General features: G+C 55.8%; 2 protein-coding genes across 5 annotated transcripts; both read left to right on the top strand.

Annotated features, from left to right (window-relative positions):
- Nucleotides 1-5,878: 5,878 nt before the first annotated feature.
- LOC137453924 (UAP56-interacting factor-like) lies at nucleotides 5,879-33,694 on the top strand. Of its 4 annotated transcripts, none has more exons than XM_068163646.1 (9): nucleotides 5,881-6,005; nucleotides 12,975-13,118; nucleotides 25,168-25,310; nucleotides 28,941-29,065; nucleotides 29,836-29,899; nucleotides 30,888-30,931; nucleotides 31,018-31,092; nucleotides 32,687-32,798; nucleotides 33,523-33,694. In XM_068163646.1, exons 1-9 carry the CDS (start codon nucleotides 5,924-5,926, stop codon nucleotides 33,616-33,618), a joined length of 885 nt encoding a protein of 294 aa, XP_068019747.1. In that variant the 5' UTR covers nucleotides 5,881-5,923; the 3' UTR covers nucleotides 33,619-33,694. The 4 variants fall into 4 exon arrangements, with proteins under 4 accessions (XP_068019750.1, XP_068019747.1, XP_068019749.1 ...); XM_068163648.1 differs by having other exon boundaries at nucleotides 5,882-6,005; nucleotides 25,168-25,295; XM_068163647.1 differs by having other exon boundaries at nucleotides 5,883-6,005; nucleotides 30,891-30,931.
- Nucleotides 33,695-41,499: 7,805 nt separating this feature from the next.
- LOC137453923 (ice nucleation protein-like) lies at nucleotides 41,500-43,809 on the top strand. The gene has a single exon (XM_068163645.1). It carries the CDS (start codon nucleotides 41,500-41,502, stop codon nucleotides 43,807-43,809), a length of 2,310 nt encoding a protein of 769 aa, XP_068019746.1.
- Nucleotides 43,810-60,948: the final 17,139 nt, after the last annotated feature.

Genomic DNA, 60,948 nt, shown 5'->3' with positions numbered 1-60,948 from the left:
GAGTTCTATTTTTATTTGCTTCTAGCTGAAAGCCCTTCCAGAGTTTCTTGAGGTTGGATTGTGTGACAAGAGCACCTGGAAAGGCTCAGTGCGCCAAAATACCACCTGCTCTTTGGGAAGAAGTTCATGCTAGGTGTGCCCCTCAAACAGCTGCAGTCCTCTCCAGTGCAGGGGAACTGTGCTTTAGAAGAGGTTCTGCTTCTTAAGGCCTTTTCATAGAGTCATAGAACTGCAGAATGGCAGGGGTTGGAAGGGACTTACAGAAATCATTGAGTCCAAGCCCCCTGCCAGAGCAGGATCACCCAGGTCACACAGGAACACATCCAGATGGGTTTTGAAAGGCTCCAGAGAAGGAGAGTCCACAACCTCTCTGGGCAGCCTGCTCCAGGCCTCAGAGAAGAAATTTTTTTCCTCATGTTGAGGTGGAACTTCCTGGGTTCCAGTTTGTGTCCATTGCCCATGGTTCTGTCACAGGACACCACTGAAAAGAGCCTGGCCTCTTCTTCTTGACACCCACCACCCTTCTGATATTTATAGACATCTATAAGATCCCCTCTCAGGCTGCTCTTCTCCAGGCTATACAGCCCCAAGTCTCTCAGCCTTTCCTCCTAAGAGAGATGTTCCAGTCCCCAGACCCCTCAGCATCTTCATGACCCTGCACTGGACTCTCTCCAGTTCCCTGTTCCTCTTGAACTGGGCAGTCCAGCACTGGGCACAATACTGCAGATGAGGCCTTGCCAGGGCAGCTCTAAGGTCTTGCTGGAGCCTTCTCTTCTCCAGGCTGGACAGCCCCAACTCTCTCAGCCTGTCTGCGTAGAAGAGGTTCTGCAGCCCTCTGATCATCTTGGTGGCCTGCTCTGGACCTGCTCCATCAGGTCCATGTACTTCCTGTGTTGGGGGCTGCAGAGCTGGACACATCACTGCAGGTGAGGTCTCCACAGAGCAGAGCATAGGGGCCACACTGCTTTGGATGCAGCCCAGGCTGCCCTTAGCCTTCTGTGCTGCCAGTGCCCATTGCTGGCTCCTGTCCAGCTTCTCCCCCACCAGCTCCCCCAAGGCCTTCTCTGCAGGGCTGCTCTCAATCTCATCACCCCCAGCCTAGACGGGTACTGAGGATTACCCCAGCCTAGGTGCAGGACTTTGCGCTCTGACTTAATTAACCTCATGAGAACCACTGGAAGTCTCTCAGCCATTCTTTCAGGCTTTCTGAAGACACAAGTGTCTAGGATATTGCAGAAAGCCGTGCAACCTTTCATGGAACTACCCTCACAGCAGGACCAACTCCAGCTTCTTCCCATGGCAGGAACCCTGGGTCATTCAACACACGGCTGGCCTGTACCTAAAGACTCCAGGTCCCTGCTGCAGACCTTCCCTGGTGGCTCCCAGCAGCTAATGCTTCACAGTTGGCTTCAGGACACCTCCTCCAGCCCATCTCCAACACCCCCATGAGGAGCTAGCAAATGACACTGCTGTGGACCTCCTCTCCCTGCCCATTGCTAAAGGCTTGGTTTACAGGGAGGCTGCCAGTCCTTTCCCAGCACTCACAGCTTCCTGAGCTGCTCTGACTGCATTGCTGGGAATTCCCTTTGCTGGAAAGCTCTTGGATGAGGGGGGCATTAGAGCCAAGACTCCCCAAAGAGCAGCAGCACCCCCCAGAACACCTTTGCATCTCACAGAGAATTGTAAATGCAGCATCATGACCTTACCTTCTAACATTGCACATTAAAAAGCTCTCACGATCACCCTGCAGAGTCACTGTCAAGGATGGCTACAGTTGGTTGTTGCCCTCTCAATGTTTCTGCTCTGTTCCTTCATGAGAGAACAGTTTGCTAAGCCAACACTTCCAGAAGCACTTGACCTTGCTAAGAGCTGTAGGCATGCCAGGAGGCAATCTTTGCCCTGATTTATTTGCGTGGAGAAATTTCTCTCCCGTTTGAAGTGCAAGAAGAAGAAGAAGAAGAAACTGCCTTGAAAGCACAAGAAACTGGCTCAGAAACACCGAGCATGCAGCCTGAGTTCTGAGATTTGTGTGGAAGGTTGTTTCAGAACAATTATTATCTAAAAGCTTGACAAAACCCCCCATGCTACTCACCTCATGCATGGGAGCCCATTGGAAGAGGAAGCATTGTCCTCCCAGTTCTCTTTCATGTTATTTGGAATACAGAATAAACCACTTTGGAAAATACCTCCTCAGAGATCAAGTCCAACCTATCACCCAACACCTTCTAATCAACTAAACCATGGCACCAAGTGCCTCATCCAGGCTCTCTCTAAACAGTCCCAGTGATGGTGACTCCACCACCTCCCTGGGCAGCACATTCCAATGGCCAATCTCTCTTGCTTGGAAGAACTGTCTCCTCACCTCCAGCCTAAACCTCCCCTGGCACAGCCTGAGACTGTGTCCTCTTGTTCTGCTGCTGGCTGCCTGGGAGAAGAGACCAACCCCCACCTGGCTACAGCCTCCCTTCAGGGAGTTGGAGAGAGCAAGAAGGTCTCCCCTGAGCCTCCTCCCCGAGCAACCCCAGCTCCCTCAGCCTCTCCTCACAGGGCTGTTCTCCAGACCCCTCCCCAGCTTTGTTGCCCTTCTCTGGACACCTTCCAGCATTTCAACATCTTTCCTAAACTGAGGAGCCCAGAACTGGACACAGGACTCAAGGTGTGTCCTAAGCAGTGCTGAGCACAGGGGCACAATGACCTCCCTGCTCCTGCTGGCCACACTGTTCCTGATACAGGCCAGGATGCCATTGGCCTTCTTGGCCCCCTGGACACACTGCTGGCTCCTTTTCTGCCTGGCTGCTCTCAGCCACTCTGACCCCAGCCTGTAGCACTGCCTGGGGTTGTTGTGGCCAATGTGCAGAACCTGGCACTTGGATGTGTTCAATCTCCTGCCCTTGGCCTCTGCCCATCTGTCCAGCCTGTCCAGGTCCCTCTGCAGAGCTCTCCAACTCTCTAACAGCTCAGCTCCTGCCCCCAGCTTGGTGTCATCTGCAAATTGACTGCTGATAGACTCAATCCCCTCCTCCAGATCATCAGTAAAGATATGACACTTCAGTTGATGCAGCCCAGCACGTGGCTGCCAGCTCACATTTTCCCTGAGTCTAACAAGAGCTAAAGCCACAGCTCACCTAGCTCTAAAGCTTACATGAGTTCATACAAGCCTTGTATTTACTCCCTCCTCATTGAATTCCCCTTTACCCCTCATGGGGACGGCTGTGACTTGCAAGAGTTCACTTAAAAGCATGTAAACAAACCCCCCACGAATGCAAGCAGATGTTGCCAAGGAATGAACCCACCTGTTTTCTGTGGGCTTGGTTTGTTTGTTGTGGTTTTGGGTTGGGTTTGAATTTCTTCTTAAACCTGGCTGTAAAATAGTACCTGTGACACAGAGACTGAAAGACCTCTTGAAGACCCCTGACCACAGAAATGGTGCTGAAAAACCCAATCCCAAATGGATGTTTCATCTCCAAGGTCACAAATACAAACAGACTTTGTGTCCAAGCACAAGCCTCTGTTTGTACACTTCCCTTGGGTTTTTATTTCAGTCTTCAAAACAAGGCAAGGTGACTCCTCCTTTGACATCACTCAGGCATGACTGATGGCTTTTAAGATGTATCTGCTCCTGAGATAAGCCCCAGAGAAGGATCCAGAGGAGGGCAAGAGTTAACACTCTTCAGAAGCTGGGCAGTGAGGCTTAGGAAAGAGCTACTTTGGAAGTGATGATGGAAAGGATGCCCCCAACAAGTGGGGCAGCTGTGAGGGTGGTTCCTGGGGTGTGGAGCAAGGCATAAAGAGAGCCATGGAGTGCAGAGGGCAGAGCTGGCTGGAGAGGTTGGAAGGGGGCTTGTGAAGCAAGCTTGTGGAATCATAGAATCATAAAGGTTGGAAAAGACCTCTAAGATCATCAACCCAACACAACCACGTGTGCTTGAACATGCCCCCAAAGTGCCATGCCCACATTTCATGAACACCTCCACGGGATGGGGACTCCACCACCTCCCTGGGCAGCTTATTCCAATCCCTGACCACTCTTGCAGCAAAGATATTATTCCTCATCTCCGACCTAACCCTCCCCTGGTGCAACGTGAGGCCATTTCCTTTTGTCCTTTCACTTGTTACCTGGGAGAAGAGACCAACCCTCACCTCACTGCAACCACCTTTCAGGGAACTGTAGAGAGACTCCTCTTCTCCAGACTAAACACCCCCAGCTCCCTCAGCTGCTCCTCCCCAGCCCTCTTCTCCAGACCCTTCCCCAGCTTTGTTGCCCTTCTCTGGACCTACTCCAGCACCTCAGTGTCCTTCTTGGAGTGAGGGCCCCGAAACTGAAGGAGCTGTGGCTTCACCCGGACCCAGTACAGGGGCACAAACATTTCTCTGCTCCTGCTGGTCAGAGGGACCTCGACTGACTGGACAGATGGTGCAGAGGGACCTCGACCGACTGGACAGATGGGCAGAGTCCAATGGGATGGCATTCAACAAGTCCAAGTGCCAGGGGCTGCACTTTGGCTATGGCAATCCCATGCAGAGCTATAGGCTGGGGTTGGAGTGGCTGGAGAGCTCCCAAACAGAGAGGGACCTGGGGGTGCTGATCGACAGCCACCTGAATATGAGCCAGCAGTGTGCCCAGGTGGCCAGGAGGGCCAATAGCATCCTGGCTTGCATTAGGAATAGTGTGGCCAGCAGGAGCAGGGAGGTCATAGTGCCCCTGTACTCTGCTTTGGTTAGGCCACACCTTGAGTACTGTGTCCAGTTCTGGGCCCCTCAGTTTAAGAAGGACATTGAAACACTTGAGCATGTCCAGAGAAGGGCAACAAGGCTGGGGAGAGGCCTTGAGCACAGCCCTGTGAGGAGAGGCTGAGGGAGCTGGGATTGTTTAGCCTGGAGAAGAGGAGGCTCAGGGGTGACCTCATTGCCCTCTACAACTACCTGAAGGGTGGTTGTGGCCAGGAAGGGGTTGGCCTCTTCTCCCAGGCAGCCAGCACCAGAACAAGAGGACACAGTCTCAAGCTGCGCCAGGGGAGGTTTAGACTCGAGGTGAGGAGGAAGTTCTTCACCGAGCGAGTCATTCGGCATTGGATCCGGTTGCCCAGGGAGGTGGTTGAGTCATCGACCCTGGAGGCGTTCAAGGGGAGATTGGACGTGGCACTTGGTGCCATGGTCTAGGCATGGGGTCTGTGTTGATAGGTTGGACTCGATGATCCTCGAGGTCCTTTCCAACCTAAGTGATACTCTGATACTGTGATCATTGCTGACCCAGGCCAGGATGCTGGTGGCCTTCTTGGCCACCCGGGCACAATCTAGCCCATGCTCAGCCGGCTGTCAACCTGCACCCCCCGGCTCTTTCTCTACCGGGCAACTTTTCAGCCACTCTGCCCCCAGCCTGGATGCCGGGCCGCTCAGCTCAGGCAGACAAAGTGTGTCTAGGTGCTGGCGATGAGTGCCGGTGCGGAGCTGGGCGGGCGGGGTGCCGGGGCTGGGTGCCGGTGCGGAGCTGGGCGGGCGGGGTGCCGGGACTGGGTGCCGGTGCGGAGCTGGGCGGGCGGGGTGCCGGTGCGCAGCTGGGCGGCCGGGGTGCCGGGGCTGGGTGCCGGTGCGGAGCTGGCCAGGCGGGGTGCCGGTGCGCAGCTGTCCGGGCGGGGTGCCGGGACTGGGTGCCGGTGCGCAGCTGGCCGGGCGGGGTGGCGGGGCTGGGTGCCGGTGCGGAGCTGGCCAGGCGGGGTGCCGGTGCGCAGCTGTCCGGGCGGGGTGCCGGGACTGGGTGCCGGTGCGCAGCTGTCCGGGCGGGGTGCCGGGGCTGGGTGCCGGTGCGGAGCTGGCCAGGCGGGGTGCCGGTGCGCAGCTGTCCGGGCGGGATGCCGGGGCTGGGTGCCGGCACATTCCGGGCAGGCGCAGTGGGGCAGGGGCGGCGGCAGTGCGCTCGGAGCCCATGGAGGCGGCGGGGCCGCAGGCGACAGCGGTCCCCGCGGGGGAGCCGCAGGCGGGAGCCGAGGAGATTGACATGTCTCTGGGTAGGTCCGGCGGGGCGAGGGCCCCTGCCCGGGCGGGGGGCGGCGGGGCCGGGCCGGGCGGGGTCGCGGGAGGGGCTGCGGAGCGGTGCGGGGCGCGGGGCGCCCGGCGGGGCCAGCCCTGGCCGCGGCGTTCGCAGGACGCTGGGGCGGGGCGGGCAGGAGCTGGCCGAGGGGCGGATGTGGTCCCCGCAGCGCTGTTTGACCCCGGCTTGCCTGCTCCCGGCTCTGGAGGAAGGGGACAGGGCAGGGGAGCGGTGGGAAGTGGAGGCGACGAAGGAGCCGAGGGGGAGCAGTGTGGGCTGCAAGCCCCTCTGTGCCCGGCGGGCGTCAGGGCCGCGGGTGGGGGAGGCGGACGCCAGGAGCCCGCCGCCGAGAGAGCTGCGGCCATGTCCTGCCTGCCCTATTTATAGCCTCTGCCCCTGCGCTGGCATTCCCTGGCACGGGGCACGGCAGCGCCGCGCACGCTGCTGCCCTTCCAGGCGCTCCGGCGGCCTGGGCTCCGGCGCTCGGCGGTGGATGGCTGTTGACAGCTCTGCAGCGCTGGGTCAGCTTCTCCACTGAAACCTCATGGCGTTCCTTCCCAGCAGTGAGCCACTTGTCAGGAATAGCAGAACACAGTCACAGAATGGTTGTGGTTGGAAAAGACCTTTAAGATCGAGGAGCCCAGCCGTTCTTTAACTCTATCAAAGCTCGTGCTGAGCCATGGCCCTCGGCACCACATCTCTGCAACTCTGAAGCACCTCCAGGGATGGGGATTCAACCACCCCCCTGGGCAGCCTGTTCTGGTCTTTGAGAAGCCTTTTAGTGAAGAAATTTCTTCTCATGCTCAACCTAAACCTGTCCAGGGGCAACTTGAGCCCATTTTCTCTCATCACTTGTTACTAGAGAGAAGATACTGACCCCTGCTTCAGGCTTATCTCCTTTCAGGGAGCTGTAGAGAGCAATGAGGTCTCCCCTCAGCCTCCTCCAGACTAAACACCTCCAGTTCCTTCAGCTGCTCCTCACCATCCCTGTTTTTCAGACCCTTCATCAGCTTTGTTGCCCTTCTTTGGACAGCCTCTAGCACCTCAGTGTTTCACTTTGCAAACATTTTCCACTGCAAACTCAGTGTTCCCTGGTTGATATACCATTCTGTGAGCACCATTTACAGCAGTCTTGGGTCCCTCATTTTCCACTGACTTTTCCTCATGGTGTTGCATGCCCCTGTTCTGTTTGCTGACCTGCCATATTTCCTTTGCTTCTGCTCTCCCTTATTGCTTCCCTTGGTCACACCTCCTGTGGTCCATATCCATAGTCAATCCATAATACACCTTACTCAGGGCAGGAGAGAGAACTGGGAAAGAAGAGTCCAGGTGAAAAACTGACACTTTTACTGTCAGGTTCTTTTTCCCCCCTGTGCTTTCAGATATCTTGGGCCTTAACTGAGTTTGCAGTCGTAGGAAAGTGCAGGAGTTACTCTAAAGCTGCTCTGATGGATGTAATTCTGTCTTGAGGGCATAGGGCTTCCTTAAGTGACCTCTGAGGATCCCTTGAATCACAGAACTGTCAGGGTTTGAAGGGACTCCAATGATCATCCAGTTCTAACCCCCTTGCCATGGGCAGAGACACTTTCTACTTGATCAAGTTGCCCAGAGCCACATCCAGCCTGGCCTTAAACACCTCCAGGCATGAGGCTTCCACCACCTTCCTGGGCAACCTGTGCCAGCCTCTCACCACCCTCATGGGGAACAACTTCTTCCTGATGTCTAATCTATATCTCCCCTCCTCTAGCTTGGATCCATTCCCCCCAGTCCTATCACTCCCTGACACCCTTAAAAGGCCTTCAGCAGCTTTCTTGTAGCCCCCTTCAGATATTGGAAGGCCACACTAAAGTCTCCTTGGAGCCTTCTCTTCTCCCAACTGAACAACCCCAACTCCCTCAGCCTGTCCTCATAGGAGAGGAGCTCTGATCATCTTTGTGGCCCTTCTCTGGACACATCCATAGGCAGCACTGGTGTTGTATTGATGGGTGCAAAAAGGCTCAGCCCATACCCAACCCAAAAAAGACACTGAAAGGTGGCAGGCTGGGCGGCTGGGCAGCTGAGCATTCTCCTCCATTCCCAGTGAGCTCTTCCTTGCACTATGGATCTCCTACCCTCGCATGCCGCTGTCCACTCTCCCGCAGAGTGAGCAGGGATGCTGCAGATCTGCTTCAGAGCAGCCTGTGCCCCAAATAGCACATATCCCAGAGGCACACTTAGCTAAGAGCAGCGGTGTGTTCATGGCAAGAACGTTGCACAGCCTCTCTCCATGTGCTCTCCTCCTGGCAGGCTTGATAGAGAGCTCACAAAAGCGCTCACGCACCTCCTTCTTGCATCAGCTCCGGTGCCTTGGCCCTGGGCTTTGTATTCATTTGGACCCAGGAGTTTCTTGATAGGAAATGACAAGTGGCAAGCACTGGAGGTAATAAGGGCTGGCCATGACAATCACCCATTGAGAGCTAATGGACCTTCTCTGCTTCCTTCCCCTCCAGTGATTCATTCAAGAGCTGGAGTAGCCACTGGCTGGGAAAAGGCCTGATCTGGGCAGGTCTTCTTGTGCTGATTTGTTAAAGCTATTACTTGCTAAATGTCTGCTGTAGTGTTTGAGGTTAAAAGAAGGCATTAATATGGATTAGTGAGGATATATCCCTTTGCCTTTCCTCTTTATCACAACAGCTTGAATTAAGATCCCCTTGATTTCAGACCAGCTCCTTGAGAGCTGAGAGGCTTTGAGCTGTTTATTAGCAGATCTCTGCATCTAAAAGTAGTTTGGACATAGTCCAGATACCTCAGCTTCCAGTGCTGGCTTTTCAGGAGGTAAAAACTTGTTCAGGGTGGGCATGAGCTATCAGAATCCTCTCAGGTGTGTTCTGGATGCTGCAGGTAGATCACCACCTTCCCTTCTGCTCTCCCCGTTGTGAAACACAGCACTTCAGTGCAGCTTAGGGCACATGCAGCTGGTTCACAGGATCACAGATCACAGGATGTCAGGGGTTGGAAGGTACCTCTGGAGATCGTTGAGTCCAACCTCCCTGCCAGAGCAGGAGCATAGAATCCAGCACAGGTCACACAGGAACACATCCAGATGGGGCTGGAAAGGCTCCAGAGAAGACTCCACAACCTCTCTGGGCAGCCTGCTCCAGGGCTCTGGGACCCTCACAGTGCAGAAGTTCCTCCTCCTGTTGAGGTGGAACCTTCTGTGCTGGAGTTTCCATCCCTTGCCCTATCCCAAGGTGCAACTGAGCAGAGCCTGTCCCCTCCCTCCTGACCCCCAGCCCTCAGATATTGATAGACATTGATCAGGTCCCCTCTCAGCCTTCTCCTTTCCAGACTAATCAGCCCCAGGGCTCTCAGCCTCTCCTCCCCAGGCAGTGCTGCAGTCCCTTCAGCATCCTTGTAGCCCTCCCTTGGACTCTCTCTGCTGGTGACAGCAGCATTGCCTAGGGCAGCACATGGGTTGGCTAGGGTTGAACTGGTGAAGCACAGCAGCAGAGTGTCCTTGGGAGAAATTTGATGTCATCTTCTCAGTGCTGTTAATGTAGTTCCAAACCAAATGTGTCTAAAATCATAGGGAGAGCAATTGATTGTTTCATGCAGGCTCTGTGCCTGGGGAACTGCATCTGGATGGTCTCTTGCAAAGAAAGTGCCAAACATCTTGCAGTTCTTTGAACAGCTCAGATGAGTTCATTTTTCAGAGCTGCCTAAGAAGATGATTGGGTGAAGGGAGTAGAGGGGCATTGGCAGGACATCCCAGGTCCATTTTGCTGCTGTTTCATAGCCCTTCTGTGGTGGGGCAGCAAAGGGTATGCAGAGGTGCGAGGTGCCTGGTGCCAGCACTGGTATTGCAGCAGCACAGGAGCTGGCTGGTTGCAGAGAGCTGTGCAGGCTTCCCAGCACACCTTACTGCTGCTGTCAGCAGGGCCAGCATGGCAATCAAATCAATGTGTCCATCCTTGAGCTCTAGGGCTGGCTCCTTAGCTGCAGTGCAGACAGGTCTGTGTGGGAGAACCCAAGTGCTGCAGAGGAGAGCAGGCATCCCCTGCATGGTCCTCCTGTAACTGGGATGTTCTCCCTCTGCCTCACCAGTGGCAGAGACTAAGAGGTTCCTGATCAGGAGCACCTACCCCAGAGGGTCAGAAAATCAGGGCTCAGGCCCTGAAGACTGTGGAACTTAAAATACAAAGTGCTGTGGCATTCACTGCATGTCTTGCATCCTTTTGCTTTACTGCTTTTTGAGCCAGAGAGGTTGATGGCCTCAGACTTCACCTGATACCACGAAGGGCTTAGAAGCTTGTTCTGTGTTTTTAAAGCCCTGAGCAAAGACAAGAGGGTAGCTGGCTCCAGGAGATGGGAATTGAAAGGAAACCATCCTGCAGCCTCCTGGTGAGCCATGAGTGTTTGCAGGACCATGATGCCCCCTTTTTGACAGTTGTTCTAGACAAGTGAGGTTCCTTCCCTGCAGCCATCACATTGCAGCCCTTGTTGCTCCAAGCTTTAGTTTTCCCCTTTACAGAGGTAGGGACTAGGGGCACACTGCTCCCACTTGTGCCTGCAGGACATCGAAGAAGTGTTTGTGTCATTTACACACCAGGGACATGTCCTCTGCATGGGGCAGTGCCTGTGTCCCACGCAGGGCAGGGAGAGCCCTTGGAGCAGGCATCACAGTGCAGGTGCACTCATGGGGTGCTTCTGATCATAGGATCATAGAATTGTTCTCACAGTATCACAGTATCACCAAGGTTGGAAGAGACCCCAAAGATCATCAAGTCCAAGCTGTCACCACAGACCTCATGACTAGACCATGGCACCAAGTGCCACATCCAATCCCCTCTTGAACACCTCCAGGGATGGGGACTCCACCACCTCCCTGGGCAGCACATTTCAATGATGAACGACTCTCAGTGAAGAACTTTCTCCTCACCTCCAGCCTAAACCTCCCCTGGCACAGCTTGAGACTGTGTCCTCTTGTTCTGGTGCTGGGTGCCTGGGAGAAGAGACCAACCCCCACCTGGCTACAACCTCCCTTCAGGTAGTTGTAGAGAGCAATGAGGTCTCCCCTGAGCCTCCTCTTCTCCAGGCTAAGCAACCCCAGCTCCCTCAGCCTCTCCTCACAGGGCTGTGTCCCAGACCCCTCCCCAGCCTTGTTGCCCTTCTCTGGACACCTTCAAGTCTCTCAATGTCCTTCTTAAACTGAGGAGCCCAGAACTGGACACAGGACTCAAGGTGTGGCCTCAGCAGTGCTGAGCACAGGGCAAAATGACTTCCCTGCTCCTGCTGGCCACACTCTTCCTGATGCAGGCCAGGATGCCCTTGGCCTTCCTGGCCCCCTGGGCACACTGGTGGCTCATGTTCAGGCAGCTGTCAATCAGCACCCCCAGGTCCCTCTCTGCTTGGCAGCTCTCAGCCACTCTGACCCCAGCCTTTAGCTCTGCATGGGGTTGCTGTGGCCAAGGTGCAGCTCTGACCACCTTTTCCACAGTCTCCCAAGTCAGATGTTCTCAAGCAGTGTTCTCTGCCCCAGCACTGAGCTTCTGCTGTCCCTGCAAGGCATATTCATGGGGAATCTGCCAGATGGGATCTCTCAGTGGGACACAGGGCTGAAAACTGTCCTGCACATGGTAGAGAGGTGCTGGGTGACAGCACATTTTGAACTGATTTGCTGCACTCTAATCTCCAGGCTGCAGGAGCTGAGTCAGTTGATCCTATACTTTCTGAGCTAAGCTTCAGCATTTATTGTCCATCCAGTGCTGATTACAGAACCACAAGCTCTGCTTTCACTGGGGACAATCACCACAGAATCACAGAATGATGGAGGTTGGAAAGGACCTGTGAAGGTCATCAAGTCCAAACCCCCTGCCAGAGCAGGAGCAATTAAAGCAGGTCACATAGGATCACAGCAGGCCAGAGGAGAGAGACTTGGGAGTGCTGGGGGAGGAGAAGCTCACCAGGAGCTCTCAGTGTGCACTTGCAGCCCACAAAGCCAATCAGATCCTGGGCTGCAGCAGGAGAAGTGTGGCCAGCAGGGCAAGGGAGGTGATCCTCCCCCTCTACTCAGCTCTGCTGAGACCCCACCTGGAGTACTGCCTCCAGTTCTGGAGCCCCTATTGCAAGAGGGATCTGGAGGTGCTGGAAGGTGTCCAGAGAAGGGCCAGGAGGATGAGCAGAGGGCTGGAGCACCTCTCCTGTGAGGACAGACTGAAGGAGTTGGGGCTGTTCAGTCTGGAGAAGAGAAGGCTCCCAGGTGACCTCATTGTGGCCTTCCAGGATCTGAAGGGGGCTACAGGAAGGCTGGGGAGGGACTGCTCAGGATCTCAGGGAGTGATAGGACTAGGGGGAATGGAATGAAGCTGGAGGTGGGGAGATTGAGGCTGGAGGTGAGGAGGAAGTTCTTCCCCATGAGAGTGGTGAAGCCCTGGAATGGGTTGTCCAGGGAGGTGGTTGGGGCCCTGTCCCTGGAGGTGTTTAAGGCCAGGCTGGATGAGGCTGTGGCCAGGCTGATCTAGTGTGGGGTGTCCCTGCCCATGGCAGGGGGGTTGGAACTAGATGATCCTTGTGGTCCCTTCCAACCCTGACTGATGCTATGATACATCCAAGTAGACCTTGAAAGTCTCCAGGGATGGAGACCCCACAGCCTCTCTGGGGAGCCTGCTGCAGGGCTCTGCTGCCCTCAAAGTCCAGAAGATCCTTCTCCTGTTTAGATGGAACTTCCTGTGTTCAAGTTTGTGCCCATTACTCCTTGTCCTATCACTGGGGACCACTGAGCAGAGCCTGGCCCCATCTTCCTGCCCCCCACCCCTCAGATATTGTTAAGCATTGCTCAGATCCCCCCCAGGCTCCTCTCCTCCAGGCGACCCAGCCCCAGCTCTCGAGCTGCAAGCACCCGAGCTGGGAATCCCTGTCGGTGGAAAGCAGAGGGCTGATGTGTTTTCCCTTTGCCATTTTGGTCTAGATGACATCATCAAACGCCACAGGAATGAGCAGGCAGATGCCAGCCCCGCGGGGGATGGGCAAAGGCAGCCGGTGAAGAACGGGCACTTGGCATACGGGTCCGGGCGGCCCCGCTTCCGCGCCTGGACGCAGAGGAGTCTGCAAGGTGGGTGAGCTCCTCGGGCTGCTGGAAGCCTGCCCAGCTGCAGGACACATTCCTGGCCCAGGGTACAGCCCTCCAGTCCTTCTCCTCTCTAGTTGCTCGGTGTGTGTAAGATGTCCTCGGGCTCTGAAGAGCTTTTCTCTCCGCCACAATGGAAGATCAGGGCCCTTTCAGAGCAGAGATCCATCCCTCTCTCGCTCCCTTCCACCCTCTTCTGAATTACCAATGCAAAGTGACTTAATATCCCTTCTCTATTCCCTCTTGGCTTTGCATACTTTAATTATGCCTTTTCCTAATCCTCTTTTTCTCCCCCCCCTCCTCCCTGAACACACTTCAATTACCTCTTCAGTGCATGCCTTTGCTGGCTCAGTTAGTGGAGCTGGTTTGGCCTTTTTGCCAAGCAGGCTGTTTTTCCTGGTGAGCTTTTTCACCATGCCCAGGGATCACACACTAATCTCCTTGCTTCCACCACCTTTTGTCTACAACCCCAACGGGAGCTGCTGCATTAAACTGCCACCTCTCTCAAAATTCTGCCCTCCTTTTTTGGTCTTTTAATGACTGCTGAATCACCTCTCTGAAGATTTCAGTGATGGGTTGCAGCAATCTCTTTGCAGCCTTCCTCTGGAGCACCAGTGAGCACATCAGGACAGTGGGATCCATAGATAAGGGATGGCCTCTCATAGAATTAACCAGGTGGGAAAAGACCTTGGAGATCATAAAGTACAACCCAATACCTAACACCTCCTGACAACTAAACCATGGCTCCAAGTGCCACATCCAATCCCCTCTTGAACACCTCCAGGGATGGGGACTCCACCACCTCCCTGGGCAGCACATCCCAATGGCCAATCTCTCTTGCTGGGAAGAACTTTCTCCTCACCTTCAGCCTAAACTTCCCCTGGCACAGCTTGAGACTGTGTCCTCTTGTTCTGGTGCTGGTTGCTAGAGAGAAGAGACCAACCCCCACCTGTCTACAACCTCCCTTCAGGGAGTTGGAGAGAGCAAGAAGGTCTCCCTTGAGCCTCCTCTTCTGCAGGCTAAGCAACCCCAGCTCCCTCAGCCTCTCCTCACAGGGCTGTGCTCCAGACCCCTCCCCAGCTTTGTTGCCCTTCTCTGGACACCTTCAAGTCTCTCAATGTCCTTCTTAAACTGAGGAGCCCAGAACTGGACACAGGACTCAAGGTGTGGCCTAACCAGTGCTGAGCACAGGGCACAAGGACTTCCCTGCTCCTGCTGGCCACACTGTTCCTGATGCAGGCCAGGATGCCATTGGCCTTTTTGGCCCCCTGGGCACACTGCTGGCTCCTGTTCAGCTGCTGTCAACCACTACCCCCAGGTCCCTCTCTGCCTGGCTGCTCTCAGCCACTCTGACCCTAGCCTGTAGCACTGCCTGGGGTTGTTGTGGCCAAAGTGCAGCACCTGGCACTTGGACTTTTTCAATGCCATCCTGTTGGACTCTGCCCATCTGTCCAGCCTGGCAAGGTCCCTCTGCAGAGCTCTCCTACCCTCTTAGAGATCAACTCCTGACCTCAGCTTGGTGTCATCTGCAAACGTGCTGATGCTGAACTCCATCCCCTCCTCCAGATCATCAATAAAGATATTGAATAGGATCAGCCCAACACTGATCCCTGGGGATCCCTATGGATCACATCCCTATGGATGTGATATATCTGGACTGCTGTAAGGCCTTTGACACAGTCCTGCTGGCTAAGTTGGAGAGATGTGGATTTGCTGGGTGGACTGTTCAGTGGATGAGGAACTGGCTGGATGGTCACATCCAGAGGGTGGTGCTCAATGGCTTTAAGTCCAGCTGGAGAGCAGTGACAATGGTGTCCCTCAGGGGTCCACACTGGGATCTGTGCTCTTTCATATTGTTACCCATGACACAGACAGTCAGATTGAGTGCACCATCAGCAAGGGTGCAGATGACACCAAGCTGAGTGGTGGTGTCAATACACCAGAGGGATGGGACATCATCCAGAAGGACCTGGGCAAGCTGGAGAGGTGGTGCCCAGGGGAACCTCATGAGGTTCTACAAGAGCAAGTGCAGGGCTCTGCACCTGGGTGGGAATAATCCTTGTTATCAATACAGGCTGGGGGAGGAGGGGATAGAAAGCAGCACTGTGGAAAAGCACTTGGGGGTGTTGGACAGGAGCAGGCAGTGAGCGCTGGCAGCACAGAAGGCAAATCCCAGCCTGGGCTGCATCCAAAGCAGCATTGCCAGAGACCCAGAGAGGTGATTCTGGCACTTTGCTCTGCTCTGCTGAGACCTCACCTGCAGTGCTGTGTGCAGCTCTGGAGCCCTCAGGACATGGACCTGATGGAGCAGGTCCAGAGGAGGGACATGAAAATGATCAGAGTAGTGGAGCAGCTCTGCTATGAGGACAGGCTGAGGGAGCTGGGGGTGTTCAGCCTGGGGAAGAGAAGGCTCTGGGGACCTCTAATAGCAGCCTGCCAGGACCTGAAGGGGGCTACAAGAAGGATAGAGAGAGACTGTTTGCAAAGGCCTGCAGGGACAGGACCAGGAGCAGTGGCTTCAAACTAGAGCAGAGCAGATTGAGATTGGATGTGAGGAACAAGTTCTTTAGCATGAGGGTGGTGGAACACTGGAAGAGGTTGCCCAGGGAGGTGGTTGAGGCTCCATCCCTGGAGATATTGAAGGTGAGGCTGGTCAGGGCTCTGGGCAACCTGATCCAGTTGGGGATGTCCCTGCTGACTGTGGGGAGGTCAGACTGGATGAGCTTTGGAGGTCCCTTCTGGCCTGGACCATTCTATGATGGCTGGGAGCAATCCTGCCTGCCTCTGATCTGCCTCTCACTCTCATGTTTGGTCTCCACTACATACTGCTTTAGCAAGAATTAAACAGAGTGCTGGTAATTGCCCTTTGGGCATTGATTTCCCTGTCAACAGCAGAGGCTTTGACATTCTTCCATGCTCAAGTAACTGCTGCATGCAGAGTCAAATCAAAGAGACAGGGTGAGACTTTTTACCTGTTCCTTAGAAGCACTTTATTGTCCATTTACAGAATTATTTCTGCTAATCTCACTATTTAACTGAGTCTGAATTCAGCCCTGCCTCATAGAATCATAGAATTCTTTGGGTTGGAAGGGACCTCCAAAGCTCATCCAGTCCAACCCCCTCTGCAGTCAGCAGGGACATCCCCAACTAGATCAGGTTGCCCAGAGCCCTGTCCAGTCTCACCTTGAATATCTCCAGGGATGGAGCCTCAACCACCTCCCTGGGCAACCTCTTCCAGTGTTCCACCACCCTCATGGTGCAGAACTTGTTCCTAACGACCAATCTCAATCTGCTCTGCTCTCATTTCAAACCATTGCCCCTCATCCTATCACTGCATGCCTTTGGGAACAGTCCCTCTGCAGCTTTCTTGTAGCCACTTCAGGTACTGGCAGGCTGCTCTAAGCTCTCCCTGGAGCCTGCAGAACCTCACTGTGCTGTGTGGTGCTGATGTCAGTAGCAGCTTTGGGAAGCTCAGCACAACTGGGAATTTAGCCCCTGAGCTTTCAGAGGTTCATTTCATTTTGGTCCCTGCTGACATGTAGTCCTTTCCAAGCTGAGGTGTGAGAACCACTGCTGTCAAAATGACCCCCACCAACCAGCCCAGCACTGTGGTGACAGAGGGTGGAGAAGGATATTTTGTTGGGATGGGATGGAATGGGATGGAATGGAATAGAATAGAATAGAATTGAATGGGATGGAATAGAATAGAATAGAATGGGATGGAATAGAATGCAATGGGATGGAATAGAATGGAATGGGATGGAATGGGATGGAATGGGATGGAATGGGATGGAATGGGATGGAATGGAATGGAATGGAATGGAATAGAATAGAATAGAATTAACCAGGTTGGAAGAGAGCTTTGAGATCATCAAGTCCAACCTATCACCCAGCACCATCTGATCAACTAAACCATGGCACCAAGCACCATATCCAGTCTCCTCCTAAACACCTCCACTGATGGTGACTCCACCACCTCCCTGGGCAGCACATTCCAATGGGCAATCACTCTATGAAGAATTTCTTCCTCACATCCAGCCTAAACCTCTCCTGGCACAGCTTGAGACTGTGTCCTCTTGTTCTGGTGCTGGGTGCTTGGGAGAAGAGATCAGCCCCCGCCTGGCTACAACCTCCCTTCAGGTAGTTGTAGAGAGCAAAACTGTTGCTTGAACCAGCGAGAGAATGCATGGCAGTGAAGTGCTGGTATCCCTCCTGGACTGTGGCGTAAACCATCTTCCCCTGGGGGGGAAAGATCATTGTATAATGAGAAGAAATTTGACTTTCAGATCTCCTCAGAACAAAAACTGGAAGCCTGTCAGGCATTGATGCTTCTCCTCAGGCAGGACAGAGTCCCTTCTGGCCCACCCAAGTGTGCTCCACCCCAGGCTCTGAGCCTGCACCTGCAGGGGTGGGGAGGTCTTCCCCAGGTGCTGATGCTGTGAGGGTTTATTCAGGTGTTCCTTAATAAATATATGCAGAGATGGAACCTCCCATGAGTCACACAACACAGAGCCAGGCCTTGGTCCCCAGCTGGTGCACACAAGGGACCCCTTGGAGGCTGATGGCTCTGTCATCAGTTATTTGCCCTGCTGAGGTCTGCCTGAGTGCACTGCTGAGCAGAGGCTCCTTAATGGGAACTGACTGGGAGGGGGATGGTTTGCTAGCCAGGGCTGCCTTCTGCATCAGTCCCTCCTGAGGGACCAGTGAGGGAAAGGCAGCTAAGCTCCGTCTGTCTCGCTGCAGAGATGTCCTCTCCAGAGGGCAGGAGAGCTGTGTTGCACAGCTTGGTGGGCTGCAAGCAGGCAAGAGAAAGATGGGCAAGCCAAGGATGGTTGTTGAAGGGAACAGGAAAGGAAAAAGCAAACTGTGGGGACACCACCAGGTGGGGAAACAAAGGGCTTTTAAATGCAGTGAGACCACATCTGGTCAGAAAGGCACAGCCTGCCAAAACTCAAGGTGTTTGGGAGAGGAACATTTAGACATCTGCACTTCTGCTGGGGAGGGGACATGATCTGCAGGGGAAGTAACTACAAGCAACAGTGCTGCAGGGTCCACTTCTGGGCCCCTCAGTTTAGGAAAGGTGTTGAGATGCTGGAAGGTGTCCAGAGAAGGGCAACAAAGCTGGGGAGGGGTCTGGAGCACAGCCCTGTGAGGAGAGGCTGAGGGAGCTGGGGTTGCTTAGCCTGGAGAAGAGGAGGCTCAGGGGAGACCTCATTGCTGTCTACAACTCCCTGAAGGGAGGTTGTAGCCAGGTGGGGGTTGGTCTCTTCTCCCAGGCAGGCAGCACCAGAACAAGAGGACACAGTCTGAAGCTGTGCCAGGGGAGGTTTAGGCTGGAGGTGAGGAGAAAGTTCTTCACAGAGAGAGTTTTTGGCTGTTGGAATGTGCTGCCCAGGGAGGTGGTGGAGTCCCCATCCCTGGAGGTGTTTAGGAAGAGCCTGGATGAGACACTTGGTGCCATGGTTTAGTTGATGGGATGGTGTCGGGTGATAGGTTGGACTCCAAGGTCTTTTCCAACCTGGTTGATTCTATTTCTATTTCTATTTCTATTTCTATTTCTATTTCTATTTCTATTTCTATTTCTATTTCTATTTCTATTTCTATTTCTATTTCTATTTCTATTTCTATTTCTATTTCTACTCCCTATCCTATCCTATCCTATCCTATCCTATCCTATCTCCATTCCATTCCACCCCACCCCCAACCTGCACCCTCGGCCACAGGGAGCAAAGCACCCAACCTACTGTTCAGGGGGTGCTTCCCACAGGCCTGCCTTGGGGCCCTTTTATTTGAGAGCCAGAGCAGCTCAGATCATCTTCACTTACGTCCCAGTGTCAGCAGCCTGCCCTGGCTCTGGCCCATGCTGCAGCCTGGGGCTGGAGCCTTCATTAATCACCGCGGTGGTGGCCCCTGACGGCGCTGTCACCGCTGCCTCCCAGCGCCTCACTTCTAATTGCTGCAAGTCATTAGTAATTGCTGTGAGGTAGGAATCAGTGGCACAGGATCAATAGCTGTGTCTGACTGCTCTGTGGTTTGTATCAGAGAGGTTCTGCTCTACAGAATCACAGAAACACTCAGGTTGGAACAGACCCCCAGGATCACCAAGTCCAACCCAGAGCCCTGCTCTGCAAGGCTCACCCCCAAAACATAGCCCCAAGCACCACAGCCAAACCACCTTCAAACACAGCCAGGCCTGGGGACTCCACCACCTCCCTGGGCAGCACATTCCAATCCCTGACCACTCTGGATGGGAAAAGTTTTTCCTAATGTCCAGCCTAAACTTTGCCCAGTCACAGCTTGAGGCTGTTCCCTCTCTGGCCCAGGGTTTCACCATGCTCCTGCTGCCCTCTGCCACGTGCTGATTCCTGCCTGATTTGTGCACCCCTCTGAGCCTCTGTGTGCTGGCACAGAGACTTGGAAAATGTCTGCTTCTGATGGCTACAGGAGTTCATCAGGTGGAGTGATTAGGGCTTTAATGCTCTGTGCCTTCATCCCACAGCGTGCTTTCCTCTAGCTCAGCACTGCAGCACACTTCACATTCAGAAGGTGGCTTAGGGGAAAATGTTAAATGCAGGGCAGGCTGTTGGATGTGTTTGCAGTGCAAATGCAGTGGTGGACACCAGCAGCAGCAGGAGGTGCCCTGTTCAGTGTGTGTTAAATGCAGGGCAGGCTGTTGGATGTGTTTGCAGTGCAAGTGCAGTGGTGGACACCAGCAGCAGCAGGAGGTGCCCTGTTCATAGAACCATAGTATCAGTCAGGCTTGGAAGGGACCACAAGGGTCATCTAGTTCCAACCCCCCTGCCATGGGCAGGGACACCCCACACTAGATCAGCCTGGCCACAGCCTCATCCAGCCTGGCCTTAAACACCTCCAGGGACAGGGCCCCAACCACCTCCCTGGACAACCCATTCCAGGGCTTCACCACTCTCATGGGGAAGAACTTCCTCCTCACCTCCAGCCTCAATCTCCCCACCTCCAGCTTCATTCCATTCCCCCTAGTCCTATCACTCCCTGAGATCCTGAGCAGTCCCTCCCCAGCCTTCCTGTAGCCCCCTTCAGATACTGGAAGGCCACAATGAGGTCACCTGGGAGCCTTCTCTTCTGCAGACTGAACAGCCCCAACTCCTTCAGTCTGTCCTCATAGGAGAGGTGCTCCAGCCCTCTGCTCATCCTCCTGGCCCTTTTCTGGACACCTTCCAGCACCTCCAGATCCCTCTTGCAATAGGGGCTCCAGAACTGGAGGCAGGACTCCAGGTGGGGTCTCAGCAGAGCTGAGCAGAGGGGGAGAATCACCTCCCTTGCCCTGCTGGCCACACTTCTTCTGCTGCAGCCCAGGCTCTGGTTGGCTTTGTGGGCTGCAAGTGCACCCTGAGAGCTCCTGTTGAGCTTCTCCTCCCCCAGCACCCCCAAGTCTCTCTCCTCAGGGCTGCTTTCCAGCCAGTCCCTGCCCAGCCTGGATTTGTGCCTGGGATTGCCTCAACCCAGCTGCAGGACCCTGCCCTTGCTCTTGTTGAACCTCCTGAGGTTGGCTTGTGCCCACCTCTCCAGCCTGTCCAGGTCCCTCTGGATGGCCTCCCTTCCCTCCAGCCTGTCTGCTGCACCACACAGCTTGGTGTCATCAGCAACCTTGCTGAGGGTGCACTCAATGCCACTGTCCATGGCACCCACAAAGATGTTGAACAAGCCTGGTCCCAGGACTGATCCCTGAGGGACTCTGCTTGTCCCTGGCCTCCACTGGGCCATGGACCCATTGACAGCCACTCTCTGGGTGCAGCCATCAAGCCAGTTCCTTATCCATCTAGTGGATGTTAAGTGCAGGGCAGGCTGTTGGATGTGTTTGCAGTGTAAGAGCAGTGGTGGACACCAGCAGCATCAGGAAGTGCCCTGTTCAGTGTATGCAGTAAGGAAGAGTACAGAGTCAGAGAACTGGAAAGGACCTTCCAGGTCAGTCTAAACAGGTAGTTGCTGTCTGCAACTGCCTGAAGGGAGGTGGTAGCCAGGTGGGGGTTGGTCTCTTCTCTCAGGCACCCAGCAGCAGAACAAGAGGACACAGTCTGAAGCTGTGCCAGGGGAAGTTTAGGCTGGAGGTGAGGAGAAAGTTCTTCCCAGCAAGAGAGACTGGCCGTTGGAATGTGCTGCCCAGGGAGGTGGTGGAGTAAACATCCTTGGAGGTGTTTAGGAAGAGCCTGGATGAGGCACTTGGTGCCATGGTTTAGCTGATCAGATGGTGCTGGGTGCTAGGTTGGACTTGATGATCTCTGAGGTCTTTTCCAACCTTATTGATTCTATGATTCTATGAATGTTCTCTAACTCTGCCAAGGCTGCTGCTAAACCATGGTCCTCAGCACCACATCTCTGCTTCTTTCAAACACCTCCAGGGATGGGGATTCCACCACCTCCCTGGGCAGCCTGTGCCAGGCTTTGAGAACTGTTTCAGTAAAGAAGTTTCTTCTCATGCCCAACCTAAACCTCCCTTGGTGCATCCTGAGGCCATTTTCTCTCATCCTGCCACTTGTTACTAGGGAGAAGAGACCAACCCCCACCTGGCTCCAACCTCCTTTCAGGTAGTTGTAAAGAGCAAGAAAGTCTCTTCTCAGCCTCCTGTCTCCAGGCTGAACAAACCCCAGTTCTCTCAGCTACTCTTCATATGTCAAGCTAAAACAAGCAAATTGTAAATGAATATATATGGTCCAGTCTTCACTAATCAAATGTTCTAAAGTGGGCACTCAGAGTCAACAAGAGCAAGTGTAGAGTCCTGCACCTGGGAAAGACTGACCCCATGGAGCAGCAGAGGTTGGGGACTGAGCTGCTGGAGAGCAGTGTTGGGGGAAAGGACTTGGGGGGTCCTGGTGGATGGGAGGTTGGCCATGAGCCAGCAATGTGCTCTGGTGGCCAAGAAGGCCAAGGGCAGCCTGGGGTGGATCAGAAGGGCTGTGGTTAGCAGGTCAGAGAGGTTCTCCTGCCCCTCTGCTCTGCCCTGCTGAGGCCACAGCTGGAATATTGTGTCCAGTTCTGGGCTCCTCAGCTCAAGAAGGAGCTCAGGGAACTGCTGGAGAGAGTCCAGCACAGAGCCACAGAGCTGCTGCAGGCAGTGGAACATCTTCCTCAGGAGGAGAGCCTGAGGGAGCTGAGGCTCTTTAGATGTGCAGGGTGAGTGCCCAGAGGCTGGAGCCAGGCTCTGCTGGGTGCTGCCCAATGCCAGCACAAGGGGCAGTGGTGGAAGCTGAGGCAGAGGAAGTGCCATGGACACAGGAGGAAACATTTTGTCCCTGTGAGGGTGCCAGAGCCCTGGAGCAGGCTGCCCAGGGGGGCTGTGGAGTCTCCCTCTCTGGAGATATTCCAACCCCACCTGGCTGTGTTCCTGTGTGAGCTGCTCTAGGTGACTCTGCTCTGGCAGGGGGTTGAACTGGATGAGCTTTTGAGGCCCCTTCCAGCCCCTGGCATGCTGTGATTCTGTGAAATAAAAATGATGGTCCACTCTTCACTTACCAAGTGCTCTAATGTGGGCACTGAGCTCTATTCCAGGCTGCTGCATGTTGGCCTCTGGATGCTGGAGTTTCTTGCCTGTCTGTATCCGAAGGCGTCTTCCACTCACAGTTAATTCCTAGCAGTGAGAGCTCTGACAGCAGACTGACAGGTTTCCTGATGAGAGCATGCCTGCCTTTATTAGGGATCCTTTCTGTATTCTCTCCAATCAAATAATGTGCTTGTCAGTCTTCCCTGAGACATTGGAGAGATAAATTATTCATTGTTCTGCAAGATTCCTCTCTCCTTCTGCAATAAATGGGCTTTGATGCTTGCTCCACTCTTTATATTGCTGCTCCTATAGCACAGTTAGAATCATAGAACCATTTAGGCTGGAAAAGACCTCCAAGACAGAATAGAATAGAATAGAATAGAATAGAATAGAATAGAATAGAATAGAATAGAATAGAATAGAATAGAATAGAATGGAATAGAATGGAATAGAATGGAATGGAATGGAATGGAATGGAATGGAATGGAATAGAATAGAATAGAATAGACAGGTTGGAAGAGACCTTCAAGATCATCGTGTCCAACCCATCAACCAATCCAACACCGCCTAATCAACTAACCCATGGCACCAAGCACCCTATCAAGTCTCCTCCTGAACACCTCCAGTGATGGTGACTCCACCACCTCCCTGGGCAGCACATTCCAATGGGCAATCACTCTCTCTGTGTAGAACTTCTTCGTAACATCCAGCCTAAACCTTCCCTGAGACTGTGTCCTCTTGTTCTGGTGCTGGGTGCCTGGGAGAAGAGACCAACCTCTGCCTGGCTACAACCTCCCTTCAGGTAGTTGTAGACAGCAATAGGGTCACCCCTGAGCCTCCTCCTCTCCAGGCTAAGCAGCCCCAGCTCCCTCAGCCTCTCCTCACAGGGCTGTGTTCCAAGCCCCTCCCCAGCTTTGTTGCCCTTCTCTGGACACCTTCAAGCAAGTCAACCTCCTACCTAAACTGAGGAGCCCAGAACTGGACACAGGGCTCAAGGTGTGGCCTAACCAGTGCAGTGTACAGGGGCAGAATGAGCTCCCTGCTCCTGCTGGCCACACTGTTCCTGATGCAGGCCAGGATGCCATTGGCCTTCTTGGCCCCCTGGGCACACTGCAGGCTCATGTTCAGCCTACCATCAACCAGCACCCCCAGGTCCCTCTCTGCCTGGCTGCTCTCCAGCCACTCTGCCCCCAGCCTGTAGCACTGCCTGGGGTTGCTGTGGCCAATGTGCAGCACCTGGCACTTGGATGTGTTCAATCTCCTGCCCTTGGACTCTGCCCATCTGTCCAGCCTGTCCAGGTCCCTCTGCAGAGCCTCTCTACCCTCCAGCAGATCAACTCCTGCCCCCAGCTTGGTGTCATCTGCAAACTTGCTGATGATGGACTCAATCCCCTCATCCAGATCATCAATAAAGATGTTAAAGAGGATGGAGCCCAGCACTGATCCCTGGGGCACACCACTGGTGCCTGGCTGCCAGCTGGCTGTGGCACCATTCACCACCACTCTCTGGGCTCAGCCTCCAGCCAGTTGCTAACCCAGCTCAGAGAGCTGCTGTCCAAGCCAGGGGCTGACAGCTTGGCCAGGAGGTTGCTGTGGGGGATGGTGTCAAAGGCCTTGCTGCAGTCCAGGCAGACCACATCCACAGCCTGCCCCACATCCACCAGGCAGTCACCTGGGCATGGAAGGAGATCAGGTCGGTCAGACAGGACCTGCCCTTCCTAAATCCATGCTCATCCAGTCCAACCATTAACCCTGCCCTGCTAACTCCACCATGTTCCATCTCAGCTGCTCAAGCAAAGACAAAGCCTTGTGAAATAAAAGGATGGTGTCCATATGAGGTAAAAGGCTGAGTTCTGCTCCTCCCTTCCCCAGACATCCCAGGCTGACTCCCACCAGCTACCACACTGCAGAGTTCAGTATCACCTCACACCAGCAGAGGTCATACCCTTGGCACAACCGGAGCAGCTCTGGGATGAGGAGAGGCTCAGAGACCTGGGGCTGTTTAGGCTGGAGAAGATCAGCCTGAGAGGGGATCTGATCAATGCTGATGAATAGGTAAAGGGTGAAGGTCATGAAGATGAACCTGGGCTCTTCTCAGTGGTATCCAATGATAGGCTAAGGGCAACAGGCACCAACTGGAACCCAGGAGGTTTCACTTGAACTTAAGGGAAAATGTCTTTGCTGTGAGGGTGCTGGAGCCCTGGAGCAGGCTGCCCAGGGAGGTTATGGAGTCTCCTTCCATGGAGACTTTCAAAACCCAGCTGGACATTGTGATCCTGGGCAACCTGCTCTTTAGCAGGGAGGTTGGGCTGGATGATCTCTGGAGGGCTCTTCCAACCCCCAGCATTCTGTGATTCTGTAATAACCTCTTCAGCATCTCTAAGTCCTGCCCTAACCCACTTACAACAGGAAGCACATCTCCCAGATCTGTTAGTTACCCTTGTCATCCACTGGCACAATTGTCAGCCTGACTTGGAGTTTTGAGGGGGTGCTAAACCCAGGGGTTTGTTTCCACAGGACCTAAAGGTTTCAGAAGAGGCTTTGGACAGCAGCAGTTCAGTCGGAGGCAGTTCAGGAATGCAATGCCCAGGCCCAGGAGAAAAGCAGCAGCTGCCTTCAGTGGAGTCAGCCCTTTGAATCGCCAGGTATCAGCTCAAGAGGTAGGGGGGAAGGGAGGCACAGCCCTTCCCAAATGGCCTGTGGAAATCATGGGATCAATGGCTCAGGCTGGGAGGGACCTCAGAGATCGTCTGCTCCAAGCCCCCTGCCACTTGGTTGCTGACAGCCTCATCCAACCTGGGCTCAAAACACCTCCAGGGAGGGGACATCCACAGCCTCCCTGGGCAGCCTGTGCCAGTGTCTCACCACCCTTGTACTGAAAAGCTTCTTCCTCAACTCCAGTCTAGCCCTGCTCTGCCTCGGCTTCAAACCATTCCCCCTTGGCCTGGCTCCAGACACCCTCAGGAAAAGTCTCTCTGCAGCTTCCTGCAGGATCCCTTCAGGTCCTGGCAGGCAGCTCTGAGGTCCCCCTGGAGCCTTCTCTTCTCCAGGCTGCACACCCCCAGCTCCCTCAGCCTGGCCTCACAGCAGAGCTGCTCCAGCCCTTGGATCATCCTTGTGGCCTCCTCTGGCCTCACTCCAGCAGCTCTGTGTCCTTCTCCTGCTGGGGACACCAGAACTGGAGACAGGATTGGAGATGAGGTCTGAGCAGAGCAGAGGCAAGGGGCAGAATCTCCTAACTTCAAACCATTCCAGCACCTCCAGATCCCTCTTGCCATAGGGGCTCCAGAACTGGAGGCAGTACTCCAGGTGGGGTCTCAGCAGAGCTGAGCAGAGGGGGAGGATCACCTCCCTTGCCCTGCTGGCCACACTTCTCCTGCTGCAGCCCAGGTTCTGGTTGGCTTTCTGGGCTGCAAGTGCACACTGAGAGCTCCTGTTGAGCTTCTCCTCCCCCAGCACTCCCAAGTCTCTCTCCTCAGGGCTGCTTTCCAGCCAGTCCCTGCCCAGCCTGCATTTGTGCCTGGGATTGCCTCCACCCAGCTGCAGGACCCTGCCCTTGGTCTTGTTGAACCTCCTGAGGTTGGCTTGTGCCCACCTCTCCAGGCTGTCCAGGTCCCTCTGGATGGCCTCCCTTCCCTCCAGCCTGTCTGCTGCACCACACAGCTTGGTGTCAGCAGCAAACCTGCTGAGGGTGCACTCAATGCCACTGTCCATGGCACCCACAGAGATGTTGAACAAGCCTGGTCCCAGGACTGACCCCTGAGGGACTCTGCTTGTCCCTGGCCCCCACTGGGCCGTGGAGCCATGGACAGCCACTCTCTGGGTGCAGCCAATCTTAACTGAGGAGGAAGGATGTTAAGGTTCCACCATTATTTGTCCTCCACCCAGAGCATTCTCTGAGGTCCCAGGCTTCAGAGACACACTTCACTAGGGAGTGGATATCCCTGACCCACCCTGAGACACTGATTCCCAGGAGTGTGGCAGCCATGGGCCAGATTGCCCACAGGCTTCAGTGTAAAATGCAGTGATTGTTTTCATCCCTGGCTTTCCCTTTTTCCAATGTAAATGTCTAGCTCTTCTCTCTGCTCAAAAAGACCTAAAAAAAACCCACCAAACAACCCCAACAAGCAAACCTGAAGTATTTTCAGTGGATTTGGGAGTTATTTTAAAGACTCCAGACATGGGCAGGGGAAAGCTGTGCTCAGCACTCCAGTGGTTTCTGCAGCTTCCTTCTGAGTGTTGCTAATATTACACTGGCTTGGTGTAGAAGGGGAAAATCACAGAATCATAGAATTGCTTTGATTGGAAAAGCCTTCTGAAATCATCCAGTCCAGCCCTGAAGCCAGCCCCACCATGGCCACTAAACCCTGGCCCCAAGTGCCATGGCCACAGGTTTCTTGAACCCCTCCAGGGATGGGGACTCCACCACCTCCCTGGGCAGCCTGTGCCAATCCCTGACCACTCCTGCACCAAAGACATTTTTCCTCATCTCCAACCTAACCCTCCCGTGGTGTAACCTGAGGCCATTTCCTCTCATCCTATCACTTCTTACTAGAGAGTAGAGACCAACTCCACCTCACTCCAACCTCCTTTCAGGGAGCTGTAGAGAGTCAGAAGGTCTCAGCCCCTTCTTCTGTAGGCTCAACACCCCCAGTTCCCTCAGCTGCTCCTCCCCAGCCCTGTTCTCCAGACCCTTCCCCAGCTTGGTTGCCCTTCTCTGGACCTGCTCCAGCTCCTCAATGTCCTTCTTGGAGTGAGGGGCCATAGACTGAACACATACCTCTGTGAGAGGGGGTTGTTTTTTCCTGCATAGTTGGAAATCCACCCAGCTTTTAAAAAGCCACCAGAGTGGTGACCATGATGTCACGTTTAATGGCTTTGCCCTGGGGCTATAAAGAGAGCCTAAGCTGAGCATGCATATGCATGGAGTGTGGCTGTTCCTGAAAGGAAAGTCTGCAGTGACTCAGAGATTAGAATCATGCAGTTGTCAGGGTTGGAAGGGACCTCAAGGATCAGCCAGTTCCAACCCCCTGCCATGGGTTGGAAGAGACCTCGAGGATCATCGAGTCCAACCTGTCACCACAGACCTCATGACTAGACCATGGCACCAAGTGCCACATCCAATCCCCTCTTGAACACCTCGAGGGATGGGGACTCCACCACCTCCCTGGGCAGCACATCCCAATGACAAATGACTCTCAGTGAAGAACTTTCTCCTCACCTCCAGCCAAAACCTCCCCTGGCACAGCTTGAGACTGTGTCCTCTTGTTCTGGTGCTGGGTGCCTGGGAGAAGAGACCAACCCCTTCCTGGCTACAACCACCTTTCAGGTAGTTGTAGAGGTCAATGAGGTCTCCCCTGAGCCTCATCTTCTCCAGGCTAAGCAACCCCAGCTCCCTCAGCCTCTCCTCACAGGGCTGTGCTCCAGACCCCTCCCCAGCTTTGTTGCCCTTCTCTGGACACCTTCAAGTCTCTCAATGTCCTTCTTAAACTGAGGGGCCCAGAACTGGACACAGGATTCAAGGTGTGGCCTCAGCAGTGCTGAGCACAGGGCACAATGACTTCCCTGCTCCTGCTGGCCACACTGTTCCTGATGCAGGCCAGGATGCCATTGGCCTTCTTGGCCCCCTGGGCACACTGCTGGCTCATGTTTAGGCAGCTGTCAATCAGCATCCCCAGGTCTCTCTCTCTTTGGCAGCTCTCAGCCACTCTGACCCCAGCCTGTAGCTCTGCATGGGGTTGCTGTGGCCAAAGTGCAGCCCCTGGCACTTGGACTTGTTGAATGCCATCCTGTTGGACTCTGCCATCTGTCCAGTCGGTCGAGGTCCCTCTGCAGAGCCCTTCCACCCTCTAACTGACCAACATCTGCTCCCAGCTTGGTGTCATCTGCAAATTTGCTGCAGGAGTGGTCAGGGATTGGCACAGGCTGCCCAGGGAGGTGGTGGAGTCCCCATGCCTGGAGGTGTTCAGGAAACCTGTGGCCATGGCACTTGGGGGCCATGGTTTAGTGGCCATGGTGGGGTTGGGTTGCTGCTTGGACTCAATAATTTTCAGAGTTCTTTTCCAACCCAAAGAATTCTATCATTCTGTGTCTGAGAGCAGCCAGGGGAGTACTGCAGTGTCAGCCATCAGCCCTGCATGTTGGAGGCTTGGATTTACCCCTGGGCAGTGAAGATACCAGGGAAGTGCCCAGGCAGAGGTGGGCAGGACAGCTACAGGTCACCTCCTGTGCTCACTCCCCCTGTGAGCAGCGAGGTTGTGGCAGGTGCTGAGCTCTTGCTGCTGTTTCAGGACAGGAACACCGATGCCTTTGCCAAGAGCAGCAGCAGTGGGCAGCCAGAGGGACGGCGACGTCCACCCCTGGGCCCCAAGAGATTCGGTGCCGCTGCTGCCAGCACCCAGGCCTCAGGGAGAAGGTAAAGTCTTTGGTAACTCTGGGCTGTCTTCTGGGCAGCTCCTGGGGCTCTGCTCTTAGTCTTTGCCAGATGGGAGGGGCTGCAGCCATGAGGTGAGAAAAATACCCCTGAGATGTTAGGAAAGCACCGGGGACTAAATCAGCCTGGTGGGGACAGCTGGGAGTCCAGCTGCTGGGTCTGTCGTTGGGCTGCAGAGAGCCTGGGGGACCTGACCAGGCATTGTTGTCAGTCTTTGCCACCTTGGGGAAAGCTTTTGCAGGGTGAAAGAGTTTTCATTTTCACAAAGGCAGGAAGTAGAGATTCCAGCCATAAGGGACAGGCAGGCAGGGGGAGTCTGTCCCACTGAAGCTACACCCCAGGAGCTGTGAGGAAGGTGAGCTGCCAAGTGCTGGGCACAGCCTCGGTGCCTGTTGGTCTCTGTGTTCTCTGAGCTAGCAACCCCATCTTTGTCTGAGTAGAGCAGGGACTGATGACCTCCAGAGGTCCCTTCTGAGCAGGTTTTTTTTCCTGCTGTATTTTTGCCATGGTGTTTGTAAGGAGCAGAGTTCAGAGCAGACAATGTTTTGTGTGAGCAGAAAAGCAAAGGCCTCTGGAATACTTTGCTGGCAGAAAAACCTGCGGGGCTGAGCTTGGTAACACACAGCCTCATCTGCTTCTCCTGCTGCTTTTCAGTACCACTCTGGGTTAGGTGCTTGAGTGTTATCCTTCAGGAGAGACCTGCCATCCTAGTCACCTCTGTGCTTGCTTTCTCTCTCCCCTCTGCTGAGCAGGGGACCAGGCTTCCAGCAGAAGCGGATGCAGCAGCGGTTCAACAAAGCCAACTTCCAGAGAGGGGTCAGTATCCAGACAGCTCCTCTGCACCCTGCTGATGCTGGCAAGCCTGTCACACATTGATACAATGGCTTGGGTTGGAAGGGGCCCTAAAGATCATCTGCTTCCTAGAGATACCTGCTTCCACCCCCCACACCATGGGCAGGGACACCTTCCACCAGCCCAGCTTGCTCAAGGCCTCATCCAGCCTGGCCTTCAACACCTCTAGGGAGGAGGCAGCCACAGCCTCCCTGGGCAACCTGTGCCAGAGTCTCACCACCCTCACTGTAAAGAATTTTTTCCCAATCTCCAGTCTCAATCTCCCCTCTTCCAGCTCAAAGCCATTGTTCCTCATCCTGGCACTCCCAGCCCTTGTCACAAGTCCCTCCCCAGCTCTCCTGTAAACCCTTCAGGTCCTGGAAGGCTGCTCTAAGGTCTCCCAAGAGCCTTTTCTTTTCCAGGCTGAACAGTTCCAACTCCCTCATCCTGTCTCTATAAGGGACGTTCTACAGCCCTCTGATGATCTTTTTGGCCTTCTCTGTACCTTCTCCAGCAATTCCATGTCCCTCTTATGCTGGGGACCCCAGAACTGGAGGCAGCGCTCCTGAGAGCAGAGTAGGGGGGGAGGATCACCCTCCTCATCCTGCATGGCCTTTTCCCAGTGCTATCTTTGCTTCCAAAAGTGAATGGGGGAGATGGGTGGCTTCAGCAATGACTCTATTCCTAGCAGCATTCCTACATTCCTGGGGTTTTTTTCAGGACAGCCAATTGTGAGTGTAGCTTAATATCCTGGCAACCAAAAGAGAAAAGCTGGGAAGGTGATAAAAGTAAATTGTGCAGCAGCACAAGCAGGGTGAGGTAAAGGCAGCAGGAACCCCCACATTAGCAAATTTCTGGGCAGCATGCAAGGCAAGAGCTGTTCAGGTACCCCAGATGAAGCAGTGGGGGCAGAATCTTTGTTTCTGAATGCTAATGAAGGCTTTGTGGTTTCTCCTTTGAACCTCTGTCCCAGCAGATGGATGCTAACGGCCAAGCAAAACCAGTGAGGCTGAGAAGGTAATTGGGGACCCAAGGCACCCTGCAAGCCTGCCATGCTCTTTCAGGCTGGAATTCAAGCTGGCTGCCTCTCCCTGTCTTGGCAGGTGGAAGGTGAAGCCCAGCCCTGCAGCAGTTCTGACGGTTTCTGTGGCTAATCCCCAGGCAGGCCAGAGCGGCACGTAAGTGACTGAGGGGATTTGGAAGGGTGGGAGCCCCTCAAGAGCCACTGCCAAGCATCCCTGCTGCCATGCTGTAATGGGTGGGGGCAAACCCCCTCCCCACCACGGGCTGAAATAACGACTCAGACAAACAGATGGCAAAAGTGATGGAAAGTTTAAACAGAGAGCAGTGAGTGCGTGCAGAGAGCTGGGAACACAGTGACAGGAGAGACCCCAAAACAGTCCCAGAGAGATCCCACCCCACCTGAGGCTGCACCCAAAACCCCCAGGGCTCCTCCTTCCCCCCCCCACTGCTAGGCTAGTCTCAGCTGGCCAGATCTGAGCCTGCCCATCTCCCGTGGCCTTGGGCCTAGCCAGACCCATGGCTGGGAGATCTCTCCCCCAGTTACCGGGTGGCGGAGAGGAAGGAAAGAGGAAGTGCCAGACCCCGCCGTGAGACTTAGAGTGGTGCAAGGGATCATGGTAGGAAATAACCTAACTTCCTGTGCCCACCCACTGGGCTGGACTTCTGGACACAGGAAACACCCCTGTAGCAGAGGGCACCCAGCCCAAACTACGACACATGCCACCTGCACAGGCACTGCTTTCAGACCCAGAATGGTTAGCAGATGACGACCCCTTCCCTTTCTGCTGTATCAGCCGTTCAGTGAGACCTGGACAGGCTGAGAGCTGGCCAGAGAGGAGCCTGATGAGGTTCAACAAGGATAAGGGAAGAGTCCTGCACCTGGGGAGGAAGAATAAACTGCAGCAGCACAGGCTGGGAGGGCATCTGCTGGAGAGCAGCCCCCTGGAGAAGGATCTGGGAGTGCTGCTGGACAGCAAGTTCTGTATGGGACAGCAATGTGCCCTGGGGGCCAAGAAGGCCAATGGGGTCCTGGGGTGCAGAGGAGTGTGTTCAGCAGATCCAGGGAGGTTCTCCTCCCCCTCTGCTCTGCCCTGCTGAGACCTCACCTGGAATATTGCATCCAGGTCTGGGCTCCCCAGTTCAGGAGGGACAGGGATCTGCTGGAGAGGGTCCAAGGGAGGGCTCCAAGGATGCTGAAGGGACTGCAGCACTGCCTGGTGAGGAGAGGCTGAGGGACCTGGGGCTGTTTAGTCTGAAGAGGAGAAGGCTGAGAGGGATCTGATCAATGTCTATCAATAGCTGAGGGCTGGGGGTCAGGAGGGAGGGGACAGCCTCTGCTCAGCTGCACCCTGGGGTAGGACAAGGGGCAATGGATATAAACTCCAGCACAGGAGGTTCCACCTCAGCATGAGGAGGAACCACTGTGAGGGTCCCAGAGCCCTGGAGCAGGCTGCCCAGAGAGGTTGTGGAGTCTCCTTCTCTGGAGCCTTTCCAGCCCCATCTGGATGTGTTCCTGTGTGCCCTGTGCTGGATTCTCTGCTCCTGCTCTGGCAGGGGGGTTGGACTGGATGATCTCCTGAGGTCCCTTCCAACCCCTAACATCCTATGAGCCTGTGAGCTCAGCCAGGCTGCTGTGAGACCTGCCATGGGATGTGTGCAGGTGTCTCCCTTGTTTCCTGCTGGTTTGGAGATGACAGGGACGGAGCTGCTTTAGCATCCCGAGTGACTGCAGACCTGTGCTTTCCCTAGGCCTGGGTACCAGCGCCCGTTCCTGCGAAGCCAGAGGCCCCCTCCGCGGCTGGCCAAGCCCCAGCCCAAGGGGGTGCTGCTGAGGTTCAACTTCCGTGCCATGGCCAACCAGGTAGAGGACTGTCAATGGGCCAGGAGGCACCTTGCAGCCTGCAGCAGCCCTGCCACTAAGCTGCTAACACCACGCTCAGGTTTTGGGGGCTGCCGGCTGGGTCTGTCTAGCATGGCCCAGCGGGAGGGCCCTGCCACCGCCTTGGCTGGGCTGCTCACACAACTGAAGGCACCTGAGAAGACTGTTCAGCAACTGCAGACTCAGCCCAGTTCCCCACACTCCGTTGGCCCCTCTTGGCCTGCCCGTGCGCTTGCTCGGAGCAGGGAGGTGCTGCTTGTGAGCGCTCCTGGTCAGGGAAACTGTTTTACTGTCAGTGCTCCCCACTTGCCAGAGACACTTCCTAGGCTTTGCTCTCTCTTTGCTTTGGTGACCTTCTTGGTGCCAGCAAAGTGTGCTCCAAGAGCCCTGGGGGCAGGCCAGAGATCTTCCTCCACCATCTTCGGGGACGGCGTTTGTGACCTGGACGGTTTGGCTGTACTCGGTGCCTTGTGCTGGAATGCCACCTGCTTGCTCCTTGCTCGTGCCAAGGATGCCCAGTGCCTAGGTGCGGGGTGCCGCTGGGAGGTGTGCCAGCCTGCTGAGCTCCTTGTCTCCGTGTGCTGAGTGGTGCAGTGACTAACCGGCTGCCAAGCAGCGTCCTGGCCCGCGGGCTCTAATCCGTACCCGCCGTGTGGCCGTGCCCTGCCCGGGGGCACGGCCCTGACTGGCTCTCCTTTCCCTGCAGACCAGCCTGACGCTGGATGAGAGGTTCTCTGGGCTGAGGAACCGGCGGCGCTTCCCGGCGGCCCGCAGCTCCGGCCGGACGGTCACCATGGCCTAGCAGCGCTGCTCGCCCGGCCCCTGCCCGCGGCGCGGCCCCCTGGGCGGCTCAATAAAGCTCCGTAGATTTCCTCTGAGATAGCTGCTTGGCAGCGTGCCCCTTTCCTTCCTTACCTGCAGAGTGAGCGAGCGAGGGGCGAGGGCAGGGCTGGGGCAGGGGGAGAGTCGGGGCCGGAATGCAGGGCGGGTGGGATGCGAGCGGGACGGTGGAGGGGGATGAGCAGAGATGGAACTGCTGGGGGCGCTCTGCCGGGGGGTCGTGGGGCTGGCAGCAGCCCTTGCCAGGGCATCCTGTGCTGCCTGGGGTGCCTCCTGCAAGAGGAAGGGTGGCCGGCTCCAAGCCATACCCGTGGAGCCTGCCCTGCGTTGTGCCGTGGGTGGGACGGGGTTGAAGACGCTGTGCCAGCCTGCGTGGCAGGCAGGGCAGGGAGCAGAGCAGCTGTGGAGCTGAGGGCAGTGCCCCAGCAGTGGCACCAGCAGGGCTGCTCCAGCTGCCTGCGTTCCCTCCTAGCACCCAGCTGCCTGCCACGTCTGCTGTGTGCAGCCTCCCTGCCCCTGGGTTTGCAATGTGAGACCAGCCTGGAGACGTCTGCCCTGCCCCAAAAGCTAGGCCTGAGGACCCTGCATCCTCTTTGGTTTGCTGCTCTGGCTGCTGCCACTGGGCTGGGGCAGGGCTGGGGCAGGGCTGGGGCAGGATGTGCCATGCTGCCAGGGGCAGTAGTCTCAGCGTGCAGCACAGACAGGCTGCCCCAGCCCCCATCAGCCTTCCCAGTGCTGCAGTGGTTCTGCATTAGGGATCTTGTAACTGCACCCGCACCCCTGCTGAAAGCAATGGCATCATGGAACCAGCAGCTGCACGGGGGAGGCCAGGCTCCACAGCAGCCCTGCAAGCGTTGACTGAGATGTTGATGACCTGGGTCTAGGCATTTTGTAAGGAAGCCCTGCACCAGCCACAAGTCACTGACCCGTTCTCTACCCACTGCTGCAATGCAGCCCTGGACACAGCCTGTTCCTGGCCTCTGAGCTTGACTCATTAAAGCAAATCTTCCATCGACTGCTTTCCATCTCACACCCAGCACCTGCACCAGGAGACTGGACTCGGCCTTGGTTCCACAGGAGCCTGTGCCATGTGGTCAGCTGGCACAGTGGTGATGTACGAGTCCAATGCACTGAATAAAGAACCTGACTTCTCACTTCTCACCTCTGGTTCTTTCCCTTCTGTCAGCAGGCTTTTGGTGTAGGCCTGGCCTCTCCGCGTGGCACTGCAGGGCACACGACACACGGTGCTTTGCGGGAGACCATGGTCCCTGTGGGTGCCCCCCACAGCCTGGGGGGTACCAGCTAGGCCATGCAGGCACTTTGGCTGCCTCCAGAGTACAGCCAGAGCAGTGGGAGGGGTGCAGCAGGTGGTCTGTAAAATCCTTGCTGTGGTCTCTTTTGCCTTTATCACGATGGGCAAAGAGAGCAGCCCTGTGTCTCTAGAGAGAAACCAATGCAAACTGACTGCAGGGTTAATGACTGCAGGAGATGACTACCCCTTGGATGCAAACCATCCAGGTGTCACAGAAACATGGAACCACTGAATGGTTTCAGTTGGAAAAGAGCTTGAAGATCATTGAGTCCAACCAAAGCTGCTGCTAAACCATAGCCCTCAGCACCACAGCTCTGCATCCTCTAAACACCTCCAGGGATGGGAATTCAATCACCTCCCTGGGCAGCCTGTGCCAGCCTTTGAGAACCCTTTCAGGGAAGAAGTTTCTTCTAATGTCCAACCTAAACCTCCCCCTGGTGCAACTTGAAGCCATTTCCAGTTCTGTCACTTGTCTCTTGGAAGGAGAGCCCAACCCACATCTGCCTCCAGCCTCCTTTCAGGGAGCTGTAGAGAGCAATGAGGTCTCCCCTCAGCCTCCTCTTCTCCACCCTAAACACCCCCAGCTCCCTCAGCTGCTCTTCTCTAGCACTGTTCTCCAGACCCTTCCCCAGCTTGGTTGCCCTTCTCTGGACCTGCTCCTGCACCTCAATGTCCTTCTTGCAGTGGGGGTCCAAAACTGAACCCAGGACTCAATGTGTGGCCTCCCCAGTGTTGAGTACAGAGGGAGAATGACTGCCCTGGCCCTGCTGGCCACACTGGCTGATTGAGGCCAGGATGCTGAGATGGGCCTCCTGGCCAGGTGGGCACACACTGGCTCATATTCATCAGGCTAGATTTGGGGGTTTTTCTACCTGAAAACCAAGACCCTATCTCAGAATCACAGAGTACATGCAGTTAGAAGAGCCCTCCAAGATCACACAGCCCAACCCTCCAGCCCAGCACTGAAGGGTCAACACTAAACCATGTCACTAAGTGCTGGCCAGGTCCACACACTGCTTGAACACCCTCAGGGATGGTGACTCCAGCACTGCCCTGGGCAGACCATTCCTATGAGAATCCTTTCAGTGAAGAAGTCTCCTAACATGCAGCCTGAACCTCCCCTGGCACAGCTTGAAACCATTTCCTCTGGTCCTGTCCCTTGCCACCAAGGAGAAGAGGCTGCCCCCTCCTTGCTCCAACCTCCTCTCAGGTAGTTGTGGAGAGCCAGAAGGTCTCTCCTTGGCCTCCTCACAACAGCTCTCTGCCTGAATTCAGTTGGTGAAAGCTTAGGGAGAGAAGGCCAAGTTCTTTTAGAATCATAGAATAGAAAACAAAGCCACATCACACCTGGGAACTAGACATGGGGAGAGGGTCACCTCCTTGGTGTTGAGAGAACCAAGGAGGTGGTGGGGAATACTTAGAGGTAGCCCTGGGGCCAGAGAGCTGCTTGGGTAACCTGTGCATGGTGGCTGGTGGTGCCAGCTTGAGCTGCATTGGGATGATCACCAGCCAGGGGAGACACCCTGGGTTTCATGTGAAGGATTCAAAGGGCAACAGCTCTGCTGCCAGGCTCTGTTCTTGTGAGGCCATAGCTGGAGTCCTGCCTCCAGTTCTGACCTCCCCAGTTTAAGAGACAGGGAACTACTGGACAGAGAGGCCAGGGGAGGCTGTGAAGGTGCTGGAGGGGCCTGGAGCATCTCCGTGAGGAGCAAAGCCTGAGGGACCTGGGGCTGCTCAGCCTGGGGAAGAGCAGCCTGAGAGATCTTCTGCACTGGATCAAAGCCAGGCTGACAGCTAGGCCCAAAGAGTGGTGGTGAATGGAGCTGAACCTGGCTGTGCCCCCATGCCAGTGGTGTCCCCCGGGGCCTGTCCCCTGTGACATCTTTATCAGTGATGTGGCTGAGGGCATTGTGTGCCCCCCAGCAGTCCTGCAGAGGACACGGAGCTGGGTGGCTGCGTTGATCTGCTGCAGGCCAGGGAGGAAGCTTTACAGCAGCATCTGGCCGGGTTAGGCTGATGGGCCAAGGCTCATTGTCTGAGGTGCAGGAAGGCCAAGTGCCAGCTCCTGCACCTGGGTCACAACAGCCCCACGGGGAGCTGCACACTCGGGGATGTGTGGTGGAAAGCTGCAAGTTGTAGAGGGAGCTGGGGGTGTTGGTTGATAGTCACTGAACATGAGTCAGCAGTGCCCAGGTGGCCAAGAAGGCCAAGGGCATCCTGGCTTGGATTAGACACACAGTGGCCAGCAGGGTCAGGAGGTGATCATCCCCCTGTGCTCAGCACTGCTGCGGCCACACCTGGAGTGCTGTATTCAGAGCTGGGCTCCTCACTCCAGGAAGGACATTGAGGGGCTGGAGAGTGTCCAGAGCAGGGCAATGAGGCTGGAGAAGGGGCTGCACAGGGACTGCCATGGCTGAACCACAGCTGTGCCCAGCCCAGCAGTGTGTATTTAGTGGCACTGGGAAGGGTCAGAGCAAGTTGCTGAAGCCCTGGGTAAAGGAACCCAAATTTATCGAATCTAAAATGTTAACAAGAACTACACTGCACCTAGAAAAGCCTCCTCAGAGGGCTCCAGGTCTTGCTGCCCTCCTGGGGATTTAACAAATGTCTGTCAATATCTGAGGGATGGAGGTCAGGAAGGAAGGGACAAGGACAGCCTCTGCCCACTTGTGCCCTGTGATAGGCCAAGGGGCAATGGATGGAAACTACAGCAAGGGAGGTTCCACCTCAGCACCAGGAAGAACTTTACTGTGAGGGTCACAGAGCACTGGAACAGGCTCAGCAGTGGAACAGCAGTCTGCTCTGTGATTTGTAGTCCAACCTAGATAAATAAAAGCACCCAGGTATATTCTGATATGGTTATTGCTGGCAGGCAATTAAACAAACAAAGCAACCACCCAAGCAGAACAAACAAAGGCAATTCAATACATTTGGGGTTTTAAAGTAAATGTATTTTAACTACAGGAATATCTTAACCCAAAGCAGCAAAGGCATCACAAAACAGCTTCAAGTTTTCCTCCTTCTGAATTTCATCAAAGACAAATGAACTAAATAGAATGGGAAATGTCTGTTGCTGCTGGGGACTCCATGTCTGCCCAAGGGCCTTGGCTGTGAGGTGGTGCTGCTGCTGCACGCTGAGCTCAGCACAGCTCACAGCCTTGTTCTCTGAGTCCAGGAGCAGCCCGTGCTGGCCTTGGGCCTTGTGCAGAGCAGCTTCCTGGCTCTCTGCTGCTGTGCCCTCCTCAGCCAGCCCAGGAGAAGCTGAGGTGGCCTTTTCCTGCTCTTCTGCAGGAGTGAGAGGGGCAGTGCTGCTCTCTGCAGCCCATGGACCCTCCATGGTGTCCTGAGGGGCTGCCAACAGGGCCCTCAGTGCCCTCCTGAAGCGGGAGGGATGACACTGCCCAGGCAGGGCTAGCTGGGCTCTGCCCACGATCTGGTTGTCAGCATCCAGTGGAAGTGGGCACCTGCTGGCTGTGAGCTTCTGCAGAGCAGGTCCTTGGCTCTCCATTGTGTCCTGAGGGGCTGCTGGACTCATTCCTGCTGTTGGCAAACTTTGGTCCATGAGAGTCTCTTCCTCCAGCTCCTGGGCAAAGCTCTCAGTACAGCCTGTGACTTCATTGTTGGAGTCCGGCAAAAGTCCACTGTGGATACTGAGGTTCTGCAGAGCATCTTCCAGGCTCCCCATAGTGTCCTGAGAGGCTGCTGGACTCATTCCTGCCGTTGGCAAACTTTGGGCCATGAGATTCTCTTTCTCCAGCTCCTGGGCAAAGATCTCAGCACAGCCCACTGCATTGTTCTCTGAGTCCAGGAGCAGCCCGTGCTGGACTTGGGCCTTGTGCAGAGCAGGTCCTTGGCTCTCCATCCTGTCCTGAAGGGCTGCTGGAGTCATCCCTGCTGTTGGGAGCAGCTCTCAGGAGCAGCATTCATGCCTCATCTTCCATTCAGGAGTCATTCCTGCCGTTTGGGCCATGAGATTCTCTTCCTCCAGCCTCTGGGCAAAGCTCTGAGCACAGCCCACGACTTTATTGTTGGAGTCTAGTAAAAGTCCACTGTGGACTCTGAGGTTCTACAGAGCAGCTTCCAGGCTCTCCATTGTGTCCTGGCCTCCTGCTGGGAGGATGTTCTCAGCCCCATGCTGGATGGCCAAGCCTCAGCACTTTTCTCACACCTCACCCTGTTTGCTCGCTCAGGGCATGGAACCTGAGGCCTCAGGTGGTGCAGAGCTGCCCAGGACACCCAGGGGAGATGCTGCTCCTGAGAGCTGCTCCTCTGGGAGTCGCTTTCCAGGGGACAGAGATCCTTAAATACTCTCCGGGCATCACAGTGGCCTCCCGGTGCGGCCAGAACCCCACCACAGAGCCCATTGGCATGTGGCCATGGGGATGCCCATGGCTGTGGCATAATGATCCCCAGAGCCCTGCTGGTTGCCGTGGTGAGGCTACACCCAGACCCCCAACCCCTCTCTGGTTCTCTGTGTGGACTCCCTTGCCTTGCCTTCATTTGCCTTGCCTTCAATCTAAAATCTTTAACAAGAACTACCCTAATATCCCAACAAGGACTACACCTAAGATCTTAACAAGAACTGCACTTAACAAAAAGAACTGCACCTAACATCTTAACAAGAAGATATCAACAAGAACGAAACCTAACGTATTCTCAAGAACAAGCAGAGAGGGGAGGCTGGGAAGGGAACAGGAGGGAGGCTGGGAAGGGAACAGGAGGGAGGCTGGTGTTGGAACAGGGGGGAGGCTGGGAAGGGAACAGGAGGGAGGCTGGGAAGTGAACTGGAGGGGATCCAGGCAGGCTGGTGCTGGGACAGGCTAGGCTCAGGCTCAGTGCCCATATGGGCATCAGGCAGCGATGGCAGTGGAGGTCTCAGCCTGGTGAGCGCTGGAGTGCAGGAGGTGTGGGCACAGCCCAAGGGAGCAGAGGAGCTCCCCAGCTCGGCCCACTGGCACAGGATGCCCCACCCCCACCCACCCCCGTGCCACTGCCTCTGGATGCTGCAGGCTCTGGGCTGTGTGGTGCCATCTGCGAGGTGCTGCCTGGCACCAGCAGTGGCTGCTACTCCTCTGGCCGTGCCCTGGTGCACCAGAGAGCACGGAAAGCCCTGCGCAGGGCCCTCAGTGCCCTCCTGAAGAGGGAGGGACGGCCCTGCCCACCCGGGGCTAGCAGGGCTCTGCCTACAATCTGGTTGTCAGCATCCAGTGAAAGTGGGCACCTGCTGGCTGTGAGCTTCTGGAGACCAGGTCCTTGGCTCTCCATTGTGTCCTGAGGGGCTGCTGGACTCACTCCTGCAGTTGGACAACTTTGGGCAGTGAGATTCTGTTCCTGCAGCTCCTGGGCAAAGATCTCAGCACAGCTCACAGCCTTGTTCTCTGAGTCCAGGAGCAGCCCGTGCTGGCCTTGGGCCTTGTGCAGAGCAGCTTCCTGGCTCTCTGCTGCTGTGCCCTCCTCAGCCAGCCCAGGAGAAGCTGAGGTGGCCTTTTCCTGCTCTTCTGCAGGAGTGAGAGAGGCTGTGCTGCTCTCTGCAGCCCATGGACTCTCCATGATATCCTGAGGGGCTGCCACAGTGCTTGCTGCACTTGGTGCCTGCAAACTTTGGTCTGCTCCTTGTTGTTCCTGCTGGGGCTGAAGCAGGAGCACAGCCTGGCCGCCCACGGTGTCCCCCTCAAGGCACTCAGCTGCATGTAGAAAATTCTCCTCAGAGGACTCCAGGCCTTGCTGCTCCTCCTGCTGAACCATGAGCTCAGCCTGGCCTGTGATCTCCTTCACTATGAAGTCCTCTGCATCAAAAAAAGCCTCACTGGAGCTGGGGTCAGGTGGCAAGGCTGGCACAGTGGGCACGCTGCTCTGAGTGCTGAGCCGCGTCACTAACTCTACTATCAGGCTGTCACTCTGCAAGAGAAGGTGAGGAGAGGCTGTGTGAGGAGGAGGGCCCTTGCCATTGTGAAGCTCCTGCAGCCTTGCTCCCCTCACACCCCCAGGCCTTGGCACTCCCACTCCCAGAATAGCCCCACCCCCGTGCCCATCCATCTCCTCCTGCCTGCTCCCCACCCCTGCCCTGCTGGTTCTGCAGCCCCTTGGTGGGCTGGAGGCAGGCATTCACCTCCTTGTCCACGGGCATAGTACCATGGGGTCCTGGAATCGTTTTGGGAGGAAAAGACCTTTAAGATCATTGAGTCCAACCCTCAACCCAAGCCCAGCATGGCCACGGAACCAAGTCCCAAAGTGCCAGGTGCTGAGCACCTGAGAGTCCTCTCCCATTGCCCCTGCTCACCATCTGGCCCAGCTCCTTCACCATGCACTGAAGCTCCTCTACAGCTTCACGGCTTTCTCTGTCCCGCTCCGAGCGAGTGCTGCCTCCTGAGACTGGCACAGGCACGGAGGGGAGGCAGAGCTCCCTCTGCAGCGCTCGGCTGGCAGGGGGTGGCAGCCAGCACTCCGTCTGAGTAGCAGTGTCACAGGTGGTGAGTGTGGGCAGGGAAGCCCTGGCCTCCTGCTGGGAGGATGCTCTCACCCCCATGCTGGATGGCCAAGCCTCAGCACTCTCCTCACACCGCACCCTGTTTGCTCGCTCAAGGCGTGGAACCCGAGGCCTCTGCTAGCCAGAGCTTCCCAGGGCACCCAGGGGAGATGCTGCTCCGGAGAGCTGCTCCTCTGGGAGTGGCATCCCAGGGGACAGAGCTCCTTAAATACCCTCTGGGCACCGCACCAGTGGCCTCCGGGCATCGCATCACAGTGGCTTCTGGGCATCGCATCACAGTGGCTTCCAGGCATCGCATCACAGTGGCCTCTGGGCATGGCATCACAGTGGCCTCTGGGCATCGCATCACAGTGGCTTCTGGGCATCGCATCACAGTGGCCTCCAGGCATCGCATCACAGTGGCCTCCGGGCATGGCATCACAGTGGCCTCCGGGCATCGCATCATGGTGGCCTCTGGGCATTGCATCACAGTGGCTTCTGGGCATCGCATCACAGTGGCCTCTGGGCATGGCATCACAGTGGCCTCCGGGCATCGCATCATGGTGGCCTCTGGGCATTGCATCACAGTGGCCTCCAGGCATCACATCACAGTGGCCTCTGGGCATCACATCACAGTGGCCTCTGGGCATCACATCACAGTGGCCTCCAGGCATCGCATCACAGTGGCCTCTGGGCATCGCATCACAGTGGCTTCTGGGCATCGCATCACAGTGGCCTCCGGGCATCGCATCACAGTGGCTTCTGGGCATGGCATCACAGTGGCCTCTGGGAATCGCATCACAGTGACTTCTGGGCATCGCATCACAGTGGCCTCTGGGCATGGCATCACAGTGGCTTCTGGGCATCGCATCACAGTGGCCTCCAGGCATCGCATCACAGTGGCTTCTGGGCATCGCATCACAGTGGCCTCCGGGCATTGCATCACAGTGGCCTCCGGGCATTGCATCACAGTGGCTTCTGGGCATCGCATCACAGTGGCCTCCAGGCATGGCATCACAGTGGCCTCTGGGCATCGCATCACAGTGGCTTCTGGGCATCGCATCACAGTGGCCCCTGGGCATTGCATCACAGTGGCCTCCAGGCATCGCATCACAGTGGCGTCTGGGCATCGCATCACAGTGGCCTCCGGGCATGGCATCACAGTGGCTTCTGGGCATGGCATCACAGTGGCCCCTGGGCATTGCATCACAGTGGCCTCCGGGCATCGCATCGCAGTGGCCTCTGGGCATCGCATCACAGTGGCCTCTGGGCATCACATCACAGTGGCTTCTGGGCATCGCATCACAGTGGCCTCTGGGCATCGCATCACAGTGGCCTCAGCGCATCGCATCACAGTGGCTTCTGGGCATCGCATCACAGTGGCCTCCGGGCATCGCATCACAGTGGCCTCTGGGCATCACATCACAGTGGCCTCCGGGCATCGCATCACAGTGGCTCCTGGGCATCACATCACAGTGGCCTCCAGGCATCGCATCACAGTGGCCTCTGGGCATCACATCACAGTGGCCTCTGGGCATCGCATCACAGTGGCCTCCGGGCATGGCATCACAGTGGCCTCTGGGCATCACATCACGGTGGCCTTTGGGCATCGCATCATGGTGGCTCCTGGGCATCACATCACAGTGGCCTCCAGGCATCGCATCACAGTGGCCTCTGGGCATCACATCACGGTGGCCTTTGGGCATCGCATCATGGTGGCCTCTGGGCATCACATCACAGTGGCTCCTGGGCATCACATCACAGTGGCCTCCGGGCATGGCATCACAGTGGCCTCGGAGCATCGCATCACAGTGGCCTTTGGGCATCGCATCACAGTGGCCTCCGGGCATGGCATCACAGTGGCCTCGGAGCATCGCATCACAGTGGCCTTTGGGCATCGCATCACAGTGGCCTCCGGGCATGGCATCACAGTGGCCTCGGAGCATCGCATCACAGTGGCCTCTGGGCATCGCATCACAGTGGCCTCCGGGCATGGCATCACAGTGGCCTCTGGGCATCACATCACGGTGGCCTTTGGGCATCGCATCATGGTGGCCTCTGGGCATCACATCACAGTGGCCTCTGGGCATTGCATCACAGTGGCTTCTGGGCATCGCATCACAGTGGCTTCTGGGCATTGCATCGCAGTGGCCTCTGGGCATTGCATCGCAGTGGCCTCAGGGCATCGCATCACAGTGGCCTCTGGGCATCGCATCACAGTGGCCTCCGGGCGTGGCCAGAACCCCACCACAGAGCCCTGCCCACACCCGTGGGCAGGTTGCCATGGTGAGGCCATTCCCAGGCCACCGATCCTCCTCTGGTTCTCTGTGTGCACTCCCTCGCCTCGCCTCGCCTCGCCTTGCCTTGCCAAATAAACCATGGTGTAGCAAGAGCCTGGCCATCAAGCCGGGACAGGAGACTTTCCTTCTCGCTTTCCCCTCTCTCTCAAGCCAGCGCAGTCTGTGAGGTCCAGAGCAGCTTTGGATGCTCCTGGCCGCGCTGTGCCGGGGCCAGCAGAGTGTTTCTCGGCACCAGCCTCTCTCGGGGCGGCACCCAGGACCGAAGCAGCCCGGGCGGCCCCGGCGCCCGTCGGGCTCCTCACGGCAGTCCATGGCTTGCTCAGGCGGGCACCGAAGCAGGGCCGCGCCGCAGAGCCTCACGGAGCTCCTGCTGGAAACCAAACCGTCCACCCGCGACGCCCGCGGCCTGTCCCTGGGCTTGGATCGGGGTTCAGTTAACGAGGCAGGAATGAGGAACAGGGAATTGTTCCCCCCAAGGCCCGCCCCCAAATGAGTACAAAGGAGTTAGATTTGATTGACAGGCTCCGGTCGGTCGCCAATGCTACCAGGATGCTTCTGGGCAACTTTAGTACAATTTAGAGAGCTCAGGAAATGGAAAAGGCTAAGGCACAAAACAGCTTCACCCCACCTGCAACATGGAGGCAAGGCAGGAGCCTGGGGAATGCCCATGGGAATGCCAGGCTGTGCTCACGGGGACGGAGCAGGGGTTTGGAGATGGTCCCTAGGTCTCTCTTGGGTGGCAGGCTCCAGAACTGCAAGTTGATAATCCAGTGTGTGGATAACGTGGCACAAATGCAAAGCAAAGGGAGCAGCCAAAATCAAAGTGTCCTTAGACACAGCTGCCATGAGGCACAACTCCAGCAGCAGCACTGTCTGAGCAGTGCAAACGGAGCCACACTGCCGGCCTGTGCCAGCTGACAGCCGCAGCTCTACGGCAGGCAGGGTCACTCCAGCAGCAGCCAGCACAGAGCAGGAGCCCAGGGCAGGCAGGGTCACTGCAGCAGCAGGCAGCAGGGAGCAGGAGCCCAGGGCAGGCAGGGTCACTGCAGCAGCAGGCAGGGAGCAGGAGCCCAGGGCAGGCAGGGTCACTGCAGCAGCAGGCAGGGAGCAGGAGCCCAGGGCAGGCAGGGTCACTCCAGCAGCAGGCAGCAAGCAGGAGCCCAGGGCAGTCAGGGTCACTGCAGCAGCAGGCAGGGAGCAGGAGCCCAGGGCAGGCAGGGTGACTCCAGCAGCAGGCAGGGAGCAGGAGCCCAGGGCAGGCAGGGTCACTGCAGCAGCAGGCAGCAGGGAGCAGGAGCCCAGGGCAGGGAGGGTCACTCCAGCAGCAGGCAGCAGGGAGCAGGAGCCCAGGGCAGGGAGGGTCACTCCAGCAGCAGGCAGCAAGCAGGAGCCCAGGGCAGGCAGGGTCACTCCAGCAGCAGGCAGGGAGCAGGAGCCCAGGGCAGGCAGGGTCACTCCAGCAGCAGGCAGGGAGCAGGAGCCCAGGGCAGGCAGGGTCACTCCAGCAGCAGGCAGGGAGCAGGAGCCCAGGGCAGGCAGGGTCACTGCAGCAGCAGGCAGGGAGCAGGAGCCCAGGGCAGGCAGGGTCACTGCAGCAGCAGGCAGGGAGCAGGAGCCCAGGGCAGGCAGGGTCACTCCAGCAGCAGGCAGGGAGCAGGAGCCCAGGGCAGGCAGGGTCACTCCAGCAGCAGCAGGCAGGGAGCAGGAGCCCAGGGCAGGCAGGGTCACTGCAGCAGCAGGCAGGGAGCAGGAGCCCAGGGCAGGCAGGGTCACTGCAGCAGCAGGCAGCAAGCAGGAGCCCAGGGCAGGCAGGGTCACTCCAGCAGCAGGCAGGGAGCAGGAGCCCAGGGCAGGCAGGGTCACTCCAGCAGCAGGCAGGGAGCAGGAGCCCAGGGCAGGCAGGGTCACTCCAGCAGCAGGCAGGGAGCAGGAGCCCAGGGCAGGCAGGTCAAGGGAGAAGCCATTTCTGAGTGCTGACTCCTCGCAGCCTGGCAGGCAGGCAGGCAGGGATGGTGCAGGTCACCAACTCCTCATGGAAAGGCAGGCATGGCAGGTAGACAGGGATGGCACAGGTCACTGAGTCCTAGTGAACTGGCAGGCACGACCAGCAGACAGTGATGGCACAGGTCACTGACTCCTTGTGGATAGGCAGGCACTGCAGGCAGGGATGGCACAGGTCACTGACTCACAGACAGGCAGGCATGGCAGGCAGGCAGGGATGGTGCAGGTCACCAACTCCTCGTGGACTGACAGGCATGGCAGGTGGGCAGGGATGGTACAGGTCACTGACTTCTCACAGACAGGCAGGCACAGCAGGCAGGCAGGGATGGCACAGGTCACTGACTACTGGCAGGCATGCAGGCACGGCTGGCAGACAGGGATGGCACAGGTTACTAGCCATTGGAATGTGCTGCCCAGGGAGGTGGTGGAGTCACCGTCCCTGGAGGTGTTCAAGAGGGGATTGGATGTGGCACTTGGTGCCATGGTCTAGTCATGAGGTCTGTGGTGCCAGGTTGGACTTGATGATCCTTGGGGTCTCTTCCAGCCTTGGTGATACTGTGACACTGTGTGATACTGTGACAGGCGGGAGGGCATCTCCCCATGGCAGCAACACAGTCTCCAGGTAGTCATCCAAGCAGCAAACCCCACTCCAGTCTCCAGGCAGTCTCTATTCTCCTTCCACTCCTTGCTGCCAAGCGGTTGCCACCTGTCCTGACTGGCTGCCAAGCGCTGGCCTGAACTGCCTCCCGGCCCTCAAGCCTTCCTCTCTCCCGGGCTACAAACCCTGCCCCAGGGGTTTCTGCTGCCTTCATCGCCAGGGAGTCGCAGGGTCCTAAGTCCCACCTGAGAGTCCCCCGTGTTCAAAGCCCCCCCACTTGACCCCAGGGGCCAAGTGCCAAGCTCTCCCATGCCCAAACATTATCCCCAATGACTTTCCCAACGATGCTGAGCCATATATACTTCTGTCCCTCACAGGTACTGTGGGAGACAGTGTCAAAGGCTTTACTAAAGTCCAAGTAAACACCACCCATAGCCTGTCCCTCATCCTCTAGGTGAGTCAAAGAGGATCTGCCCTCCACAAAACCCTGCTGACCATCGAGGGCAGATCACAGGCACATCACTGTTTAATATCAGAAAGCAAGCTCTCGATTGAAATGTGTCTGGAACTGGGAACTTGAGAGGCTTCCGTCAGTAAGCTCTGCACTGAGAGGCAAAAGGAAGCAACAGCAGTGGGATAAGCCAGCTCGTGTGGCCAAGTCATCAAGCAGGAGGAACTGTGTGAACAAAGCTCATTGAAAGGACGCCTGAGGAAGGCTACAAAACCACCTTCGGGGGAAGCAAGGGAGCCTCCGAGCGGCTGTCATCATAAAGAGCCAGCAGCAGAAGGCGACAGAGACTGCGCTGAGAGCTAGCAAAGCCTGGGCGCAGACCGCGAGAAGAGTTTCCTAGGACAGAAGGTTTTACGTGAAGCAGCTGGTGGAGAAGCCACGGCTCCGTGCTCAGGTACTGGGTGGTGCACGCTGCTGGGAGAGATCCTGGCGCACCCCAGCACTGCAGGAGAAGATTACTGACTGAGCAACCCTCACTGGCTGTCAAGGGCGGCTGCTTGGTCTGTCTGACAGCACTCTAGACCTGCCTGGGTGGCAAAGGCTCTCTGCCAGTTGCAGATGGATGTGCCTGCCTGGCTGAGAAGTCTTTGCCGTGGTGCCAAGCACCTGCCCACCTCAGCATTTCATTTCTTTGGGTTTTTTTCATCCCAGTACCAGAGGTTTTGCAGAATTTGCAGATGCTCAGAGTCTGGCAGGGGATGCAAGAGGGATGCTCCTGGCTTGGCTTTCTGATGGGACACACACACCAAAACCTCAACCAGCAAGGAAGGAAAGGGATTACAAGCCTGCCACTAACCCTGGTTTGTGTAAGGATGCATCCTAATGGTGGGCAGGGAAAGCTCCTTGCTGTGTGTGTGGTTAGCAGCACGTTAAGGAATGTCACAGGTGCTGCAGGTGGAGCCTGTTTCACTCCTCACTAAGAAACATCCAACAGAAGATGCTGTTGGCTCAAATAATTGAGTGCTAGCAGCAGCAGCACAGTGCCAGGAGAAGAGCAAAGCCCTGTTCCCTGCCAGGCTGGAGCTCTCTGGAGCTCTTGAAAGTAAAACAGAGACCCAGGTTCAAGGCAACAAGAAGAGGAAGCTCATTCACAAAATGACAGAATATCTGGGGGAGCAAGAGACCTCCAGAGATCATCAACCCTCCTCCTGCTGAAGCAGGTTCAGTACAGCAGGCAGGCCAGGGCTGTGTCCAGCTGGGTTGTAAATACCTCCAACATCTCCTCTGTGCCAGTCCCTTATGCTGTTCCCAGTTGCTTCCAGCCCCAGCGCGGCTCGAAGCCAAGCGGCTCTGACACAGTATCACAGAATCACCAAGGTTGGAAGAGACCTCGAGGATCATCGAATCCAACCTGTCACCACAGACCTCATGACTAGACCGTGGCACCAAGTGCCACATCCAATCCCCTCTTGAACACCTCCAGGGATGGGGACTCCACCACCTCCCTGGGCAGCACATCCCAATGACAAATTACTCTCAGTGAAGAACTTTCTCCTCATCTCCAGCCTAAGCTTCCCCTGGCACAGCTTGAGACTGTGTCCTCTTGTTCTGGTGCTGGTTGCCTGGGAGAAGAGACCAACCCCCACCTGGCTACAACCACCTTTCAGGTAGCTGTAGAGGGCAATGAGGTCTCCCCTGAGCCTCCTCTTCTCCAGGCTAAGCAACCCCAGCTCCCTCAGCCTCTCCTCACAGGGCTGTGCTCCAGACCCCTCCCCAGCTTTCTTGCCCTTCTCTGGATACCTTCCAGCATCTCAACATCTTTCCTAAACTGAGGAGCCCAGAACTGGACACAGGACTCAAGGTGTGGCCTAACCAATGCTGGGCACAGGGCACAATGACTTCCCTGCTCCTGCTGGCCACACTCTTCCTGATGCAGGCCAGGATGCCGTTGGCCTTCTTGGCCCCCTGGGCACACTGCTGGCTCATGTTTAGGCAGCTGTCAATCAGCACCCTAATGAAAAAAAGGACACTGCTGCCTGTCCACTGCAGGCTTGAACCCAAGACCTGAGATTAAGAGTCTCATGCTCCACTGACTGAGCTGATTGTGCTCCCTGGCGGCCTGCAAGGCATGTCACAATTCCACCACTGCTGCTAAGCCACTGCAGAGATTCTATGATTCTCTGGCTCTATACCACTGGGCACAGCAGTGCTGGGAGCAGACCCACAGAATGCTACCAGGCAAAGCAACAACATTTCACCCCAGCCGCTTCTGCAGCACGCTGTCAGCTTTTGCAAGGAGGTGTCTGCAGGAGCTCACGGGTTTCACACCTCCTCTGGGTCTGCAGAGAGAGCACAACCTAAATGTGGACTTCCCCCCTGCACAATGATTCATCTGTGCCTTTGCTTAAAGGATTTCACTGTCCATCCATCCTTCAAGGCTTCTTTGTTGGCCACAGGTCCTTTTGGTATGCAGAAAATGCCTGGGTGAAGAGAGGAATCCAGCTTCACTTCCAGTGTCTGCAAGCTGCCTGCTAGATACCAATGACTGACCAACAGCTCTGGCTGCTTCAGTCCCAGCTTCTGTCACTAAGGTTTTGTGGTTACAGCACTTCTGAAATATGGAAAATAACTTCTGAAGGACTGAGCTGAAACATCCTCTGAGATCTGGGTCTTCTGTAATAACTGCATCTGGGTGGAGGCAATCCCAGGCACAAATCCAGGCTGGGCAGGGACTGGCTGGAAAGCAGCCCTGAGGAGAGAGACTTGGGGGTGCTGGGGGAGGAGAAGCTCAACAGGAGCTCTCAGTGTGCACTTGCAGCCCACAAAGCCAACCAGAGCCTGGGCTGCATCAGGAGAAGTGTGGCCAGCAGGGCAAGGGAGGTGATTCTCCCTCTCTGCTCAGCTCTGCTGAGACCCCACCTGGAGTACTGCCTCCAGTTCTGGAGCCCCTATTGCAAGAGGGATGTGGAGGTGCTGGAAGGTGTCCAGAGAAGGGCCAGGAGGATGAGCAGAGGGCTGGAGCACCTCTCCTGTGAGGACAGACTGAAGGAGTTGGGGCTGTTCAGTCTGCAGAAGAGAAGGCTCCCAGGTGACCTCATTGTGGCCTTCCAGTATCTGAAAGAGGCTACAGGAAAGCTGGGGAGGGACTGCTCAGGATCTCAGGGAGTGATAGGACTAGGGGGAATGGAATGAAGCTGGAGGTGGGGAGATTGAGGCTGGAGGGGAGGAGGAAGTTCTTCCCCATGAGAGTGGTGAAGCCCTGGAATGGGTTGTCCAGGGAGGTGGTTGGGGCCCTGTCCCTGGAGGTGTTTAAGGCCAGGCTGGCTGAGGCTGTGGCCAGGCTGATCTAGTGTGGGGTGTCCCTGGCCATGGCAGGGGGGTTGGAACTAGATGATCCTTGTGGTCCCTTCCAACCCTGACTGATACTGTGATACTATGGAGGAGCCTGTGGGTTTCCTAGCCTATGTGGATCCAGGATAGGGGAGAAATGATGGCCTGACATGCCGCAAGCCTTGGTTGCAGGATATGTGGCATGGCTGAGGGCTTCCTCCCTTTGGGGAAGACTGAGGCCAAATATCTTTCATAGAATGAAAGAATCAGGGAATGGTTTGTGTTGGAAGGGAACTTAAGGATCATCTAGTTCCAAACCACCTGCCATGGGCAGGGACACCTCCCACCAGCCCAGGTTGCTCAAGGCCTCATCCAGCCTGGCCTTGAGCACCTCCAGGGAGGGGACATCCACAGCCTCCCTGGGCAGCCTGTGCCAGTGTCTCCCCACCCTAAAGAATCTCCCCACTCTAAAGAATTTCTTCCTCATCTCCAGTCTCAATCTCCACTCTCCCAGCTCAAGGCCATTGTCCCTCATCCTGTCACTCATCTTGGCACTCCCAGCCCTTGTCAAAAGTCCCTCCCCAGCCCTCCTGGAGCCCCTTCAGGTACTGGAAGGTTGCTCTAAGCTCTACCTGGAGACTTCTCCTCCCCAGGCTGAACAGCCCCAGCGCTCTCAGCCTGTCCCCACAGGGGAGGTGCTGCAGCTCTCTGATCATCTTTGTGACCTCTTCTGGATCCTCTCCAGCAGCTCCAGGTCCTTCTTGTCCTGGGGGCCCCAGAACTGGAGGCAGTGCTGCAAGTGGAATCTCACAGAACAGTGCAGAGGGGCAGAATCCCCTCCCTGTGCTGCTGCTCTCCCTGCTCTGGCTGCAGCTCAGCACTCAGCTGCCTGCTGGGCTGCCAGGGACCATTGCTGGCTCCTGGGGAGTTTGTCTTATTTTTTTGCATATTAGTGGTGATGGAAGTTGCTTTTGTCCAAGGAAAAGAAAACAAAGTTCAAACAGTCAGAGACTGGAACTAGATGGATTTATCCCCCCCCCCCCCCCCCCCCCTTTGTTTTTCTGGGTTGTGTTTCTTTGGTGGTTTTTTTTGTTTGGTTTGTTTGTTTGTGCTTCTTGCTTGGTTGGTTTTGCATAACCCTGTAAATCATCCAAAACTTGTTCCTTTTCCTGAGAAACTTGCACCATCTGCAAAAAAAACTTTGACTAATTCCACCTTAAACACCAGGTTGGTGCAGGGGAAAGGCATCCCTCAGGGGTCTCAGTTCCTGGAGAAAGAACTCCAGCCTTCTAGGACCTCACCAGCTCTACAGCAGGGTAAAAAGTGTTCATTTGCTCCCCTTGCTGGTAGTGATGCAAAGGGCAAGGGCCAGCAGGGAAGGGCCCTGCTTGGACCTCAGCATCAAACAGCAGAGAAAGGTTGGGGAAGGTGGAGAGGCTGCTGTGGGAACTGCAGAGCTCTTTGCTCAAGGGGGGAACCTTCTAATTGCTGGCACAGAGCTCTCTTCTATTGCATATCTGCACTCCCTGATCACCTCCTCCCAGGACAGGAAACCCTGGCAGTAGGAAAGAAGCTGGAGACACAGAGGCATTTTGCATCCCACCACAGCCATGGAACACTGGAGGGTGTTAGCAAGCAGCAGAGCCCTCTCTGTTCCCAGGGCATCCCTGGGCAGGGGGTCTCCTGCACTGCCCAGGAATTTGGATGCCCAGCAGCCTGCTTGCTGCAGCTGGTGGCTGTAGTCCCTGCTCAGCAACCCCAGTGGGGTTTGCCTGGCTGACTTTCTACAACACTCCAGAAACACACCCAGAGCCCAGGCATGGACACACCTGCCCTGGTTCTGGAGGTGCCTGGCATTCACTGCTGGGCATGCAGAGCCTGGCTGGGTGCCATGGCTCCAACTCTGCATTTAGAAGCACTTTGATTCCTGCTGCTAAATGTGCCTGGCCACGAATCTCTGATGTAAATCAACAGCAGACCACGTCTGGAAGGGAAGAGGGACTTTTGTTTAGAGCATACAAGATGTTCTGGTGATCCATTTAGACCAGTCCCAGCAGGGCTCATTAACACAGACAGCAACTGCAGCACTGCTCCAGCAGGGTGGTAACAGAATGTGGCCACAAACAGACTGTGACAATGAAGCCACTTCCACCCTGCTCTAGTGCAAGGGTTTGGATTCAGCCCCTTCCACCCTGCTCTAGTGCCAGGGTTTGGATTCAGCCCCTTCCACCCTGCTCTAGTGCAAGGGTTTGGATTCAGTCACTTCCACCCTGCTCTAGTGCCAGGGTTTGGATTCAGCCACTTCCACCCTGCTCCAGTGCCAGGGTTTGGATTCAGCCACTTCCACCCTGCTCTAGTGCAAGGGTTTGGATTCAGCCACTTCCACCCTGCTGTAGTGCAAGGGTTTGGATTCAGCCACTTCCACCCTGCTCTAGTGCAAGGGTTTGGATTCAGCCACTTCCACCCTGCTGTAGTGCAAGGGTTTGGATTCAGCCCCTTCCACCCTGCTCTAGTGCCGGGGTTTGGATTCAGCCACTTCTACCCTGCTGTAGTGCAAGGGTTTGGATTCAGCCACTTCCACCCTGCTCCAGTGCCAGGGTTTGGATTCAGCCACTTCCACCCTGCTCTAATGCAAGGCTTGTGATGCAGCCACTTCCACCCAGCCACATCTTTCTCTGTGTGGTTGTTTTTGTCTAGAAGGAGGCAAGGTGGTGCAGATCACATCTGCTCCCAGGAGGGCATTTTTAGATCTGTTTCAAATAGCAAGTTGGTTCTCTGCTGAGATGTGCTCTTCCCAGGGCTAGCCAGGCAAAGAAATACTCAAAAGGTCATGAACTGAAGGCTAACTGTTGTGCTGCTGGGGTAGGGCAGGACTTCTCCAGCCAGCCAGGGCTAGGGCAGAGCTTTTCCTCTGAGCTGTCCTGCTATGGTCTGTGTTAGAAACCAGCTCTGCATAGACTGCCAGCTTGGAAGGGACCCCAGGGATGCTCTGCTCCAACCTCTCCAGGTGACAGTGCAGTTGCCATCAGCTGGCTCAGCACCCTGGCAAGCTGAGTCTCAAACTGCCCAGTGCAGGGCACTCCACTGCTGCCCTTGGGAGATGATTCCAGGCTCTGACTGTGCTCATGGCAAACATTTTCTCCTGGAGTGCAATGGGAATGTGCCCAGCAGTACCTTGTCCCCATCCCCCCTTGGCTGTTCCATGGCACTCCTTGTACCAAGGGAGTCTCCATCCTCCTGGCTGCCACCCTCCATGTGCTGCTCCATGGTGATAAGGTCTCCCCTGAGTCTGAACAAACCCAGCTCTCAGCCTTTTCTTCACACGGAGCACAGTGAATACAGCCCCTGGCCATACTTCACCTCTTCCCATTAGCTCCTCAGCTTCTCCTTTGTATACTGAGAGAACCTTGATGTCCTCAGCTGCCCTGCAGCAGCTCCTCAGCCCTGGGCAGAGGGGCAGAGAGCAATTGCTGCTCTGGCATGGTGCTCACAGCATCCTGGCAGAGCAGGACCAAGCTCACAGCACAACAGCACACATGGCTGCTGCCCTCCTTGGACTTGTCAGGCCTGTGCTCCATAAGCCCATCTGCTGCCACTGAGGGGTTTACTGTGCTGGAGCTTTCAGAGGCTACCTCCCTCCTGCAACCACATGCAGAAAACCCTTGCAGAAGTCTCCAGGCTTACTCCACCTAACCAGAAGTCTTTGGTCTGATTGCTAATTTATAGCTGAGTAACTTCCTGCTCCTCTGGGCAGCTGAGGACTTTGGCTATCTCAGGGCCAGGAGGAGATCTTGCTGGTGTTGCTGGTGTTTTGCTCTGCCCTGCCATGCATGTCAACAACTTCCAACCACCATGGAAAGCTGGAGGCAATGCTGAGAAAGAGCCTGGAGCTGCTAAAAGCCAGCTCAGAGTCATTCCTGATTCCAAAAGATGCTTCCAACAGAGTTAGCTGGCATGGGGGAGGGAAGGACATCCCATCAGGAAGAAATTCTACAGAGTGAGGGCGGTGAGACACTGGAACAGGTTGCCCAGGGAGGCTGTGGATGCCCCATCCCTGGAGGTGTTTAAAGCCAGGTTGGATGGGCCCTTGAGTAACCTGCATTCAGACTGCATTGGCCTCCCTGCAGCAGGGGAAGGACTGGGGGCACCACTAAGATTAGGCTGCAGGACTCAGAAATGTCACTGACCTGCTGTCCCCTGCCCAGGATCACAGAATCACAGAATTCTTTTGGTTGGAAAAGACCTTCAAGATCACCCAGTCCAATCATTCTCTGACTCCACCAAGGCTGGGGCTAAACCATGGCCTCAGCACCACATCTCTGCCTCTTTGAAGCACTTCCAGGGGTGGGGATCCAACCATCTCCCTGGGCAGCCTGTGCCAGGCTTGGAGAACCCTTTCAGGGAGGAATCTTCTTCTAATCTCCAACCTAAACCTCCCTTGGTGCAACTTGAGGCCATTTCCTCTCATCCTATCACTAGTTAGAAGGGAGAAGGGACCAACTGCCACCTGGCTCCAACCTCCTTTCAGGGAGTTGTAGAGAGCAAGAAGGTCTTCACTCAGCCTCCTTTACTGCAGACTAAGATACTGGAGGTAGGGGTGACACATCACCTCTATAGCACTACAGCCACCTGTCCCTGTGCCTGCTGCCCCTCAGGGCTGCTTGGTCTCTTAGACTGGTGAGAAAGCAACACATCTCACTTCTTTATCTAAAGGCAGACTGAGAGACATCCAGGGGGTTCCAATCCTTCCCCTTCTTAACAGCAGACGAATAGAACAGAACAGAACAGAACAGAACAGAACAGAATAGAATAGAATAGAATAGAATAGAATAGAATAGAATAGAATAGAATAGAATAGAATAGAATAACAGACCAGGTTGGAAGAGACCTTCAAGATCATCGTGTCCAACCCATCAACCAATCCAACACCACCTAAACAACTAAACCATGGCACCAAGCACCCCATCAAGTCTCCTCCTGAACACCTCCAGTGATGGTGACTCCACCACCTCCCTGGGCAGCACATTCCAATGGGCAATCACTCTATATGTGTAGAACTTCTTCCTAACATCCAACCTAAACCTCCCCTGGCACAGCCTGAGACTGTGTCCTCTTGTTCTGGTGCTGCTTGCCTGGCAGAAGAGACCAACCCCCACCTGGCTACAACCTCCCTTCAGGGAGTTGGAGAGAGCAAGAAGGTCTCCCCTGAGCCTCCTCTTCTCCAGGCTAAGCAACCCCAGCTTCCTCAGCCTCTCCTCACAGGGCTGTGCTCCAGACCCCTCCCCAGCTTTCTTGCCCTTCTCTGGACACCTTCCAGCAAGTCAACCTCCTTCCTAAACTGAGGGGCCCAGAACTGGACACAGGACTCAAGGTGTGGCCTAACCAGTGCAGTGTACAGGGGCACAATGACCTCCCTGCTCCTGCTGGCCACACTCTTCCTGATGCAGGCCAGGATGCCATTGGCCCTCCTGGCTGCCTGGGCACACTGCTGGCTCATGTTCAGCCTACTCTCAACCAGCACCCCCAGGTCCCTCTCTGCCTGGCTGCTCTCAGCCACTCTGCCCCAGCCTGTAGCACTGCCTGGGGTTGCTGTGGCCAATGTGCAGCACCTGGCACTTGGATGTGTTCAATCTCCTGCCCTTGGCCTCTGCCCATCTGTCCAGCCTGTCCAGGTCCCTCTGCAGAGCCTCTCTACCCTCCAGCAGATCAACTCCTGCCCCCAGCTTGGTGTCATCTGCAAATTTGCTGATGATGGACTCAATGCCCTCCTCCAGATCATCAATAAAGATGTTAAAAAGGATGGGGCCCAGCACTGATCCCTGGGGCACACCACTGGTGCCTGGCTGCCAGCTGGCTGTGGCACCATTCACCACCACTCTCTGGGCTCAGCCTCCAGCCAGTTCCTAACACAATGCAGTGTGCTCCCATCCAAGCCAGGGGCTGACAGCCTGGCCAGGAGCTTGCTTTGGGGGGCAGTGCCAAAGGCCTTGCTGCAGTCCAGGTAGACTACATCCACAGATCTGCCAAGCACTCTGCAAGCAGACAGAGGAGCAGGTGAAAAAGGCTGTGAAGAAAACATTTTTGGGCCTGGCATTTTCACAGAATCATAACATGGTTTGGATTAGAAGAGACCTTAAAGATCATCCAGTTCCAAACCCCCTGCCATGGGCAGGGACACCTCTCACCAGCTCAGGTTACTCAAGGGCTCATCCAACCTGGCCTTGAGCACCTCCAGGGAGGGGACATCCACAGCCTCCCTGGGCAGCCTGTGCCAGAGTCTCCCCACCTTTATTCTAAAGAATTCTTCCTAACACCCAATCTAAATCTCTCCTCTTCCACCTCAAATCCATTCCCTCTCATTCTGTCTCTACAAGCCCTTCAGCTTTAAACTTCTGCCCTGCAAAAGCCCTGGTGACTCTCTGCTTTTCTCCTGGCACTTGCATTTCCTAGGGGTTTTGACACAGAGCTGTTCATGAGCCCAGCTGTGCAGACAAGAAGAGCTTTGCACTTGCCACTGTTTAAAGACCATTTCAGTGCCATTTGAAGCCATATTGAAACAAAATCATCCCTGAATCTCAGCTGGACAATGGCTCAGCCTTGCTGAGTCACATGAGTCATGTTTGCTAAGCTATAGAAGTGCTGGGGGAGGAGAAGCTCACCAGGAGCTCTCAGTGTGCACTTGCAGCCCACAAAGCCAACCAGATCCTGGGCTGCATCAGGAGAAGTGTGGCCAGCAGGGCAAGGGAGGTGATCCTCCCCCTCTGCTCAGCTCTGGGGAGACCCCACCTGGAGTACTGCCTCCAGTTCTGGAGCCCCTATTGCAAGAGGGATGTGGAGGTGCTGGAAGGTGTCCAGAGCAGGGCCAGGAGGATGAGCAGAGGGCTGGAGCACCTCTCCTGTGAGGACAGACTGAAGGAGTTGGGGCTGTTCAGTCTGGAGAAGAGAAGGCTCCCAGGTGACCTCATTGTGGCCTTCCAGTATCTGCAGGGGGCTACAGGAAGGCTGGGGAGGGACTGCTCAGGATCTCAGGGAGTGATAGGACTAGGGGGAATGGAATGAAGCTGGAGGTGGGGAGATTGAGGCTGGAGGTGAGGAGGAAGTTCTTCCCCATGAGAGTGGTGAAGCCCTGGAATGGGTTGTCCAGGGAGGTGGTTGGGGCCCTGTCCCTGGAGGTGTTTAAGCCCAGGCTGGCTGAGGCTGTGGCCAGGCTGATGTAGTGTGGAGTGTCCCTGCCCATGGCAGGGGGGTTGGAACTAGATGATTCTTGTGGTCCCTTCCAACCCTGACTGATGCTATGATACTATGATACTATAATACTATGATACTATGATACTATGAATATGAGCCAGTGTGTGCCCACCTGGCCAGGAGGCCCATCTCAGCATCCTGGCCTCAATCAGCCAGTGTGGCCAGCAGGGTCAGGGCAGTCATTCTCCCTCTGTACTCGGCACTGGGGAGGCCACACATTGAGTCCTGGGTTCAGTTTTGGACCCCCACTGCAAGAAGGACATTGAGGTGGTGGAGCAGGTCCAGAGAAGGGCAACCAAGCTGGGGAAGGGTCTGGAGAACAGGGCTGGGGAGGAGCAGCTGAGGGAGCTGGGGGTGTTTAGTGTGGAGAAGAGGAGGCTGAGGGAGACCTCATTGCTCTCTACAGCTCCCTGGAAGGAGGTTGGAGGCAGATGTGGGTTGGGCTCTCCTTCCAAGAGACAAGTGACAGAACTGGAAACGGCTTCAAGTTGCACCAGGGGGAGGTTTAGGTTGGACATTAGAAGAAACTTCTTCCCTGAAAGGGTTCTCAAAGGCTGGCACAGGCTGCCCAGGGAGGTGATTGAATCCCCATCCCTGGAGGTGTTTAGAGGATGCAGAGCTGTGGTGCTGAGGGCTATACCATGATAAGTTTTTCTCCCCCTCCTTCCCTTCCCCCCAACCTTTTTTTTCCAACTCAGCATTCCCAGGACTGGCTGCTTGCTTTTGGAAACCACTGGCAAGTTCAAACCCACACAAGGGGAGGGAGCTGGAGGTGAGCTCCATTTTACTTTGCTCACTTGCACTAGCAGCCTGAATAAATCCCTTCTCCCTACCCTCAAAGGTTACAACATCTCAGCCCTTGGTGCTGCTCACTGCCAGGGTGGTTTTGCTTTGGAGAGAGGGAAGCCATGCAGGAAGGGCTTGTGCAGACTGCTAGGACTTCACCCTGCCCTTGCAGTGGGTGGCAGTGTGTGTGTGTGTGCTCAGTGTTATCACAAGAGCCGAATTGTGAAGCGGTGAAGTCATCTGCAAGTGCAACAGGCCCAAGAGGCACAGCGTGGTTCAGGTCCATGAGAGCAAAGCTCAGCCACAAATACACCCCTGGTATTTGCCAAGAGAAGCTGTTCCTTTCCAGCAAACACAGAGGCAGAAAGTTGGAAGCCAAAGGGCATTTTTCATGGTTATCTCCTGGCCCTTGTGTTGCACACTGAGGAGAGGCTGAGAGTCACTGGGGTTGCCCAGTCCTGAGAAGAGAAGGCTCAGGGCAGACCTCATCACCATGGACCAGCACATGAAGGGTGGCTGCCAGGAGGATGGAGACTCCCTTTGTACAAGGAGTGCCATGGAACAGCCAAGGGGGGATGGGGACAAGGTACTGCTGGGGACATTCCCATTGCACTCCAGGAGAAAATGTTTGCCATGAGCACAGTCAGACCCTGGAATCATCTCCCAAGGGCAGCAGTGGAGTGCCCTGCACTGGGCAGTTTGAGACTCAGCTTGCCAGGGTGCTGAGCCAGCTCATGGCGACTGCACTGTCACCTGGGGAGGTTGGAGCAGAGCATCCCTGGGGTCCCTTCCAAGCTGGCAGTCTGGGGTTCAGTGACTCTCTCTCTTTCACCCAGGCAATGCAGAGCCAAACTCTGCATAAGAATTAACATAAATGGAGTGAAAAGATTTTCCAGGCTTTAAACAACTCAATAACCACTGAAGCCAATGACTCTCTCTGCTTCTGCAGTGGGCCAGGGCCATGTGGACCGCAGCAGGGGCACACTGGGTGCTGCTGCCGGCCTTGGGTGACGATGTTTCTTCCCTACTGTGACCACACCTCTCTTTTCCCAGAGCCAGCATTGCTGCCAGGTCACATCTTCCTCAGAAGTGCAGTTCATTGTGCAGGAGGGGCAAATGACAGCCCTGTGTGTGCAGGCAAACAGTTCTTCATGTCTTTTCAGAGCATTTTCTACCTTCTACTGCCTCTATGGCCAGCAGCTCAAGGCCTCCCGCTCTGCTCTATCCTGGTGAGGCTGCATCAGGAGTATTGTGTCCAGGTCTGGGCTCTCCTGGTTCAAGAGGGACAGGGACTTGCTGGAGAGGCTAGAGCAAAGGGCTACAAAGATGCTGAAGGGACTGGAACATCTCTGACAAGGAAAGGCTGAGAGAATCGGGGCTGTTGAGCATGGAGAACACAAGACAGAGCAGGGATCTCCTCACTGCTGATCGATACTTCAAGGGTAGGTTTCAGGAGGATGGCTCCAGGCTTCTTGCAGTGGTGCCCAGTGACAGGACAAGGGGTAACAGCCCCAAAGCTGAACAAAAGAAGTTGCATCTAAACAGGAGGAGGAACATCTTGAATTTAAGGATGGCAGAGCCCTGGAGCAGGCTGCCCAGAGAGGTTGTAGAGTTTCCTTCTCTGGAGACTTTCAAACCCCCTCTGAGTGTGTTCCTGTGTCACCTTCTCTTGGCAAGGGGGTTGGACTAAATGATCTGAGGAGAGGCTGGGAGCCCTGGGGCTTTTTAGTCTGGAGAAGAGAAGGCTGAGAGGGGATCTAATAAATGTGTAAAAAACCCTGAGGGCTGGGGGGCAGGAGGGAGGGCACAGGCTCTGCTCACTTGCACCATGCAATAGGACAAGGGGCAGTGGATGGAAACTCCAGCACAGGAGGTTCCACCTCACCAGGAGGAGGAACTTCTTCACTGTGAGGGTCCCAGAGCCCTGGAGCAGGCTGCCCAGAGAGGTTGTGGAGTCTCCTTCTCTGGAGCCTTTCCAGCCCCATCTGGATGTGTTCCTGTGTGCCCTGTGCTGGATTCTGTGGTCCTGCTCTGGCAGGGGGTTGGACTTTGAGGTCTCTTCCAACCTTGGTGATTCTGTGATTCTGTGACTTGATGATCTTTGGAGGTCCCTTCCAACCCCTAATATCCTGTGTGCCTGTGATCCTGTGGTCTGCAGAGGTCCCTTCCAGCCCCCAGCACGCTGGGATTCTGTGACTGTGTTGCTGCTCTGGCATTCATTCCTGGGCTCCTGACAAACATCAGCAGATCTGGGAGAGCCAATTTGCTCCTGCTCTGCCCAAGCCAACCCATGCATGCCTGTGTTTTCCTTTCAGCCCAGCAGTGTGGTTTGCTGGGATTTACCAACAGCTGCTGAGCAGGGTTTGGGTCTCTGTTCAGATTCTGGTTTTGGATCTAGAATGCCCTGGTGACACTGGGTTGGTTTTGAATCAGCCTGGCTGAATTTAGCTAAGAAAGGTCTCATCTGTTCCAAGCAGGACCATTTACTTCTCATGACTACCCCCCTCCCCAACAAGTGTTTTTCAGTACTTGCACTGTAAAATTTCCTGCGTATCAAAGCCTTTAAGATCTGCAGTGAGTGTCTAACAAAACAACCTTTGTAGCTGTCTCTTATCTTTTACAGCTCATCAGGCATGAAAACTGCAGCTCGCTCTATTGCATGGCTCACAAAGCCTTCTCCTGCCCTCCCTTCTCAGGGCCCTTCTCCTGGCCTCCCCTGTCAGCACAAAACTGCTTGCATGAGCCCCAACTGTCCTCCCTGCAGTGAGAGCAAGAGGTGATGTCCCCCCAGACATGTCCT

The sequence above is a fragment of the Melanerpes formicivorus genome, unplaced genomic scaffold (genome assembly GCF_026170545.1).
Source record: "Melanerpes formicivorus ecotype bairdi unplaced genomic scaffold, bMelFor1.0.p_v2 SCAF_73, whole genome shotgun sequence".
Classification (NCBI taxonomy): Eukaryota; Metazoa; Chordata; class Aves; order Piciformes; family Picidae; genus Melanerpes; species Melanerpes formicivorus.
This window is presented reverse-complemented; position numbering and strand designations above follow the sequence as displayed.

Excerpts from the sequence above, each read along its gene's own strand:
- LOC137453924 (XM_068163646.1), top strand. The coding sequence starts at position 5,924 with ATGGAGGCGGCGGGGCCGCAGGCGACAGCGGTCCCCGCGGGGGAGCCG. Across the intron at positions 29,900-30,887 it reads AAGCCAACTTCCAGAGAGGG|CAGATGGATGCTAACGGCCA; the intron begins GTCAGTATCCAG and ends CCTCTGTCCCAG. Across the intron at positions 32,799-33,522 it reads TCCGTGCCATGGCCAACCAG|ACCAGCCTGACGCTGGATGA; the intron begins GTAGAGGACTGT and ends CTTTCCCTGCAG.
- LOC137453923 (XM_068163645.1), top strand. The coding sequence starts at position 41,500 with ATGGCCAAGCCTCAGCACTCTCCTCACACCGCACCCTGTTTGCTCGCT.